Source organism: Mustela putorius, unplaced genomic scaffold, assembly GCF_011764305.1.
Source record: "Mustela putorius furo isolate JIRA1106 unplaced genomic scaffold, ASM1176430v1.1 tig00000765_pilon_pilon_pilon, whole genome shotgun sequence".
Classification (NCBI taxonomy): Eukaryota; Metazoa; Chordata; class Mammalia; order Carnivora; family Mustelidae; genus Mustela; species Mustela putorius.
In genome coordinates, this window is record NW_025421470.1 from 6,157,156 (window position 1) to 6,228,942 (window position 71,787).

Below are 71,787 nucleotides of genomic sequence, written 5' to 3' on the forward strand. Positions count from 1 at the left end.
TTCCTTCTGGGGCCAAGAGGGAGTGTGTGCTCCAGGTTCTCTCCTTGGCTTGTGATGGTTGTCTTTTCCCCATGACTCCACATCATCTGCCCGGTATGCATGTCTCTGTGTCCCCACTTCCCCTTTTAATAAAGATACCCATCCTTATAAACTTGGTTTAATTTGATCACCCCTGCAAAGACCCTGTGTCTGAATAAGGTCACATTTTGAGCTATTGGGGAGGGTTGTGGGACTCTGATATCGTTTTTAGAAGGAATGGGACACAAGCAGGGGCTTTGCATGTATTTGGGTGGTTTAGACAAGCTTCTTGTCCCCTTTCTAGTTACTATGAGAAGAACATGTCCTGTGTAGCTGCCGCCAGGTTAGTCCGGGTCCCAGGATGACAGGTACATGGAGCTGACCTGAACTTGGTTTTCAGCCCTGACCAGAGTTGTCGCAGTCAGCCTCAAGAACCATGAGCAAGACATAGATGTTTGCTATTCTAAAGCCACTAAGATTTGGGATTGTTTGTTATGCAGCATTAACCCAGTGATTGCTGATGGATGCAGGAGATCACAAACCTCAGATTTACAAAATACCTGCTCCTCTTGGTGGAATGACTCAGGGCTGTAACTTTGTTGTGCAAATTATGGACTCACCTGAGAGCGTTACCTAATCTCTTATTTGAGAAATGATGAAACTGGGTCAGAGAAGTTATATGACTGACCCAAAGTCACACAGCTCACTCTATCAGCCAGGATTCTGCCCTCTTATGAAACTCTTTGTTTGTGTAAGTACTGAAAAGGTTGAGGTGGGAATGGAATGAACTGGAAAACCAACTTTCAAATATTCTCCCTCTAACCTTTGGTTTCATTGCCCTTGACAGACCTGTAAAAGGGACATCAGTACACAGCAGAATGAACTTGAATGTCATCTTTTGTATCTTTTTCCTTGGAGCGTGAGCAGAGCAAAAAGTAGTTTGGCTCTGGGCCTCGTAGGATCATGGAAGGGTTAGTCACATGGAGAGGACAAGGGAAGGGGTGTGTCAGACACGAGCCAGGGGCATCTATAGAGAAATGCTAACATGGAGAGAGAAATTGAGGATGTGTGGGAAGGGCAGGGCATGCAGAGTCAGGGAAAGAAGCTTGGTTCTGCACCTGCGCAGTGTGGGAACCAGCTTCTGGTGGGAAGTCAGCCCCGAGTCTGCTGGTTCAACAGGGCTTCTGGAAGATCTCCAGCCAGTCTTCAAATTGCTATGAGAACAACTATTCTTTAAGAACCATGGCCCCATGGGACCAAAGCCACGGATTCTACACTAGCCTTCCCGATGCTGAGTTGGATGACAATCTGCACTGCAACTCACACAGCATGCACAGAATCAACAGCAATCCTTTGAACCAGCAAAACACAAATGAGATCAAAGCAGCACTGGAAACTCAGCATGGGGCTGAGAAGAGATGCTCAGGGCAAGAGGGCTCACCTCACTTGTGAGTTCAGCCAGCAACAGATGGAGGAGGGGTCTTACAGGTTTTAGAGAGGAGAGCATTTTGTGTAGCCCGCTTACCCATCTTGGGGTCATGTCTTTTCTGGGAAGTTTAAAATAGTCCAAAGATGCTCTCTATCTTAGGTTGCCACATAAAATAAAGGACACCCACATAAGCTGAATTTCAGATAAGCAGCAAATAATTATTAGTATAAGTATGTCCCAAATATTGCATGGGACATATTTATGTTAAAAAATTATTTGTTGGGGGTGCCTGGGTGGCTCAGTGGGTTAAGCCGCTGCCTTCGGCTCAGGTCATGATCTCAGGGTCCTGGGATCGAGTCCCGCATTGGGCTCTCTGCTCAGCGGGGAGCCTGCTTCCCTCTCTCTCTCTCTCTGCCTGCCTCTCTGTCTACTGTGATCTCTCTCTGTCAAATAAATAAATAAAATCTTTAAAAAAAATTATTTGTTGGGCACCTGGTGGCTCAGTCGGTTAAGTTGTCTGCCTTTGGCTCAGGTCAGGTCACGATCCCAGGGCACTGGGATTGAGCCCTGCTTCGGGCTTCCTGTTCAGTGGAGAGCCTGCTTCTCCCTCTCCCTCTGCTCCTCCTCTCCCCTGCTTGTACTCTCTCTCATTCACTCTCTTTTTCAAATAAATGAAAAAATAAAAAAAAATTATCAGTCATATTTTCCTGAAATTCAGACTTAGCTGTATATCCTGTATTTTTGTTTGTTGATTCTGACGACTCGGTATCCAGTGCATTCTTAAGACACTGGGGCTTTCAGTGGTGGCTTCCAAATCACCGAAGTGGGTCGGGAGACGCAGGTGGGCTCACCTGTCTGAGTGACGGCAAGTACACCGGCTCTGGCAGCTGTTGGACTTCCGAACTGTGTCAGCTTCCTCGGGCTGCATAACACAGTCTCGCAAGCTGGGTGGCTTAGAATGACAGAGTCTGTCTCAGTTCTGGGGCATAGAAGCCCGAAGCCAAGGTGTGGGCAAGGCTGTGGTCCCGCTGAAGATTCTGAGGAAGGCTGCATTCCAGGCCTTTCTCCCACTTTTGCTGGCCGCAGACATCCTGGGGCTCGTGGCAGGTGGAAATCACATTTTCACATGGATCCTCCCTCTCCTCACGCGGGGCTTCCCTCTCTGCGGGTCGGAGTCCAAATTTAGCCTTTTTATAAGGACACTGGCCATGTTGGATTATGGTCTCACCTCATGACCCCACCTTAAGTTGATTGCTTTTGGAAAGACCCTATTTCCAAATCCGGAAACATTCTGAGATATTCGGGTGTCTTAGTCCATGTGGGCTGCTTTCACAGAACACCCCGGTCCGGGTGGCTTATGAACACCAGAAAGTATTTCTCACAGCTCTGGAGGCTGGGAAGTCTGAGCTCAAGGTGTGGGAGGTGTGCTGACCGGTGAGAGCCTGTTTCTGGATTCAAAGATGGTGTCTTCACAGGGCAGAAGGGGCAAGCAGTTTTCTTGGGTATCTTCTAAGGACATTCATCCCTTCAGGAAGGCTCCTCCCTCATGACCTAATCACTTCCCAAAGACTCTGCCTCCTAGTACCATCACATGGGGTATTAGGGCTTCAGCATGTGAATTTGGGAGGGGGGCACACATATCCAGTCTATAGCATAGGTCTTAGGACTTCAACACGTCTTATTTGGGGGAACACACTTCAACCCATAACACAGTGCCAGGACCGTCCAGGGCCTTTCTGTTCTTAAATGTCATTGGATGGTTTGCATTCCATGGGCTGGAGAACCTTTCTGTACCTTGCTTGTGAATAATCATCCCTAGCAAACCCAGAGGTGTCAAGTGAGGGAGACACAGCTCATCTGAGGATAGGAGCCGAGAGGGCCACGGCTGTCCACGGAGGGGCAAGCGTGCGTCTGTTCCATACTCCCGCGGTTGTGGGCACACGCAGAAGCTTTCACACAGGATGGCAAACGTGCATGCTTACTTTTGCAAAGTAAACATTTCTGCAAATGCTTGCTTCATAGAAACAGCCCACACATTTTACACAGAATGTTACACAAGCTTTGGAAATCATGGGTGGAAATTGTTTGCAAACTCCTGGAGACTTATAACAAATGTTTGCCTCAGTCTTGAAGCCTAAAGCAAACAACCTTTCTATTTCAAAAACGCTGGCTAACGAGAAAGGCATTTTTAGCTGAAAGGGGCAGACGACAGGGTCATCGTTACAAAAGGGAGGTTGACCACAGCACGTTGGTAAGGCAAAGCGGAGTGTCAGCGGGGACTCTAATCACAGTGTTGTTTTTATCAGGAATAAGGGAGGTAGCAGGTCTTCAGAGAATATTTTGTAGAATGGACTTAATGATCATTCATGATCATTAACAGGCACAGACCTCTGATATCTGGATTGGCTGTGTTAAATCAAAGGCTGCTATGATAATAGTCAAAGGAAGCCCCGGCTAGGGGGAGGGACAACTTGTAGCAGATAAATATCTGGTTTCCATTAGCCCTTTTTCTTCTGCTTCCCTATGAGAAGAGGTGGGGTGCCAAGCCCATTTTGGCAGGTTGATAAATTGTGTGAATTTTCAAAGAGGTAAACAGACATAAAATGGTCTTTAAGAATACTTACAGGGTGCCTGGTTGGCTGAGTCAGCTGGGCGTCCGACTCTTGACTTCGGCTCAGGTCATGATCTCAGGGTCGTGAGATCAAGCCCCTCGTCAAGCTCTGTGCCCATTAGGGAGTCGGCTTGAGATTCTCTCTCTTCCTCTTCTTCTGCTCCCTCCTACCCCCGCTTGTACTCTCTCTCTGTCGAATAAATAAAAAATTAAATCTTTAAAAAAAAGTACTTACAAAAGGGGCTCTTAGGTGGTTCAGTCGATTAAGTGTCTGACTCTTGATCTCAGCTCAGGTCTTGATCTCATGGTTGTGAGTTCAAGCCCTGTGTTGGGCTCTGCACTGGGCACGAGAAAAGAAATCTTATGAAAATTATGGCTTTGAAGCTTGGGGGAACCCTGTAGATAAGTGCTGCCCAAGAGAAATAAAATGTGAAACCTCTTGTAACCTAAAATATTACAGTGGCATAACAAAGTTAATTTGAATAATATAGCTTACTTAACCCAGTATGTCCCAAATATTGTCATCTCACCCAACATTCAATATAAAAGTTATCGAGATTTTACATTCTTTATTTGCATATAAATCAAAACCCAGTGTATCTTTTATACTTATAGCACATTTCAGTTCTCAGGTCCCACAAACTACAATTTCAAGTGTTCAGAGGCATGGTAGCCAACATTGCCATACAGGACAGCTTAGCTTTATCTATTTTTATTTTTTAAAGGCTTTATATGTTTATTTGAGAGAGAGAGGATGAGCCCTTGGGAAGGGCAGAGAGAGAGAGAAAAAGAGAGAGAGAAGCAGACTTTCTACTGAACTGGAAGCCAGATGTGGGGCTGGACTTCAGGACCCGGGGATCATGACATGAACTGAAGGCAGACGCTTAACCAATTGAGCCACTCAGACGCCCCAGGGACAGCTCAGCTTCAAACCTTTGCTACTCCAAGTGTGGTCCTTCTGGACCAGTGGTGTCTGCCTCTGCTAGGGGTTGTTAAACATGCAGAGTTGCATTCCCCACTGGCCCGGACCCCCTAAATCAGCATCCGGATTTTAAGTGAATGACTCCCACACACGTTGGCACACTGGGGTTTGAGAAGCTCTGTTGTAGACTTCACCTCTTCAGACCTGTGGGGGCAGGATGCTTCTGCACAAAGAGACGTGAGGAGGTATCCCTTTCCCTGTAGCCTGATCTCAGATCAGTACCGGCTCTCTCATCCCCAGCTTCTCATTGCCCTGGGCTTGGGGACCCTGCTGCTCCAGCTCTGCCCTGCTCATAGAGTGCCCCTGCTCCAGGCTCTTTGGGAGGGGTGCCCTCAACGGCTGTCCTCATATCTGGTGCCTGATGATGAAAGCTGGCTTGCAAGCAGCAAAGGAGAAAAGAAATGTTCAATTCCCTCCTCTGAAAATTGGGGCTTCAGAAGACCCTGCTTTGCTTCCGGATGCTCAATAACTGGGAATGGAGGGCTGATCACTGTTAGTCCTGAGGCGGGAGGGACAGCGTGCCTTGGGGTGTCCAAAATCACACTTGTGTCTGAGGTCACAGAGCCTGCTCTTTTGTTGCATCTGTGTGAAGTCAAGGAGATGGGTGGGTCGTCTGAGCTTTTCTGCTACTTTCTGGTGAGTGATGCTCTTCCTTTCCTCCCCTGCAGTTTAGATTCCCATATACAGGATCCCCGTAAATTGCAACTCTGTCTTGTGAAATTTATTGGAAAGTCTGTCCAAGTGCTGTGACTTTGACTCATTCTCTTTCTGATCCTGGGGTAGATGTGGTCACATCACTCATGCCTGTGGTTGGGATACAACGCCTGGAGGGGAGGTGCCGTGGTCTCCTGCTTGGGGGGCTGAGTACGTAAATAGGAGGCTTCCTTTGATGTCAGAGTGGAGCACGCAGGCCTGCGTGTGTGTGGATGTTGGTTGTATCCCCATGCTTCTCTCTAATGGGAGCCAGCTGTGACTCCAGTGACAAGGGCAAGAGAATTTGGAGCCTACTTCCTTGGTGGCAAGTCTCGTTAGCTTCTTGGCCTCTCTATTTTCCCATTGATAAGATGCAATTTACAACCACAGAGGCTTGTAGAGATCGGGGTTTATAGAGATTGGGGCTTGTAGAAATCAGGGAAGACATCTGAACCCGGGAGGAAAGGAATGGAGTTCAGTTGCTGGGAACAACCCAGGTATGCAGATGGGATATGGAGATGTTGGGGTGGCGATCTCCAAGCGGGAAATACAAGAAGAGGGGTCAAATCATCTATAGAGGAGGGGTGCCTGGGGACTCAGTTGGTGAAGGGTCCAACAGGCTTGGTTTGGTTTTGATTTGGTTTCAGCTCAGGTATGATTTCAGGGTCCAGGGATCAAGCCCCACATAGGGCTCTGTGCTCAGTGGGGAGTCTGCTTGAGGATTCTCTCTCACTCTCCCTCTGCCCCTCCCCCCACTTGCACTGTCTCTTTCTCTAAAATGAATAAATACATCTTTTTTTAAAAGGCAAAATAAAATAGGACAAAACGACCAAGAAATCTAAGAGATTATGGAGAAAGATATTTAGTCCAATTGTCCCAGAGTATAAATGACTCCATGGGAGTGGAACAGGCCTGCTGGCAGCTGCATTAACCTTTTGAGATCTTCTAGAACTTTCTAGGCTGGTGAGTGATGTACACCTTGATCTAATCTCTATCAGCATTCCTTTTACATGTTTCTTTGAAAAGGTTCTTAAGAAGGCAGTGGCACAAAAACTCTGATGGGGAACCTGCTTGTATGAGACAGCACAGCCAGGCATGGCCCACCCACACTGCAAGCGCCAGAGGTCTTTCTATGCACAAAGGTGTAAGGGTTATGAGGAATCCACTGGATCAGATCTTTCACTAAAACAAAAAGGGTAAAATGTCCAAGTTAACTCTGGTACAGAAGTTTCTAGAACTTCCTAAAAATAATTATTTACTAATTATCTAATAATCATTATTTACTGGGCTCTGTTTTTTCGGAGACATCCAGGTAGTCAAACAGGTGAAATGATTGGATTCTTTTATTCCTTTGAGAACATGGAGTAGAATTCTGGATGCACGAATACATCCTCGATTCTGTGATATGGTGCCTCGTGTTAAATGCTGAGTGACACACTCATCATCTCCCACCAGACATAGACTTTTAGTGCTAAGATACACCATAGGGAATGCACTAGCCTTTCCTGAGCACCACACGTGGCTGAAGACTCCAGAGCATTACTTCAAATGGCTCAGAGTTCATCAACTCTTAAAAATTAAAGTAAATAGCTGCTTCCCCTCATTATCTAACTTATCCATGCCCATGGATTAGAGTCTGTGAAAATTAGAGTACAGAGTAAGAAATGAAGTTTACCATAGCAACCCTGCCAGCCAGCATAGCCACTGTGAATGTTTTGGTAGAGAACATATTGATTTGTATAACGTGGATCTTACTGTATTAATTTTTTTCTGCTTAATAAAGCATTTGTGTAATAAACATTTGTCCATGTCACTAAAAATTATTCACAAGCATGATTTAAAAACTTTTATTAGGGGGGGTCCCTGAGTGGCATAGTCAGTTAAAGCATCTGACTCTTGGTTTCAGCTCAGGTCATGATCTCAGGGTTGTGAGTTGGAGCCCAGCATCAAGGCCTGTGCTCAGCATGGAGTCTACTTGAGTTTTTCTCTCCTTCTCTATCTGCTCCTCCTGCTCATGCTTTCTCTGTACAGAGAAAATGAATAAATGGATCTTTAAAAAAAATAAAAACTCTTGTTATGGAAGTTCAAAAGCATATAGTAAGATAGCAGTTTATCATGAGCCTGAAGCACCAACAATTCCCTGGTCACTCTTGTATGTTCCAAAGCCTCTAACAAATCCAGTCCCCACCCCCTCCCCACCCAAATTATTTTGAAGCACTTTCCAGGAGTCATATAATTTTATATCTCTAAATATTCTAGTATATATCTGACAGATAAGGAAAAGTCAAAGAACTTAAGAACAAATAATTCTAAAAAAAAAAAACCACAATAAAATCTCATCTGTGAACACACTGGGTGTGGTGCATAAACAATGAATTTTAGAACCCCCAAAAGAAATAAAATAAAATAAAACAAAATGTAAAAAAAAACATTTCTTAGCACACACACACACACACAAATACTGAAAAGCTGTTTACATTTCCTCAACTGTCTTGTGAATTTTGTTTTGTTTTTGACAGTTTATTTAACCTGTACTCTAAACAAAGTCAGTTCATTGAGATTGGTCTGTGGGTCTCTCTCTTATTTTGTTGTAATTTATTTATTGAAGAAATCAACACATTTATCCTGTAATTTTCTAGAGTCTGATATTGCTGGTGGAATCCCCATGATTTTGTCTAGCATGTGTCTCTATCCCATCTTTTTCCTATCCATTAGTGGTTAGATAGAGAGGTTTGGTCAAATTCAAGTTGGTGTTTGGGAGTGTGAAGACTACTTCATAGGGGTTTTTGGTCCTACTGGGATGCACTTCATATGCATCCTTTACCTTTTCTTATGATTATTATTGCCTAGATCCATTAATTCACTAGGAGTTTCAAGATGGCATCATTAGATCACTTTTATCCTTTGTTTATTGATTAGAATTCTTTTTCTCATCAATTCTTTTGTTACTCTGCAGTTTGCATTGTAGGAGGCAATGCACAATAAATGCCAGATTCTTTTTCTTTGCCATTTTTCAAAGTGAAGTGAAGTGTTTAAATACCATCCTCCAATCATGACCAATGGGCTTTTTGATATTATTATGAACTTAGGAATTTAATCTAATGCTCAAATTATACCATTAAGATTTATTCCTGATTTCTTTTGACAGGTCCCTGGAAATTTTTGGTAGCTTCCTTATTTTCTGGATGATAAATTTTACATCTACCATGTCTGTTTCCTGCTCAGACCTGGGATCAGCCATTCAAATGAGCCCCAGGACTTTTTAAATGGGAAATGGTATTTAGAGACCACAACACAGTACTGTGGGTGCTCAGTGCTACTGGATTGATTATTATTTCTAGGCCTTTTCAGTGCACAGTACATAATTTCTTAAAGATAAAACACATTGTAAACTCATACTGATAGATGATTTTATGTCATATGGCTGGGCACAGCTTGGCTGGATGACTTTTCTGTTTCAGGAGGCAAGGACAGACGACCCTCAGTGGTATTCCACTGATGGGTGCATCAGTCTGGACGGCTCAAGAGGGCCTTATTCCCAAGTCTGGTGACATGAAGTGGATGCTGGAAGCATGGGCTCAGCTGGTGCTCTTGAGAAAAGCACCAGGCTGGCTGGACTGCCTGCACAGTAGCCCAGGGCTCCTGAGACAGCACGATCACAGAGACTTCTCAGGATCTGACCCCAGAAGTCCCAGGATATCACATTCACCACATTATGTGGGTCAGTCCTTTCTCTCATGTCAGCCCTGGTTTAAGAAGATGAAAGTTAGAGTACCCCTCTTCATAGAAGGAATCTCAAAGAATACAGGGCTATCTTTAATCTACCCTCAAAGGCTAATGTTTTTGTTCCAATAGCTACATTTTTACTCACACCTGTATATAATACCAGGGTCTCCTGTTCTGTTTTTGCCTCTGGACTTGGGACTCGAACAGTACAAGGCCATTAGGAAGCTGAGGTCCCTTCATGGACTGAGTTAAATGACCCTAGAGGGAGTGGCCTGCCAGACGGCACAGGTTACAATGGAAAGTTCATTATACTCAGCTGGTGGTGGCTCATCTGATCCAGTCTGGGCCCACTGCCTTCAGATGACCCAGCCCTGCCAGTGCAGACAGACTCTTGACAGCATGTTCATTGAGGGACAGAAATGTTGTCCAGCAGGTCAGATAGGATGCCTGGATTGGGGAAGTCTGAGCAGCCCCTGTTCTTGTCCAGTACCTCCCTCTCATGCCTGTGTTCTAGACTGAGGGTTGGGCAGTCTTCCCTTGGCTGCCAGTTGGGCACCTTAGACCCTGCTGCCTGAACCATGGGACAGTCCCCAAGCAGGTGAGAAGATGCATCTACTACTCAAGGACATCTCCTTCTGTTTCTGGCACTCTGCAAGCCAGTGACTTCCCCTACTTCCCATCAAGATACAGTTCAGGACAGGTGGTAGGCAGGGTTTCTAACGAGGGCCCAGTGACTATAAGCTTCCCAGTGTGGAAAACCAAACTGTTGGTGCAAAAATATCAAAGGTTCTTCAGCCTTCTTGGAGGAATACAGATTGAGGTGCATAACAGGTGACCATGCAGAGAGAATTTGAAGAAGCTATAGCTGAAGGGGTATCCCAGCAGCCCCCTGCTGCTCTCTGTCCTTCCTGCTAATTCCCATGGATGTCCCTTGGGAACTTCCTGGCCCTGACCTGTACCTCTGGGGGATAACCCTTGCAGACAGGATGGCAGGTTCTGGGCTTGGACCCCAGCAACCCCCTTTTGTGGTGGGCATGGGGGTTTCAGTCTGCTCTGTGCATGCTGACCAAGCAGAGGCTGGGGCCTCTGTGCAGGAAAGGTACCAGGCTCTGTAGATGTTCTTCATGGCTGTCATCAAGGTCTTTCAGCCAGTCTGCAAGTCTGAGAGTGTTTGGAGTGGGAGTCAGAATCCCCAGAAGAGGAGTCACTGCACGAACAAACTGGCTGGGTGTCCACACGTAATTCCAGCTGTTGGCCATCCTGCAGGTCATTTCTTCCCTGAGGAAATGGTCACCCAGTGACTTACCCCTGTAGTTCCCCCCTGGAGGGGCTGCAAACACCAGCCACACAAAGGGAAGGGGGGGCAGTTTCCAGGAAACTAAGGGGTGGGAACGGGGGATTATTTGTGTGTGTATGTGCAAAAGAGCCAGATAACTGCCTTACCTCTAGGTTGGATTGTGTTGGTTGGTTGAGATAGAGCGAATTTGGTTCTCCAAGTTTGGATATTTTCTATTATTGACGGAATACTACTTGGATGGATTGTAATCAAGGTTCTGTATTTGCATAGTGACATGTGCAGAGTGCCAGGATGCACTTAAGCTGCAGCCCTGCCTGGGACGAGGAGCTGGCCTCAGTAGCTCCTTTGTGCTTTCCAAACCTTACTTTCTCCATCTGTCAAATGGGGCAACAAGCCTTCCTACCTTGTAGCACTGTGGGGAGTAGACAAGAAGAGGGCATTGAGACATGTTTTTGAGTCCAAGAAACAGGAAGCTCAGTCCCTGTGCCAGATGCATGGGCTGAGGCTGGGGCTTTAACCTCCCAATGCCTTTTTGGGTGCTGAACGTGAGCCTTGCATGTGGTGTGTGCAGTAAGCCTTCGCCACATCACGTCTTCCTCACTCCCCAGATAGAACTGTTCCCCGCATAGCCACAGGTCGGAAATAGGGAAAGGGGAACCTGAACTAAACGCCATGCATTTGGTCTACCTCTTACCTGCACAAATGGTGTCTGGCTCAGACCATTTTGATTGAGGGGCTTGGTTTAAACAAACACTAGGCAGTTCAGCATCTTCTTTCCAAACTGAGGTGCCAGCTGCATTCAGACCTCACCTGGGTCTCACTGCTGCTCCAGCAAGGAGAACTTCTGATCCATAAATAAAGTGCCAGGGCCTCTTTTGCTTAAATTCCCTAGACAAAGCTCATGGGCACTGAATTCTCAGTGTCGCCAAGAGAGTTGATTTCCCAGTGTCCTCTTTGTTGGTCATCTGAGTCTCCTTCTGAACCCAGCAGCCGTCTATGTATTTTTCCACAAGCAAAAGTGGTCACATATAATTTATATAACTTTATCATGTATAATTTGCTAAAAATAACAGCAATTATCATACACAAATCTGGGGTATTTTTCTGAATTAGAGAAGCCCAGAAGATTTGGGGGGAGATGATTTAGTGTGGCAGGAGAGGGCATCCCGGCGTTTCTCTCTGGACAACTGTGTTTCACTTCTTTACGTGTGTCTGCATATTTGTGTGTGTGTGCTTGCATGTGTGAGATAATCCTGAGATCCGTGGACAGAAACTGTCTGAATTAGTCAGCAGAAGCTAACCTCTGTAACAAATAGCCTCAATGTTTTAGTGCTTAATACAATAGAATTTCTTCCTTACTCATATTAAGTCCAACTGGTGATAGAAATCTGGCAGGGAGGGAGTTTGCTCCACAGTATGGTTTAAGGAGCCAGGCTTTTTCTGTCTTCTGGCTGTACGCCTTTTTGAGGGCCATGCTATTCTTTCCATTCACCTAGGAGATGTGGAAAGAGAAGCACAGACATCTTATGGGCTGGAGCAGGAAGGGGCGGGTATTCCTTCTGTCCACATTCCATGGGCTCTCAGAAGAGTCACATGTCTACCCATGTGGACACAAGGCATTCTCTGATCCCCTGGCCAACCTGTAGACTGGAAGTTGAACCATCTCAGGAATGGGAAAATCATCTTTTTACTGAATCAGAGACTAGTAAATTAATATCTATCATATTTCTTTGAGATTTTGTTGCTTTTTGAAATTAATACTTTTTTAAAAAAATATTTTATTTGTTTATTTGACAGACAGAGATCACAAGTAGACAGAGAGGCAGGCAGAGAGAGAGAGAGAGAGAGAAGCAGGCTCCCCGCTGAGCAGAGAGCCCAATGCGGGACTCGATCCCAGGACCCTGAGATCACGACCCGAGCCGAAGGCAGCAGCCTAACCCACTGAGCCACCCAGGTGAGAGATTATTTAATTTAGAAAGAGAGAGAGAGAGAGAGCACAGCATTGGGGGGAGGAAGGGGGGGAGGGAGAGGGAGGGAGAATCTCAAGGACCCCCCGCTGAGCCTGAGCCTTATGTGGGGCTTGATTCTAGGGCCCCAAGATCATGACCTGAGCCAAAACCAAGAGTTGGGTGCTTAACCGACTGAGCCACCAGGCTCCCCTGAAATTAATATCTTGTTAATGAAGTTTCTTTCAGTGTTTGGTCAGGTTCCAGAGGGAAAATTTAAATTTTCTGTAGAAAGGTCTTAAGCATTGCTTTTAAAAACATGGTCAAGAACTGTGAAGGGTCTTGGGTTTTACTCTATTTGCAAGGTAACAAGTGAGACTGCCGGTTTCATGAAGGTGGCAGAAGACACGAGACGTCCGGGGCAGAAATGATAGTTATCTTGTTCACCTCTGTTGTCTCAGTGCCTAGAGCACACTGCATGGCACAGAGGAGGCACAAGTCATATTCATGAATAAATGAAGAAGGAAATATTCATTTATTATGAAACCATTCTTATTCTTAACAAATGCATATTCACTTATGTAAATGAATAATTCCATAACAAATGGATAAATAATTATTATGACCTACTCTCATTAAGCCCCTTCTCCCACTTTGTCTCTTGTCTCGGGGAAGGATACCTCTCAGTTGCCCACATGTGAAAACGAGGTCCTCTGCTTATGGTAATGGAAACCATCACATGTGTGAGAACACCTGCCACCCCAGAATGGTTCCTACATGCGCACTGTTGGCTCGATACTGCTGCTGCTGCCTTTGAGATGGAGGAGGGAGCCAAAGGATGTAGGCTGCCTCTAGAAGCTGGAGAAGGCAAGAGAACAGGTTGTTCCCTATAGTTTCCAGAAGGAACCAACCCTCGATTTGGGTGCTGACACCACGATTTGGGCCCAGTTTAGACTTTAGATTTCTGAACTTCAGAACTGTAAGATAATAATTTTTGTTGTTTTAAGCCACAACGTTTATGGTTATTTGTAACAGCAGCAGTAGGAAACTGACACACTTGGCAAGGAGAGAGGGGGCTCGCCAGGAGTGCACCCTTCCTGGTGGGACCTGGCCAAGGCTGGGGTAGACTGCACTCCTGAAGTCTTGTCTGTAGGGTGAGCACAGAGGGGCAAGTTGCCTTCCGTTTGTGGTCATGGCAAGCTAGGCTGGAAGGAGCCAGAAGGAGTGTGCTGGTGCCTTCTTCCATGTTACTGAGAGTCTTCAAGAGGTCCCCAAGAGTGTGGGGACAGATGGGAAAGGGGAGAGCCTAAAATTAGCACACAGGCGCACCGAGCTTGATAAAGCCAAACTCTGATTTTCCTACTTGGTGCTTTTGTTTTCTATTAGATGTCTTTCCCTGAAGCTTCACTGCATTCAGAAGAAGAAATGGCTTTTGGAATGATGTGCTTTGTCTCTCATTCCTCCTGACTGGTAATTCCAGTGATTTTGATCACCGAATCTCAATGCACAGGTCCCATTTTCTTCTCATAGCATGGCCTCGTGCGGCAGTTTTGTTCACCACACTTTGTATCCTGCATGTTTTTCCACCTGACTCTGAATACATATACAGTCCTGACAGCTGAAAGACCCAGTGTTTAGGTGCCTATGCATGTATACATTTGTGGAACACTCTGTACTCACACACCCAGCATTGCCGAACTTGGACGCATTTGCCCGGTGACTTTGGGGGTTATTCAGCAGTCATCTGCTGTAAAAGTGCTTGGAAATTATGAAATGTCTCAATATTGGGAATCAGCCAGAAAAACGCTGCTGCTTTTGAGCTGACAAATAGTCTGGACTTAGAGAGGTTTCCAAACACTTGCCTGCAGACCTTCTCCCCAGTGACTTCCCTGCTTGCTAGAGCTATTATTTGCAACTGTTTTTCCATCATGGATCAGTTGTGGTAATTACGTTTCATTAATTTGTTAAAGTTTTGTATTTGTTGTCATGTACAATCATAACAGCATAATAAAAGCCAATAATTTGTAGGTGATGGCAGATGGTGAGGATACAAACGGGTGCCAGAGAGAGAAATGAATTTATAGATCGTATCATAATATTTTTGTCTTCCTTACTTTTTCTCCTGCAAAGTCCTTTTTTTTTTTTGGTGTGTTTGTCTTGAGGACATGAGCCTCTGTCGTGCCAACTTTCCATGACAACTGTTGAAAACACACTGAGATGTTCTCTGAAAAGAGAGAGAGAGAGAGAGAGAGAAAAGAAACCCAATAATCCTAATCATAATCATAACAGTAATAATAATATTACTGGAAGCAAGGGTAGAGACCAGCCAAGGCAATGAGAAAGTTTCTGAATAGCAGAACAGCCATTTCTGCCATTGCGGTTCTGATCACGTTGGAAATCGTCATCATCTTGAACTCTTTGATGAGAAATCTCTCCAGGACCCTTGTAAAACCCTGGTATGAGAGTCTTGGAAAAGCAAGTGTAGGTTCTGGTTTCCTTTGGGGAGGGGGCAGGTGAACTTCTTTTCCTTTTCTTGAGCAGCATGTGGTTTTGCCAGGGGAAGCTTCAGAGGGGATGGCAGCAACATGATGAGTCACCACGTTGCTCTGTAAATAATCTGAAATCCTGGGACAGTTCTCCTGGATTGGCTGGAAAATGGGGGCCATGCACTCCCCAGGAAAGTGGATGTTGGAGACAAGTGAGAGCTCTACCATAGTCCACAAATATTTCATGCCAGTTGCCAAAAGGGCAAACCAATAAGGACATTGAGTATCTCTTAATGGAAATATTGACCAGTTTCAAAGCCTGTGGGGTGGTTGCCCTCTCCAAGACCCGCCTGCCACGAATGTGGCTCTGTCCCACAGCTAGGGCTTCAGAAAACTGGCAACCGCGTCAGTGTGACACCCAAATGACACTTTGCCCTGGGGCTCTTGTTCTCACTTGAGATTACTAAGTTTATTTATGACTCTAGGAAGCAGAGCACGGTCCAGTGGGGGAAATGCCATCTGAATGACTTTTTCCTTAGATCCTGTCTCCTGTCACTGGATTTGTGGCCAACCTCTTGAAGCCTCTGCAAAGCCTCTACAAAGACACAGTCAATTTCAGGGCCAGGGGTTCCCACTGCACAGACCTGGGTGTCTGAAGATGGGAAGGGAAGAAGGAATTTGTCCCTTTTTGATCTCTTCCTGGAGGAGCGCATACATGAAGACCTGTTTGCAGAGCTTCAGCTTCACAGAATAGTCACATGTTCCATTTTATGCATCAGATTTCTGGGAATCTCAAAATCCTTGAAAGAGACCCTCCAATTCTGTGGAGTCTTTCCCCTGGAATTTTATTGAGGGCAACAAGTCAGTAAGACTGAACTAACACTGAAGTTATATTTGCATAGACTTTAGGAAACTTTGGGATTGGCCCCCAATCTGACACTCCACCTCTAGGGTCTTCTCCTCAAAGTATTTCCCCTTCTTGGGTAGCCTCCTCTTGAAAAAGGTCAGAGTTGGGGAGGTCTTCCCTGGCAGTCTTTGAAACCCTACAACTGTTGTTGACCCCCTACATTCAAGGGGTTCTGGGGCTGAAGAGCATGTCTTCATGAGGTGGGGAGGGCAGGAGGACAAGTGCCTTCTTGCTGATGAGTTTATAGCTGCATTTAGTACACTTTTCCTATAAGGGTCAAATAGTAGGTATTTTGAAGTTTGCTGGTCATCTGGATAATTACCCAACTCCACCATTATAGCATGAGAGCCGTTATGGACAATGCTTACATAAGTGGGCACAGCTGTGTTCCAATAAAACTTTATTTGCATAGACAGGTGGTCAGCCAGATTTGCCCAGTTGGCCGCAATTTGCCCATTTCCTGCCTCAAAAAAACCCTGAAAGACAGGGCACGAATCCATTTCTCAATATCTCAGCTTATTGACTGTAAAAGCATCATTACATCATACTTGGAGATGAACGGAACAGAGAGGGGAACGCAGAAAGTGCCGGTAAGCTACAGAGGAGGGGCTGCCGTAGGCGAAAAGACCTGGAGGAAGGAGAAGGTGTTGGAGCATCTCAGGTGTAGTGGTGCTTAAGTCGGATTTTGAGGAGATAGTAGGAGCTTCAGGACGTCAAGCCAGAAGGGGATTCGGGGAAAACAGTGACTCGGCCGAGCTGGAATGTGTGGGTCCCTCATGCGCTCTGGCGTGTCACCACCTAAATCAAGGGGGCTGACATCGGTAGTAGAAAAGGCTGCAAAGGGAGGCTAGGACCAAGCCATGAAGGGTCTCCTGCCTCATGCAAGGGAACTGGGGTGCTGCTGAGCACTGAGGAGGTTTAAGCAGGCAGCAGACATAATCAGAACCCAGAGGATGGTGAGAAGGGGCATCGCAGTCCGTGGGATCCCCGGTTGCATGGGGATGCTGAGGCTTGGCCTTGGCTTGTGGACCCTTGGATGATATCTGAACCCTCTCTAGGTTTGGTCCTGGATTTACGATTCCTGAGGGCCCCCAAGTGCAGCTGCTTGTGTCTGTGTGACCTTGGATCACCTAGCAGATGCCTTACGCTCTGTTTGTATGTGTGTGTGTCTCACGGATTATTCACCTGGAAGGTAGAAGTGCCAGTGATCCTACCCAAAGACAGAAAAGCCTTTTACGGTTCAGTGATCATTTTTATGTGTCAGCCTAGTCTGGCTCTAGTACACAGTTATTTAATTAAACACTAATCTGGGTGTGGCTGTGTGTTTTGGAGATGTGCTGTTGATTGAATGGCTGACTTTCAGTAAAGGAGATTATCCTCCGTAATCTGCCTGGGTCTCTCCAATCAGTTACAAGGCCATAATCCCATCGGAGGCTTTCTCAAGTAAGAAGATTATTTCACCTGTGGACTGAAGTTCCAGCTCTGCCCGAGTTGCCAGCCTGCTCTACAGACTTCAGAGCTGTCCAGCCAGAACCCACAATGACACATGCCAATTCCTGGACTTCCACCAATCTCTCCGCACATACATGTAGGCACACACTCTCTCTCTCTCTCTCTGCTGGTCTTGTTTTCTGCCAGGGCCCCTCATGGATGCATTTGGGGAGGACAAAATGGAGGTCTCACTGTGATGACACATTTTATTAATCAAGTGAGTTGAATGGTACGTTTTCCATCGTGAAGGTAGAAAAAAAATAATCTGTCTTGAGTGGAGAGGATGGATACATTTTCAGTTCTTCTGTCTTCCTCCTAGGGGTAATCAAGAGACAACAATCTTTCTGTTAGCTCAGACCCCTTGGGAGTATGTTGACAGCTCCCCTCCTACCTCCCCATCCCCCCAGTTTGTCTAGACAGGCTGTGGAGGAGATGTTCAGTCATGACTCCCAGATATGATTCAAGACACCTGAAGGCATTGTAGGTGCTTGCCTAATTACAGCTCTGCAGGTGAGATGACTCCGGTCATGCATACCCCAGCAGGGCTTTGTGGGAAAATCCACAGTGCATTCAGGTATTATTCACCCTTGCTAATGAACAAGTCATCTGTGTAGATGGCAGAACCAGCCTGGGGAAGTGACTTCAGGGGCTCAGAAGAAAGTTATGAGCCATGTTGAGTCCGACCCTTTAAGTAGGTTAGCAGGTTGGCTTCCAGGCTAAGTGCCAGGCAGGGGGAGGGCACAGACCCTGAGGGAGGGTCTTCTTTCAGACAGCTGCTGTGCTGAGCAGCCTCTGTACTCCTTGTAGAAACAGTCCAACCAGCGTCCCTCAGTGCTCACAGGCAGGGCTCTCATGTGGTTTGGCCAATGGCCTGCAAACCAGAAGGGATTTCTGGGAACCAGGGTGGCAGCTGGCTGGGGGAATGACTAACTGTGGGAACCAGAGAGTCCAAAGGGCACCACAGACACAGCTCATGAGGGACCTTCTGCTGCCCGCCATCTTGGAAAGTATGCATGCTAAAATGGAGAAAACATCAGAGATGTGGGGTTGGGGCTTGCTTCGGGGAAGGAGCAACATTCGTGGGTTTCAGTGGCTGTTTCCGGATTTGCAGTTCCAAATCTGAAGCAGGAGGGGAGGACAGATCCCATCATTGAACCCTGGCCAAGAAGCTGGACCCAGTGAGGGCCACGCCAACCTTGGGAAGTCGGGACGGGCTACCAGAACTGGGCTCGGTGGTTTCACCTCTGCAGCCCCTGACTCCTGCTTCAGCTCAAGGGTTGAAGGAAGATGTGAATTCATGCTGGGAGCAAAGACGGGGACAGGCACCTTCCTAGGAGCCATCAGCCGTAAACCACCAAGGATGAAAGGAACACCTGGTCCAGGTTGTTAAACTTCTGACTGGGGTTCCTTTTTGGGGTGATGAAAACTTTCTAAAATGGACTGTAGTGCCGGTCACACAACTCCTTGAAGATAGTAAAAGCCATTGAATTATACACATGAAATGAGTGAATTCTGTGGCACATCAAGCATATCTCAATAAAGCTGTTAAAAACTACAGAATGCCAAGTTAAATTTGAATTTCAGATAAAGGCTCTCTCTTCTTTTTTTTTTTTTTTTAAAGGATAAGTGTGTCTGTTGCAAGAGTTGGGACATACTCAAAAAATCAGTCATTGTTTATCTGAAATTCAGATATAACGGGGAGCCCTGTTCCCCATAGCTGAATTCATTAATTTGTGGGAGAATTACTTTCAAATCCCTGAAGCTGGTGTCTGCTGGTCCCACTTGGCTACCTGACTCAGACACTGGTCAGCCCGAGGTCCCTGATCCCTTGGAGCAGAAAGATGGCTTCTGTTTTCTGGGTGTCCCACCTCTGGAGTTTTTGCCAAACAATCTGTCGTCTGCCCTGCCAGCCAGGGGGGATTTTCATGGAAGCTCTCAGGGCTGCTGATACAAGTGAGCAGGACACACTGTGTGGCAAACAACCTGATTCCTGTCCACGTACCATCCTGTGGTACAAGCTCTTCTTTCCTGCGAACTTGTTTGAACTCAGGGCAGGCCCCCTGGGCTCTCTTGTTCCTTTTGCACCATCAGAGGTTGTCTGGGCACCTACCTCCTCTCAGAGTCTCAGCTCAGCCATGACATGTCCAGTCTATGTGCTCAAACCTCCTACTTTGGTCAGAGTCCCCGGCCTTGGGAAGGGTGGGCTGGAGAAAAGTGCTGCTTCTGTCTTGACTCCACATCTTCTTCTAACCCCTCCACCACTATGGCTCCGATCTCTCCAAGGGGGCCAGGGCCAGGGCAGGGGAAGCAATAAGGGACAGGACACACTTACTTCTCTCATGCCAATATGGAGTTGGCTTTAGAGGGTGTTTACACAGACCCTTTCTCATGTTCTGCACACGCTCATGAAAATTGTTGGATTCTACTTCATAATATAGCAGTCTGCTTTATTCTTAAATGTGTGTATCAGTCACATCAATCGAACACTTGACCTTTTGGTCCCCTCCTCCACAGCTATACTCCTGCCCTCAGATCTTCAAGAGAAATCTCTCCTCCAGCCTTGGGCACAAGGGCACAGCCCTTGTCATCACACTCCAGCATGGGGGGTGAATTGCTCGGTAAGCGGAGCCCTGGGATCCGGCTTGGGACACACATCTCTCGAGGGTCGTCCTTGTGTCCTGGTGAAACAGGCTGTCATGTTTGGGGGTCATCTGACTTGGTGTCCAGGAAGCTCTAGGTCATTCTCTCTACTTGGGATGTAGGCAGGTCCCCCAAATGATGTCTGACAAAAAAGACAAGTGATGGCTTTTCTGGGACATTCAGGTGGTGGGTTGATACTGTGTTACCTGCACTTGCTTAGAAAGGGGACTGAGATCCTTCCCCAGCTGCCAGGGCCCCATGCCATTTGCCAGACAATTGTTCTGGAAATTTTCCTGGAAGAGTCAGCTGCTCAGCTGAATGCAGAGGGCTGGCAAAAGGGCAGGAAGTCAACATTGCCATTCCCGAGACCCGAGGGCGACACGTCCAGGAATCAGGAACATCTGAGAAGTGCACATGAATATGAGGCGGGTCTCTGGGGCCGGGGCCAGGGGGAAGGCGCTGAGGAGTGGCAGGGATGTGGATGGGTTCTTGTCCACTTCTGTCCACGGCAGCATCATCCACGTCCACTTCTGTCCACGGCAGCATCATCCACAGTCTTCACGAGGTGGAAGCAAGCCAAGCGTCCATCAGTGGGTGAAGGGATGAGTAAAATGTGGTCAGTTCTCGCCATGGACTATTATTCAGGGCTCAAAAGGGAGAACATTCTGACACCTGCTCCTTTAGGGATGAACCTCGAGGATATTGTGCTCAGTGAAATTAGCTGGTCACAACAACGCAGATTCGGTATTATTCCACTTAGGCGACGTCCCCAGGGGAGTCAAGTTCCTAACGATAAAGGGCAGAACGGTGGCCGCCAGGGGCTGCGGAGGGGAAGATGGGGAGTTAGAGTCCCAGGGGACAGGGTTTGCATTTGGGAGGAGGAAAACATTTCTGGACACCGATGGTGGTGGTGTTCGCACAGCAGGGTGGATGTGCTTAATGAAGGCCGTGGAGCTGTCCACGTAAAAATGGTTAATATGATAAATTTTGTGTTAGGAATATTGTGCCACAATTTTAAAAAAGGTAAAAACCAGAAAGCCAGTGTGAGGGGCAAAGTCCCCCACGGCCACTGGGAGGGACTTGAGATCACTGTTCCAGAGTGCTGGGCACCTGGACTCGGGCTTCTCAGCCTCAGTTCACGGCTCCCCGCACTGGGCGCGGGAACAAGAGCAAATTCCTCTGTCGCAAGGTCAAGACGCTTCCTCTCCAGTGGAAGGCTGCGCTCACGAGTGAATTCTCTCCCAGCCGCAGACACCTGCTCCGGGGGGAGCCAGGCGCCGATGCTGACGCAAGCCGGTTCACGCACTGCCTCCTCTTCCAAGTCGTGCACCAGTCCTGAGTCAGCCACAGCCACCAGTCCATGACTTCAGCCACGGCTCTGAGGTCATGCAGCCAGAGCGGGCTGGAGACAGAAACCGGACCCTCATCCCTCTCTCCTAAGGCCCAAGGTCTTAACTGGTCTTTTTCGTTACCACTTGTTTTTCAAAACCCAGCTCAGAGTCCCCTTTCCCTGACAGCGTCTTGCCCTTGCTGAATCGTGAGTTTTTTCCTTCTGCATATGTCTTCACGGCCCCTTGGGCTCCTGGAGGACCAAGTCTGCTGTAGCTGGTGTTCTTGTTTGTGCACCGGCCTCCCCTGCTCAACCAAGCGGCCCTCCAAGGCAGCCATCCTTGTGTGCATCTGCATCTGGAGCAGAGGTGAGTACCTGACCTTCCTCCTGGCTCATCTGCACCCTCCAAGGCCACCAGGGCGTCCTCCCTGAGAGTCCGTGGCGCCATCAACATGAAAACACAACGTTGTATACATTTCAAAATCCCTCCTGCAGCGAGGACCCGCTCTGCGTGGGATGCTTTGTGAAAAACAATGACTTCTGTTTCTGCCAGGGGATCAACATATTAAAGGGAGATCATGTCTTTCACAGCTGGGAATAAGTCTTATTTTTCTCTGGCTTCTGCCTTTCATTGATTTGTGGCTCAATATTCTTTGGGGGTATGTCTTATTTCTATGGCATTCTGAGCGAGGAACAGATTTATTGGGTGGGTTAGATGAGCCCGTGTTGACGACTGCACCAAGGAGACACGCTTCTGCGCCCAACAAAGCAAAATTCCAAGCTGTCTTTCTTCTTTCCAGATGTGCTTGTGCTGATGCGGTTCTACTGATCACATTCAAATGAAGACTTTTTGCTCAGTGAAAGAGACCTCAGGTAAAGCGGACCTGTAGGGGTCACACCGCAGAAGATATTTGTCATATCTCAGATTGACAGAGGATTAAAACTGTGGCCTGATGACACAGACAAAATGTTTGGAGATCATCAGGAAAAAGATGAGCTGTCTTGCCAATTGGCTTTCTTGTTTCTTGCTGTTTTTTTAAATATACGTCCTTTATAAATAAGGAAGAACAAATTTTAATGGTGGAAAATATTTAGATCAGGGAAGACATAAGGCTCTGTTTCTGATGTCGTGACTTAAATGTCACATCTTACTGTTATTTTCACTAGTAGATACACTGATGCGGAAAGGCAACACAGTGAGGTAGAGAGACCATGTTACGTACTGAATGTTTGTGTCCCCCAAATGTACTTGTTGAAGCCCTGAGCTCCATGTAGCTGCATCAAGATGGGCCTCGAAGGAAGTGACTGAGGCTCAACAAGGTCATAAGGGTGGGGTCCTGCTCTGACAGAGTCAGAGTCCTTACAAGGAGAGCCACAAGGAGCCCGGTGCCTGCCAGCTTGTCTGAGAGCTCTCATCAGCAAGAGGCCATACTGGGACGTTGACCAAGGATGTCTCCCCAGCCCCCCAAACTGTGAGAAAATAAGCTTCTGCGGTTTATGTCACTCAGCCTGTGGTAGTTCGTAAGCAACCTGAGCAGACTGGACCAGACAAATAGTGTTGGGTCAAAGTTCGGTTGAATTCTGGGTCTTCCACTTGTTGATTGAATAACTCAGATGAGTTGTTCAATTGTTCTGAGCTTGATAAGTATGAAGGATTAATATACGCCTTGCTGGTAGTTTTGTCCTTAGGGTGAAGGACAACGTTAGGCACTGAGTGGCTGCTCAGAGGGTCTCACTTAGGTGTGGAGGATGCTCTGTGGTGGGTTTCTTTCCTAAAAGCCAGCCTTGTCCAGACCTTGAAATTTTGTGAAACAATGAATCCTTGCTCCCTTAGAGGAACTATGTCATTGGAATTGGCTGGGCAAAGGGGACCCTTTTCCAAATTAAATATGTATTTCTATATCAGTTCCTTTCATTGTAAGGTATTGGCACAGAATCTTCTTGGGAGGAAACTAGTTCGCACCACTTTAAGGGGGTGTGCAGGTGGTCATGACTTGGTCTAGACTCCCTAGCGAGGCTTTGAGGAACTGGAAGCCTGCAGATGGAATCCAACGGCTTCGCTTTGACTCAGTCAAGAGAAATGCATCTTTGCTCCAAGGAAAAATGCTTATAAAAGAGCCTAAGTGTTTACTTAAATGTGCTGAGAACCTTCATTCCAGCCACGCACAACCAGTATGTAACTAGACACCAGCTACTAGTTCTAAGGTGAATCTTTATGGAGGCATCAGGAACATTGAGGATTAGATACTCACGCTGTACCAGTGTCGAGTTGCTGCACTTTTTGTGTGGGTTGGGAGAAGGGGTGTGTGGAGACATCTTTGCCAAAGTTGAACAAGTCTCAAAGCTGCTTCTACAAATGTCTGAACTACTGTTACTCAACATCCCCCAAACCCTTGGATTTGGAACTTCTGTTGAGCCTGAATTTTTTTTAAAGATTTTATTTACTTATTTGACACAGAGAGATCACAAGTAGGCAGAGAGGCAGACAGAGAGAAAGAGAGAGAGAGAGAGAGAGAGAGGGAAGCAGACTCCCTGCTGAGCAGAGACACCAATGCGGGACTCAATACCAGGACCCTGAGACCATGACCTGAGCCAAAGGCAGAGACTTAACTCACTGAGCCACCCAGGCACCCCGAGCCTGAATTTTTGATGTGTGGTAGAGTCAACGTTTTCTAGGATTCCATGAATGGTACCATATTTGATGTCCTACTCATCAACTTAACAGAGGATGAACAGGTGGAAAGAATCCAGAATTTCCTTTGTAAATTGATAGTTTGGATTCCCAAGGGGACAAAATGTAAGATGGGAAAATTTATGTTACCCTTTTAAACCGTTATTTCAGAATAAATAATACTGACATTTGATCCATCAAAAAGTTTGAACATCCCATGATGAATCCACTTTAACATTAAAGATAAGCTTTATTCCTTTTCTTCCTGAAGAAGGTGACTCTATGTCTTGATTTGGCCCCTCCTCATCTGTCATGGAGTCTTCTGTCCAGTGCTTACCTCCTCCATTTTCTGAAAGGCCACATCAGTTGTAGTTGTCTTCAACCATTTTCGAGGGTTCCAAATTTACTATGTTGTCTCTACAGGCTTTTTGATCCCCTGTTCCAAGCTGATGAACTTCATGAGCACTGGAACTGGGTGTGGAGAAAGTGGTCAGTAGGAAATGTCCCAAGGGATTAAAAATGTATCAGCAACCAGTGTGAATTGTTTGCCTGTTCATCGAGAATGCCTCAGTGCGTTGTTCTGGAATTCTGACATTGTTTCTTCTCTCTCTCTCTTTTTTCAGTAGGCTCCTCACAGAATGGAGCCCAATGTAGAGCTTGAACTCATGACTCATGAGATCAAGACCTGGGCTAAAATCAAGAGTCAGATGCTTAACAGCCTGAACTACCAAGGTGCCCCTGTGGCATTGGTTCTGATCCAGGGAGACATCTCAGCACCCTCCAGCCTCCCCACCCTTCCGTGGCAGGTGACAGAGAGCCTCTGTCAGGAGAGGAATTTCTTGGAATTATACATTTCTTCTAATAATACAGAGATTTAAAAAATTAATTATGTAAACAACTGGCAGCAGAATTCTCAAGGAGGAAATCATCACGATGCTTGGAAAACACCTTGAAGGTTTGGGGTAGGAAAAAGACCTTCAAGAAGCAGGGCATCATGGGGCTCATGAAACCGAACATGTGAACTGCTCTCTCAGAGACAAGAAGAGGCAGCAGTGGGAAGAGGGAGGAGAGGGGAGATGTCAGGGGATGTTAGTGATGGTGGTGTTTGGGTTGGGGTGGGCCAGACAGGAACTTAGAGGACTGTTCATCAAAGAGCCTCATCTGTAGCTGGAGATTGTTTTCAAGCCTTCAGTGTGAACCCTCCTCCACATTTCTCTGACTCTGATCTTCAGTCAAGCCAGTTACCCTAACAGACGTTCCGCGTGAGTTAGTTTTGTGAGAATGTGTGCATGCCTGTTCACGTGTACATATGTCTTCACATGTGTATGCCCACTCACATGTGTGCCTGCATGCACACATGGTCACACGTGTGCAAATATTCATGGGGGCTTGTGTTCGTGTGTGCAGTATTCACTGTGCTGAGCTCTTCGGGTGTGGGTTTGTGTCCACACGCATGTCCACACGACATGTCCAGGCGGGCACGTGTATTCATGCACACTCACATGTTTCCCTGTGACACAGGAAGTGAGCTGCGTTTCCATCTGGTCAGCGCTATGCAAGACAGAGACAGCCCAAGTGGACCACCAAGTGCTTATGGAGACCACAGCTTCAGGAAGCCTTAGAATTAATGGGAAGGGCATCACACCCTGCAGCCCACAGGGGAGTTGGGAGTTCAAGCTCCCTTCAGCTAGGTCCGGGGGGTGGGGAGAACCTTGCTAAACACCTGGGTTACAGATTTGTTTTTTTCCATTTTATAGAGGTAGAGTTGATAAATAAAATTGTAGTATGTTTAACAGGTACAGAGTGATGATCTGATAGATGTTCGCCTTGTGAAAGATTTCCACCACCGAGTTAATCACCGCTCCTCGCCTCACCTATCTACCTCTCTGTGCCTGTGTGAGAAATCTCAAGTTCTGCTCTCTCAGCAAATCTCAATTGCACCATACGATGTTATCGACTATAGTCACCAAGTTATACATGAGATCCTCAGACCTTATTTATCTTGTAACTAAAGAATGTACCCTCTTCCAACCCCCCTTTCTTCCCCCAACCCCAGTGCCTGGCAACAATATTCTACTTCCGGTTTCTATGAGTTTGACTGTTATTATTATTATTATTTTTTAAGATCCCACATTGGATTACATCTTTAATAGGGAGAATTTCTCACCATGGCTGGGTGTTTGCCCTGCTTCTAAAGAAGTCCCTCTGTCACCATCACGCTCCAGCAGGGGGCTGGGCTCAAAAGACACGTAAGCTGTTAGTGGTTTCCTGAAGCAGGTGCTGGGAGGTCGGCTAAGACCATCGGTCTGTCCGGGTGTAATGTGTCACTCCAGGCCCCGCGGCGGAAGCCGGGATGATGATTTTTCACCGGCAGTGTCTCAACACTTCCTGGAGTGTCTCCATGGAGGCTTTGGGGAGCACTTACACAACAGAGAGGATCCTGGGATAAAGTGTGCGAAGTGCTTGTGATAGCTTCTGGCAGACAGTAGACACCGGTTAGTAGAACTTGAACGAACTTCAGGCGTTCCTCTCATAATCCTTGCTCCTACCACATTAGAACCACAAGTCGGTTTCTCTTGGAAACTGTGCACCAAGATGGTCCAACATGCTGGAGCTTAGTGGTGTTTGTCACGGTGACTGGGGAGAAAGCATTCTTCCCAGGGGCTCTGAATGGAGCAGCTCCTTGGGAAGTATCCTCTCTGATGCCTTCAGCCTCTAGAACGTGGACGTACCTACAGAGCAGTCCCCAGAGAGGCAGGCTCCAGACAGCAGCCTCTTGTCATTGCAAGGCAGCTCTGGCTTTATTTAGTGGCTATTCTGCTCTCTGTTTTGCAGCATAAAAATACTTCGTTATCTCTCCTGACTCTAACTGGACCAAAGCCCTAGATAGAAGTAAAAGGTAAAACTATAAATTCAATAGAAGAAAATGTAGGGGGATACTTTTGGCCCTAGAGATGGGACAGGATTCTTGAGCAAACTTTTAAAATCTCATATCATAAGGAAAAATAATGGATAAAATGTTGTTGCCCATGAGGACCCCATAAACAAAGTTAGAGTCTGACAGATTTAGATAATGCTGTGGAAAGACACGTTCATAACTGAAACCAATGGAAAATATGCCAGAAATACTGGCAAACCTATAAGAGAAAGAAGGAATTCTTGGGGCGGGGTGCGAAGGGTGAAGGATATAAGCCGGTGATTTTCAGGAGTGATGACCCCGTACTCAAGCATATGAGGCGACCCCTATTAACAACAGGAGAAATACAAAGCAAAAGAATAAGATATCACTTGGAGTCTATTAGGAAAATTAGGAAGCCTTTTAATGCTAAATGTGGGTGGGTAAGTGGATAGAGGAACCCTCCGCTTCGCTAGCAGGTGTAGACAGGTACAGCATTCTGGAGAGCAAAATGGTACACTTAATCTGTGTTGGCCCAGGAACACTCAGTGATGAACACTGGGAACAGGATCACCCAGCAATAGTGCTTCTGGGCAAAGATCTCAAACGCACTTGCATCAGAACCCGAGGGGATGTGGTGAAGCTACCCTGTTGCGGGTGGTCCCAGGGAGCTGGACACACCTGGCTGCCCGCCGCTGGGGCCAGCGGGTGGGTGACGTGGAGGGAGCGCTCAGGGAGCACCAGCAGAGGGGATGAGCTGGCTGTGCGGGACAGCCCTCACAGGGCCATTAATGTTCTACTGATGTTTTTCCCTCCTTCTCTTTCTCTCTCTTTTTTTTTTTTTTTTTTAAAGATTTATTTATTTATTTGACAGAGATTACAAGTAGGCAGAGAGGCAGGCAGAGAGAGAGAGAGGAGGAAGCAGGCTCCCTGCTGAGCAGAGAGCCCGATGCGGGACTCGATCCCAGGACCCTGAGATCATGACCTGAGCCGAAGGCAGCGGCTTAACCCACTGAGCCACCCAGGCGCCCCCCTCCTTCTCTTTCAACACAGATCTCCCATCTTTTACCATTTGCTCATTTTCTTCACTAGTAAGCAATTCTCCCCAAACAACTTGCCATTTACCTTTGGAGAGCTTTCCTATGCTTGACTTCGTTGTGTTACTTACTGACATTGGGTGGGAAGACCTCCCGTCTTCCTCGCTCCCTCCCTCCCTTCTTCATTCACCCCTGTGACGCCCACCACACGTGGGTGCTGTGCTCTGTGCCAAGAAGGCAAGAGGGAAGCAAGTCCACAGGCTGGCTGACCTTCTGGAACTTCGTGTACATGAGGTGAATTATTGAAGACCTCAGAGAGCTTTTGTTCTTGTGGATTATGCTAAGCAGAGCATTTTTAGTATATTAGAAAGTAAAACCAAGAAACTTCAAATTTATTCATTGATATGAAAGTAAGAAACCCTTTACATGTTGGCACAAATATGATCCTTTTATTAAAAAAACTGTATTTTCTCTAATAAATTGTCTAATTGGAAGAGCAGCACTGTTCTGCATTTTTTTCAAGTCCCTTTAGGGGCTGGTGTAATGGAGGAACCTAGATTCTCATATCTGCCTCTGCATTCCACCCATTGTAACGTCATAGGTTATGGAGCGTCTAGAAAACCCCACTCTACAGAGGAACAAGAGTGATAACGACAAATAACTTCTTAGTGTTATTACAAAAATGGCTTTGGGGCGCCTGCGTGGCTCAGTGGGTTAAAGCCTCTGCCTTCGTCTCAGGTCATGATCTCAGGGTCCTGGGATCGAACCCCACATCGGGCTCTCTGCTCAGGAGGGAGTCTGCTTCCCCCTCTCTTTGCCTGTCTCTCTGCCTACTTGTGATCTCTCTCTCTCTGTGTCAAATAAATAAATAAATAAATAAATAAATAAATCTTAAAAAAAAAAAATGGCTTTGACTGTATGGAGTCCCTGAAGTGTCTGGGACCCTAGGAGTCTCTGGCTTTGGCACACTTTGAGAACCTAAACCCTCAAAGCCCCACATCTAAGTGCTGCACAGAGATCCAGGGTTGAAGTCTGGCTGCGATCATCACAAATTAACCCAGAAATAGGAGTTGGGAGGAAACAGAGTTGTTGCAGGTAGTAAACTTTCTTTTGTTTATTTATATCTTTGGAGTGTTTCATTAGGGCTCATTTACTTATTTATTTGCTTTGACTCTAGGAAGTAGGATATGGGCCACTCACTGATTTTTTTCCCCACTATTATTGGCACTTCCTAAGGGTTAGGGGGTTGTCCTTTTGCGGAGCTCCTTCTCTTGCTAAAATCTGTCTATCCTTTGTGTAGTTGTAGTATAACAAAGGGCTTGTCAAATGAATCAAACGTTAATGGAAGCTGATAGGTGCTCCTGGGCCCTTCAGTTGTCTGATAGCTTTGAGCTGTTTGCGTCTGTGGTACCCCAAGACTCTTCTATATATTGGGAACAAGGGGGTCCCAAATCCTTAGACTGAAGGCAAATTTGGGAAGAACTTGACGGAGAGGGGAACATCTTCAGCTCCTAATTTCTGATGGGTGAAAATGAGGGCTACCTGTTGGAAAACCACTTTCCAGGACAGGGACACTGTGCCATGAGTGCCCCGTAGGACATCGGGCAAGGGACTTGGACCTTGTGCTCAGCGCCAGGAAATAGGTCACGTTTGAAGAAGAGTTGTGAGTAATTTTATAATCGCATAAAGTTGGCAACAACGTAAATGTCCCGTAAGGGAAGACTGGTTGTACATCAGGGGACTTCCTTACAGTGGGGTGAAACAAGGGGTCCCGAAGGGGACAGTTCCGAGTGTTCACTGAGAAAGGAAAGTGCAGAATACAGCAGGCTACCCTTTATGCCAAGGGGAATAAGTATTTGCTCGTATGTGTGTAATAGCTCTTGAAGACTATATAAAACCTGTCACCGGGAGTGGGGACCTCTGGGCAAGGGGTGGCTGAGCTGGGGAACGTCTCATGCGCATGCCTTCTTCCACCTTCTGATGCCCTGCATGGGTGTTACCTCGTCCAACATTAAGGAAGCCTAAAAATAATTAAATAAATAAAATAAAACCCAGGTCAAAAGCAACTCAAATCTTTTTCACTGAAGCCCTTTGGTTTTCTAGACAAGGGCTGGACCGCTGTCAACTGAGGCAGTCCTGGGCTGAGGTCAATGACCTTTTAGTTTTAGCAGAAGGCAGACTTACTGATGGGTCACTGGGATGCGAGGCCCAAGGCTCGCCCAAGCCACTGTCTGGCTCTGCTCAGTCACCCTGTTCCACCCGCTTCTCACTGGCTTGATTTTAAGGAAGGGAACGTAGAGAAATGCTGGATTGAGGGTGGGGTACAGCACTGTTCTTGGGGAGGGGCCGGGAGCAGCCAAGCATTCTTTGAGAGGGCCCTGGACTGTGCACATGGCCAGCTTGGACCCCAGGACGCCCCTCCCTGAATCCGTCGTCGGTCTGCAGGGGGGCTGGGGTGGAAGGGAAGCTTTCAGTTCGCAAAAGCTAGAGAAGATGGTGGCGGCATTTTCAATGCGGGTGTGAGGTCTGGAGACGCCTCGCATGAAGCAGGAAAGAAAAGGGCTGAGTCCTGACAAAACTGTTATTTTCAAAATGTTTTAAAAAGCACATGACTTCTCATACTCTTGCATAGGGAAGGTAAGACCAAGTTTTTGTTTAATGAATGAGGAGACAAAGGATGAAAACATTGCCTCGGGCACTTCCCTTTGCTCAAATATGCCACTGGGCATGTGTGGTTGTCCTGTGCCTGCAAAAGGCAAACCAAGACATTAGGGTAAGTCCCAGGCTTCTGTGTCCCCCTGGTGTCCCACCGGCTCAGTCCTCCTGCTATCACGAATTTCTTAATGTTTGAGCCAGGGGACCCATATTTTCATGTCGCAGTGGGGGCCGACGTCACGTGCCCGTCCTGCACTTAGTTCATGGCCCCTGGAGCCAGAATTCCATCACAACGTCTTTATTTATTTTTAAAACTAAATTTAACAGGCTGAACTTTAAAACGGAAGTCTGTTATTCTTGAATTTTATTTCATTTTAAAAGCGCTCTACAGATTGGTTTTCTACAAAGGTAATCTGTCTACTTAGGAGCTGTTCTTTCAAATAACACCTGATAATCGGCTCATAATCTTTCCTGGAATTAGATGTTTGTTAGCAGGGGAGGGGCTGAGAAGCCAGAGAAACAGAGCCCCCACCTAAGGTAAATGAAACTTGGTACCAGCGAATTATTTTATTATATACTTTGAATGTTTAAATAGCTTTCGTCACTGTGGGTGGATGTGTGTCTTGGTTTGTACTGAAGTAGAACCTTTAGTGTGATTTCTAGAGCTACCGGGGAAAATACCTTTTTATTTTTCTTGGAAGGTGTGAAGAGTGTTAATTTCAAACACATATTGGGCAAACATGGACTCTTTTGTAGAACGTTGTATGTAGTTCTGAGATGGGAGGCTGTGTTCTGCTGAAGGGTTATTTCTCAGTTTCCCTGAGATTGTATTAAAAAAAAAAAAAAAAGCTCTTGTGTGTAGGCAGGAATAGACCAAAGGAACATAGAACTTGGCCTAGGGGCGCACCCCTGTGTTTTAGACTTTGTGCTTCCGCAGGACGTGTGGGGAACAATGGGGCAGAGGGTTTGGTTTTCACTCAGTCGTTTAAGAAAGGTTGAAACATCCAACTGAATTTTTTCTTTTAAAATGTGTCTTTTAAAAACGCTCTATTATTCTCCCTTGACCTATGTGTGCGTGTTTGGAGAGGAATAACCTTTCATCTGTGCCGGAAATCACAGCTGGGCCACGTCTGTCCAAAGTTTCAAAGCGTTCATTCTCAGTGGACAGTCCTGCCTACTGAGGGATCCAAACCCAGGAGTGGGTCCTGATGTCGTCAGCCTACTCACTCTAACATGTACAACAGTATCGCATGAAGCCTGTATAACTGAGAGTCGATTTTATGCATATTACACCATTTTTCCCCCCAAGGAGTTTTAGTTTTACGTAAAAATGAAGTGGAAGGTACAGAGAGTCCCCTGGACCCTCTCGCTCCCTGCCCTCGCTCGCCGCAGCGTCCAGATCAGGATGTTGTGTGAGCACCGCAAGTTGGCTGCGGTGAATGGGCTGGTACTGACTCTTATCACTCACTGAAGTCCCTTGATGGCTGTAGGGTTCACTCCTCGCGTTGTGTGTTCTGTGGTTGGACACACGTGTGATGATGCGTACTGTCACGACAGGCTCCTAGGGAGTCGGTTCACTGCCTACAAGTCCCCCGTGCTCTCCCACTGCGGGCCCATCCCCCAACAAGCCTCGGCAAACCACTCGTCACCCATCTTTTTATTGTCTCTATAGTTCCAATGTCCTGGAGGTGGAATCTCAGAGCGTGCAACCTTCCTAGATTCTCTTCTTCAACTCAGCGGCGCGCTTGAAGTTTCCTGTCTTTTTTTTTTTTTTTTTAATGATTTTTATTTATTTGACAGACAGAGATCACAAGTAGGCAGAGAGAGAGAGAGAGAGAGAGAGAGAGAGAGGAGGAAGCAGGCTCCCTGCTGAGCAGAGAGCCGGATGTGAGGCTCCATCCCAGGACCCTGGGATCATGACCTGAGCAGAAGGCAGAGGCTTAACCCACTGAGCCACCCAGGCACCCCTCCTCTGTGTCTTGTGGCTTGATAGTTCCTTGTTTTAAATTGCTGAGAAACATGCCACTGTACGCAGATGCTGGAGTTAATGTATCCGTTCAGATTTGAAGGACTCCTTGGTTGCTTCCAAGTGTTGGTGATGATGAAGAAAGCAGCTATAGACATCCGTACTCGGGTTTGTGTGTGGACCTAGGTTTTCAGCTCATTTGGGTATATTATTTATTTATCAATTACAGCTCTACAAAATGAAACAGATTGTTTTAAAACGTGGTTCCCGGATTGCATGTGAACTGTGCTGTATGTTAGGAATCCAAGTTAAAAGTGAATTTAGTGCCTGTGGATTATACTGGTCTAAGCGGTGGGGAGAGGCAGAGGTGATCACACAGACCCCAAGTAGACAATCTGCTCCCCCAGCCCTATCCCTGTGGGTCACGAGAGGTCATGGCCAGGGTCACACACTAGGTTGCTCTATTAACTCGAATCTGTTTGAAGGCAGTCCGTGTGACCGGCTGTTAGGGCCGCCTTGTGACTGGGGCCGGGTGACGGGTTGTAAGAGATGAAATTTCCAAGGGGGTCTGCTGGGGACTGATCAGATGCTGTACCTGAATAGTGTGGGGCCTCCTGTCAGTGTCTGGTTGATCAGCAGCCGTCACCACCACGGGACCTGCCTTCCAGCTCCGTTTTGGATCTATATTCTACACGGCCCTTCTCCCTGCTTGAGGTATATTCTGAAAACAAGCTCATGCCCCGGTCACCCTCCATGTCGTCCTTGGCTATAAATACTCTTAGACTTTGTACATCTCTGTCTATGCTCGGGGACGTGTCTTCTCCTCCCATTAGTTTCTTTAAACACAGAACACTCTTTTATGGCTACGCCGGTCATCGTGGTTTCCATCCGATTTCGGGTCTGTGTGATATTTAGTTATTTCTGTTAAAACTCTTAGCATGACGTTGCTTACGAATTTATCTTCTCTAGGTTGGAATATAGCCAATGCGGAATAATATTTTTAAAGGATGGCCTGGTACAAGTTTCATTCCCAGTAATTATCGTGGACGCCAAAGTGTCTATTTCTTCCATCAGGGTGTGGGTGGAATCGCGAACAGAGGTGCGACCGCTCAGCTTTCACAGTGAATATTGAACCGTTCCTAGGTGCACGGTGGAAACCGTAATCCCGAGAGCTAGGCTTTCCCTCTACTGACCATAAACTGACAAAGCAGTGAGGGAAAGGGAGACTCTGTCTCACAGGAGGCGCTGACTGATGAATGTAGGGCCCTGTTGCGGCTGCAAAAATCCACATACTGCAATCACCGCGGTCAATATTGCTTTATGCCAGAATATCGGTGTGCGTGTGTGAGCGCAAGTGTGTGTGTGTGTGTGTGTATGAGAAAGAGACAGAGACAGAATTTACCGAGAAGCAAGATATTTACATATTTGCATATTTGCGTAAAGCCTCTCCCTGCCTGTTGCATAGATTACTCATCATTTGCGAGGGAGGAAATAGAGACAGTGCTGGTAGACACCAGATCCCTCTTTTCCTAAAGACTAGAATCAGCATCACAGTGGAGGAGCAGCTGACACCGGGGGCTCCAGATGGGACACCTCACGAAGGACGAAGCATTCCGTATGACGTATCTAGCCGGGGTGCAGAGCCCGACACTAGCAAAGAGGAAACGTGGAAGAAACCCAAGCAGAGGGACGTGCTGTACGATGACTTGGACCACGTCCTACAAACGTCGTGAAAGACAAATTCTGAGAGCAATGAAGGGAAATTAAAGGAGTTTAAAGAGACGTGATTGCCAAGCGCCGTCCGCGATGCTGGACCAGACAAAGGGGGAAATGCCACAAGAAGCAGAGTTGGAGTGATGGACGGAAGTGGCACACGGACTACAGTTTAGAAAAAAGTATCAAAGCTAAGTTTTCGGAGGTTGATAGCTTTCCTGCAGCTCTGTAAGGGAGCATCCAGGGGGCTGGGAAATTACTACTACTGTGTGGAGGTGTAAATGACCATAATGTCTGTAAGCCACTCTCCAGGGTTTGGGTCTGTGTTCACAGATGTACGTGTGTAGTAGAACAAAGAAAAGGCAGAGAGGGTGGGAGGGGCGGGGCCATGAGGACAGGAAGGGAAGGGGCAGGTGGTGATAGTCAACAAGGGAGTGCGTGTGTTTCCTAGGGCGGTTGTAACAAAGGACCACTAATTGGGTGGCTTGTACCCAAGTGAGTCTCTCACAACTCTGGAGGGCGCAAGTCCAAAATCAAGGTGTTGGCAAGCCCATGCTCCCTCTGAAGGCTCCAGGGGAGGATCTTTCCAGGCTCTTCCAGCTTCTGGTGCCTCCGTGGCTTGTGGTTGCTTCACTCCAGTTCTGCCTTTATCTGTTTATTTTATTTATTTACTTGAGAGAGAGACAGAGAGAGAGAGAACACAAGGAGAGGGAGAAGCAGGCTCCCCGCTGAGCAGGTGCCCAATGTGGGGCTCGATCCCAGGACCCTGAGATCATGACCTGAGCGAAGGCAGACACTTCACTGAGCCACCCAGGTGTCCCTGCCTTTGTCTGTAGTGGCTTTCTTTCACTCTGTGTTTCTGCGTGCTTCAGATTTCTCTTTCCTCTTCCTATAGGGACACCAGTCATTGTACTCGGGGGCCCACCCTAAGTCCAGGATGATGTCATCTCAAGATTCTTAACTAATCACTTTCGCAAAGACCCTATTTCCAAATAGGGACATTTATTTGCATGTACAATTTGCATAGGAGCATGAATTTTGGGGCGTGCTCTTAGAGACCCGGTACAGGGTAGGTCAGTGTAGACCTCAATGAGAAAGTAAGATGGAAAAAAAGCTTAAAGAGGTGAGGGAGTGAGCCAGAAGCATTCAGGGTTAAGTGCGTTGCAGGAAGGGGGGGCAGCTGGGACAAGGTCCCTGAGATAGGGCTGGCCTGGTGTCACTGAAGAGCAAAGTGGCTAGTCAATTCCTCTCTGCATCTGCCTACTTTCTGGGTTTTTTTTTTCTTTCCCTTCTGTTGAGTGAGGATTGACTGCCTGTAAGTGGCGTCTGGAGAGGCTGGGGTCCGACCCCAACACCCACCGAGATGGGTATTAATAGCAGTTTTCCTCTGTGGGGTGGAGAACCAGCAGATCAGGACAAGGGGCCCCAGCTGAGAATGGCTTTGAAAGTGGCCCCACGCTGCTGCAGAATAAAGCCACAGGCCCAGCTTGCCCTCCTCTGCCGGCTGCTCTTTTTCTCCTGCTGGGAAAGTATGTGCATAGCTCAGTTGTGAAATTAAGTGCCATCCACTGAGTTATTTTAAAGCAGCAAAGGAGAAAAGCCTCCAGATCCTAGACACGGATTCCATTCCATGCTTCTGGGACTCAGAAAGTCCTTCAGGCCAGTGCCCCTCAGCCCCACCCCCGCCACACGTTTCCATGTTTTATTACACAGATGAACACAAATTTATTAAATTAGTGAAACAGAAAACGCAGTGTGTTTTGCAGGCAACACGGGGGTGAAGTCTGTGGTCCGGGATAACAGTTAGGCAACAACCGCCCTCAACATCCCTTTCTTTTAGTTTTACCTTTCATTTCCTTTTTTTTTTTTTTTCTTTTTTGACATTTTGAAATATATATATTTTTCTTATTTGGAAAGAAAAATAAACTTACCTAAAATTCAAAAATTACAAACTCAATCAGGAAAAAAATAAGGGTTAAAGTTGGTCAGACCAAGCCGAGGGGGCTGGCCACCCCCCCCCCCCCGCCTCATGCACGAGCTTCTCTCGGCTCATCTGGAACCCGAGAGCGGGGGAGTCCAGGTGGCGCCCCTCTGATTTTCCGTGCTGGGCTTACTGTCCCGGGTCCTAGCTGCTTGGAAGGAGAGCAGAAAAGGGCTGAGACAGTAGGGACAGAGGAACGCGCTGGCCGGTCTGAACCATTCATACGGACCTCTCTGATGGCCTCAAGTCCAGAGCAGGTGGAAGCAAAGGAACAACATGGGGAGGCTCCTAGCTGGGTCCCGGAGTGTGGGTCTCTGTCTTCCTCGTGTGATTCCTACGTGGTGACGCCGTCCACACCCTGGGCACGGTGTCATCCCCAGCCTTGTCCTGATGCTAATTAGTTCACTGATTAGGTGACCCAGACTACGCTGGTCACCACGGGTTTGGCTAGCCTTGCTGAAGAGGTGGCCAGTGCTGGTTCGGACCCCAGGCTCTCCACCCCTATGACCAAAGCTCTGTAGGACCTGCCGGGGCGTTCTTGGAAAACGCCTGCATTCACAAGAAAAGGCGTGGGTCAAGTTGCGAACAGCAGGGACAGCGTAGAGGCGGTCTCTAGGGAGGAGGTGACCGCTCCTGTCATCCTCCTCCATGGTCCCCAGAGGAAGCCTCTGCCAGAGTTTTCTTCTGCTTCCTGGAAGCAGAAGGCTGCTTGGCTCCTGGGAGGCAGAGGCCGAATTTCTCAGAGCAAACCCCCAGCTCCGTCACAGTCGCAGAAGCAGGGATGACATGCAGTTCATGGGCTCCAGCTGCACTGCACGTATCTCTTGGTCTGGAATTTGAAGACATACACGCTTGCAAGCAGGCGAGGAAGGAGGGTGGGCACGGGTGCTGCCTGTGCTGGCTTCGGGGGCACCTGCCTCTTCCCGATGGGGTGGCCTCAGGCAAGCTGCTTGGCTCTCCCCAGCCCCTGTCTTCTTGTTTGCAGAGAGGGGGTGACCGTGACGACTTGGGTAACTTCGGTAGTATAAAACCCGGCTCCTGGGAAGTGCTCCGTGACCCCTGATATTGACACATTTACAGTTCCCGACATGGGCACTAACCTCGCCTCTGCCACATCTCCCAACCATTCAGGTCACCCACTTATCTGCTCCGTGAACCTACCCTTGGTCCCCCCAAACCACAGTGATGTCTACCTCTTCCCTTGTCAGTTCTGCTCATCTCACTGCCTCCCGATGAGCTCCTGATTGGACCTGTTGCCTGGCCTCTGCGGGTGTCCTGTGCCTGGATTCTGCCCCCTCAAGAGCGGGAGGGGGTGGAGGTAGTGTTCAGTGCGGGTTTCAGAGGATGGGCAAGAGCACAGGCTGCAATCACACCCCCTGGGTTCCAGTCGCGGCCACTTATTATCACTGTGACTTTATTTCCTTGTCCGTAAAATGGGTCCAGCAACAGCTCCCTGTATGGTTGTTGAAAAGGATCGCATGAGATCATACGCACGGACCTCTCAGGACTGTGCTTGACTTGTAAGCACTGGGCAAGGGTGCGTTACTGTTATCATTCCCACCTACAAAATTTTTGGTAAATTGTTATTCTCGACTCTGTTTCCCATCTGCAATGCAGTGGTCATGAAACCTGTCCTCCTCAGCTGCGGGGGTTACGTGTATTTGCTGGACTTGGTCCCGTAAGACTCAGTCATGGTAGCAGGTGCTGCTGTCCTCCTGGGGGCCAGAGCCCTGCCCTGCACTCCTTCCTTGGAAAATGCTGGTGGAAGCTGGCCAAAGACTCAGCAAAAGAAAGAAGAAGACTACTAACTAAATCTGAATTTCAGATCAATAGCAAATAGTTTCTTAGGATAAGCATGTCTCGAATATTGCATGAAATGTGCTTTTGCTAAAATATGGTCCAGTGTTACCTGTACCCCTGGGGGCAAATAATACATTATATGTTAATAAAAATAATTTTAAAAATCTATTGGATTTGAAAAAAAAGTAAGATCCAGGGTAGATCTGTAATTCAGATTTGATGGGGCGTTCTGCTTTTTATACCACAACCTCACAAACTGGTGTGAGACTCAGAAGGTAACTGTGGTCCCAGGCAGTGGGGGACAGAGCAGAGGTGCCCAGGGAATCCCAGCTTGCTCTCTCTTCTGCTTTCTACCCCTGTGGCCGCTGGCCCTGCCGACAGCTTCCCGCCCCTCGTACCCTGAGCTCCCCTGGGCCATCCCGCCTTGGCTGCTGGGTGTGGTTGGCCTGGCCTCGCCCACGTTTCAGGTGTGCGGCTGACCTTGGCTCCCCTAGCCCCTCCCACAGCAGGTAAGGACCAGTCCTCACTATAATCCCACATTCCCATCACATCGCTACCGGTTCCGAGCCCTGCTGGGGCACCCACACACCCAGGGCCCTGATTGCGGCAGGTCTGGTTATTAAACCACGGACCCCCTTCTCCCCCGCATCAGCATCCCTTTCCTGAGTGAAAAACAAAATCCGTCCCAGGTTCAGTTTGGAGCAGCACCGAGAACAGCCTTCCCTCTTCTCAGCACAAAAAGCAGCCCCATTGGAGGTCATTCCCTCGGGATCTTCCCTTCTTAGAACAGCTTTTTCGTGTATTTGCACAAAATCCCTGCAGAAGAGCATCTCCAGTTACAGTTCTGGTGGACATGGTGCTGGCCGGGAGCACCTCTGGAAGCAGGCGGGCTTCAGTCTGCTCACCTGCTCAGTGTCGGTGCAGGTCACTCCGTAGGACCTCGTGCACTGCAGTCTTAACCAAAGGTGACCTCTCCATCCCCTTGCTTTTCCCAATCTGCTCCTCTTGGGGTCTTCTAATCTCAGAACCTGGAAAATCCATGATTCCAGGTCCTTAGATCCAAACTCTTGAGTTCCAGACTCTCCCCTTTCTCTCCCCTTGGACCCGTCTGTCCAGAGTCTGGCCACGTCTCATCCCTTCTGTCCTCGCAGGCAGCACTGTCTCTCCCTCCCTGATCCCAGCTTGCACCTTGATGTCCCCCATCTGTCCCCTACACAGTGGGCAGAGTGAACTTTTTAAAGATGTCACCCCTTTGCTCAAAACCCTATAGCATCTTCCTTTTCATGCAGCATAAAATCTGTAAGTCTGGATCTTGGTTTTCAAGGATGTAGGTGGCCCAGCCCCGATGTGTCCCCGACCTCTTTCCTGGCTCTCCTGCCCACTCTGTTTCAGACACACTGGTCTCCTTGCTGTGCCTGTCCTATACCTGGGCTGCCCCCATATCTGGCTTCATACTTGCTGGTCCTCCTGGATGAGATGTGCTTTCTCCCTGGCACAGGGATAACTGCTCACTCCCTTTCTTCACGATGTCTTTGCTCAAACAAGCCCTCACCCAACAGGGCTCTTCTTTGTCTCATTTTTCCCTCTTGGCATGCGTGGTCTCTTGACCTGCCATGTGCATTTGTCCATTGATCGTCTCCCTTGGGGACTCTGTGCTGCCCACTGCCCCATCCCAATCATGCAGGAAGGCTTACTCGACATCGTGAGCACTGAGCAGGTGGAGGGTGCGGAATGAATGAGGCATGTGCCAGTGGAGAGGGTGGGGGGCTGGCTGGCCCGTGTGCTCCAGGAATGAGTACATTCTCAGGGCAGCTCAGGCTGTGGCAGGGAAGTCACGTGATAGTGAACCAAACTTCTGGAAGTTTCTGCCCATGTCCCCCTTTGTGTGCTTGTTGAGCTCATTTTAATTCTGCGTGTTTTATTTATTTGTTTTTGTTTTTTTAAGGATTTTATTTATTTATTGGAGAGTGAGAGAGGGTGAGAGTGAGAGAGAGAGAGAGCAGGAGCAGGAGGAGGAGCAGAGGGGCAGGGAGAAGCAGACTCCCCACTGAGCAGGGAGCCTGATGTCGGACTTGATCCCAGCACCCTGGGATCCTGATCTGAGCCAAGGCAGACGCTTAACCGACTGAGCCACCCTGGCACCCCAATGCTGTGCTTCTTAGATCTGATAATTCCTCCTTTTCCTTTTTTTATTTTTATTTTTATTTTTTTTACTGCCCTGAATATCTGTAAGTCACAGGGCACTCTCAGGTGTTTGAAAAGACAGTGACAGAAACACGGCCTTGCCCTCCAACAACGCACACAATGAAAGGCTTGGCTAGATGGCCCGGGCCATCGGGAGGTTCCTCTAGTCAGTCTGGCCTTTGCAAGCCCTCCAGCTACTCTCAGAGGTTGAAGGGACTCATGTTCTGTCCCCTTAGCAGTTAGAAAACTGAGGTTTGCAGAGCTAAATGCCGACCCTGATCTCAGAGCCCTTGAGTGTTAGAGATCACACATACCAATCGTTTCTTCCTTGTTTTTTTCCCCTCCAAGATTGTATTTATTTATTTATTTATTGGCCAGAGAGAGAGAGAGCGCGCGCGAGCGAGCACCAGCATGGGTGTGCACACACCGGTGGGGGAGGGGCAGAGGGAGAGCAGGAAGCAGGCTCCCCGCTGAGCAGGGACTCGGGGCTCCATCCCAAGACCCCGGGATCATGACCCGAGCCAGAGTCAGACGCTTAATGGATGGAGCCACCCAGGAGCCCCTCTTCCTTTTTTTTTTTTTTTTTTAAATTTAAAGAACAAATCAAATAAAGAGAAGTTTAAGATAAAAACGAGGAGAGAAAAGCTGCCCGGGATCCCTCACCTCTGATGGGTCCATCCACCCACCAGGCCGCATCACGTGCCATCGTGTCACAGGTGTGACTCCTCACTGCCGGAAGGGTTTCATCGTATCGCCACTTGGTCTCTCAATAATCATTTTTTTAAAAAGGTTTTATGTATTTATTTGAGAAAGGGAGTGAGAGCCCGCACAAGCAGAGGAAGGGGCAGAGGGAGAAACTGGCTCCCCGTTAAGCAGAGACCCCAAAGCGGGACCTGATCCCGGAACCCTAGAACCATGACCCGAGCTGAAGGCAGATGCTTCCCCGTCTGAGCCACCAGGCGCCCTCTCAATAATCATTTTTAATGGCTGTGCAGTAGCCCCCCAAATACGAATTCCTGATAACATGCCTTCAGGTCATTTCCATTCATTTTTAAGCTAAAACGTTGCAGTGAAAAATGTTGAGTTCTCTTGTTTCCTTTTCTTCTGAAGCCAGGTGTTAGAGCTCAGTGAGGGGTCGATGTGTCGTCCCACGTGGAAGTTGGAGTCCTAACCCTCAGTCTCTCCGGATGGGACCTTATCTGGAAATAGGGTCTTTGCAGGTGTCATCCGGCTGAGACAAGGTCACGACGGCGGGTGCTGATCTGACGGGACTGGTGTTCGGGAGAGCAAGAGAGCGCAGCGCGGGGACAGAGACCCACGAGAGGAAGCCATGTGGGGACAGGCGTAGAGCTGGGCGGTGCTTCTGCCGGCCGGGACCGCCAGGGGATGCCAGCCATCTTGGGGAACTGGGATAGGCACGAAATGGTCATTCCCTGCAGGCTTGGGACACCTCGATTCCTGACTTCTGGCCTCCAGGCTGGGAGACTATCCATTCCCGCTGTCTTACCCCTTTAGCAACTGCAGGGAATGGAGACATACCCCAGTTCTGGAATTCTGTCCAGTAGCCCACATACGCCCAGATCTGGCTCACAGGTCGTGCTGAGCTTGGGTGACCGCCTGAGCTGGTACAGGTCCGGCCATCTTGGCGGTGGAGCCTCTGACGGGCTGCCCTGCCATTCCTCCAGCAACATCCCGTGGGAGGATGGAATCTGAAGACTTTGTCCCTCAAGGTCAGCCGTGCAGCGGGCCAGGGGACCGCGGGGGCCAGCTTCCCAGTCCTGGTCCGCGTTTGGCTCCCTGTCCTCAGCCTGCTCTGCCCACGCGTGGAGACACAGGTGCGGGCTCCGGGCCGGCTCGCTTCTGCCCCCCTCACCCCGGAACTGGCCGGCCCCCGTTGCCACTGGGTGTCACTGTCCCTGACATCACAGCCCCAGCAGCCCCGCACGTGTGCCGTTGAGGGCTTAGTCGGGAGCGGGGGGTCTGCCTCTCGGCTGGACCTGCCTCTGCCCGGGCAGTACCGACATCATCATCTCAGTGTCCACTGGTAATGTGGGGCCTGAACGGATGTCAGTGGTAACAAATCATCTTCTCCCACTGGCTTGCGGTTTGCTGTGCTTGCAAATGTTCTCGGTGGCATGAAGAGGTGACCCTTCCCCCATTTGGTCAGTTCTTCTCCCTGCACTGAATTTTGAGCTGAGCTGAAGGTACCAGCTAGGCTTAGGCAGAGATGAACTCCGCTCTCAGCGCAGGTTACCAGAGAGGCAGGAATAAGGCGGCTGTGGTCAGGGATCTCACAGGAACCACGTCTGTGCCTCTTTCCAGAAAAGACATGGCCATGCCCTTGGTCCGGGATCACCGTCTCCTTTCAACCACCTGGAAAATGGCGTTTAGGAGCTTATGTCTCACTTGCATGATGTCGGACAGGAATGTAGGACAGGCATCCTGGGTATGCGTGGGGGGGGGTGTCTCGGCTCTGGGGTGGGGGCGGGGAGAGGCTGATGATGGCGGGAGAGCGTGGGTGCTGGCGAGCAGTTCCCGAGAGCCCGCAGGCACCCTGTTGTCAACGCCAATTTCACAGCAGGAGGGAATGTCCCAGGAGTCTGTCCACAGCTTTGTAAATGAAGAAACCGAGGCAGAGTCATATTATGCAAGGGTGAGAGCCAGAAGGGGCTGGGGACCCGAGTTTCCCAAAATCTGCACTTGGGGCTCTGTCCCTGCCCCATATGTGAACCAAAAAACCCCCAAAAAACAAAAAACAAAAAAAACCAAACCGCACCTGTCTATGGGAATGGTGACAGTAGATGTTACTACCGACACTGTCCCCAGTCACTGAGTGTGCGAGTCCAGCGGCCCACAGTGGCCCAATGGTGGGGTGGCCCTACGGTGGTTTCCCTGGAGTCCAATCATGTGGACGGTGACTGTCCTGGGGGCCGCCCAGTGTGGCTTCTTGAGGCCACGGTGGGAGCTTTCCCAGAGGCTCGGCCGCCACAGGCCTGTTGCCTGCAGGGTGGGAGGCAGGTTTGGGTAGAACCTGGGAAAAGGCCTTTGTGTTCAGGTGCTCCAGCTGGGAGAGAGGCGGCTAGCAGGGTGGAAGGAACAGAAGCTGAGCTATGGGCCAGAGTGGACTCAGAGGAAGGGAGGGGCTCGAGGGGTCCCCCACACTGGGCCGCCAGTCGGGGGAATGGAGGGCTGAGCGCCATCATCCCACCGCATCCTCACGGTGGACAGGTTCCAACCCCCCGGGCTCTGCCCCTCTTGGTGCCAAGATTGTGTTTGCTCCTGTCTGCAGCTTCGCACAAAGGACGGTAAGAGCTGAGCCATGGGTTGGCAGGTACAAGAGAGTCCCGAGCCCCCACGGAGCCTCCCCCTGCCTGCTCAGCCTCTGCGGGGAGGCCCAGCTGCTGTCTCCTTCCTCAGGCTCGGTGCTGCCTCACGGAACGCCCGCCGCAAACCTCCCTTTGGCACCCAGGCCTGTCTAGTGGGATGAAACGGCCGTGTCTGCCCCCCCAGATGGGTGGGGGGAGCTGTGCCCCTCCCAGCGTCCCTTCCGCCGGCCCCTCTCTGCCCAGCCAGCCTTCGCTCAGGCCCACGCTTCCCGGCAGGTGCTGGGAGAGCTGTCTTCCCGACAGGGCTTCAGGAAGATAAGACTCCTGTGCACATTTCTTGCAGAAGCAGCCCAGCCCTGCAGAAAGGGTGGGCGGCACAGAGCCTGGGATTCGTGGACTCACAAGCCAGAGACACATTGAGGCTGTGGCTTCACCCACTGCACCCTGTGTCCCCGCTCTCCACGCGCAGCCAGAATCCTGATGGTGGGAAGAGGGCCAGCTTGTGCTTGGGGGTTCCCAGCAATGTCAGGATCCCCCAGCACGCCCTATCCAGAAACCTCTAGCAGCAGCCAGGTGGCCTGAGGGGCAGATCTGAAGGAGATTAAGGGCTGGTGGCTCTTTCCTTTTGGGGTGTGACAGGTGGATTTTTTTGGTGGACGTGAGCCCTTGCATATGGCCCCTCCTGGAGGGGTGTCAGATTTAGCCCATGATATTTGGGTACTGTTGTGTTTAGGGCAGGGCTGTTAGAGGGTCAGGGTGGTGTTTACAGGGGAGTGTGAACCTTTTACCCCTTCGCTGAAGGGCAAGAAGAGAGAGCAGGTGCGCCGCGGCAGGAAGCGACACCTCCGGGCTGGCCGGGGAGGGCTTTGCCAGGCCGTCGCTATGCCTTTGATGTCGGCTGCCTCCTCCTCTCTCCTGACCACCGGACAGCCGGCCGGCTTAGAGGGAGGTGCAGGCACGCATCCGGTTCCAGGAAAGCAGCGGCTGGCCAAAGTCACCCCGTGGAATCTGAGCAGGGACCTGGGGGGGCTCCCGAGACCCTTCCGAGGGACACTTGCTCTGAGACCTGGGATTCAGTCTGAGGTTTTGTCTCCAGACTTCAGTGGACCTTTCCAGGCTCCCTCGGCGAATTCCAGCCAAGGGGCAACTTAAGCGAGGGTCCCATGTGGGGACAGGTTTATTCATTCACCACAAGCCAGAGTGACGACAACTGAGGACTGCATTTCTGTGGGAAGTGGAAATGTCAGATGCATTTGAAGAGTTAAGGAACCGGACTGAAAACGGGAAATAGAAAAGTCTTTAGAAATGTCTTAACTTTTTAAAAATTTAAAAGCATCTTTAAAATAGCATTCAGCTTTTTTTTCCCTATAAATGTTTATTGCAGAAAATCTAGAAGTGGCAGGAAAGTTTAAAGGTAGAGCTAAGAATCATCTTGAATCCCGCCAGGAACTGACAACCAAACCTTGCTAACTTTGGGACGTAGTCTTGACAAACAGACGCTCAGACACCGAGACAGACACTTATACCTTCACACACGACTCAGACCACCCTACAAACACAACATACATCCTTTGTTTCCACTTAAAATGCCATCATCAGCATTCTTCCCAGTGTCTTCAAAAACAGGAAAATTTTAACAGCTATCTACCATTCTTTGGAAAAGCTAAGCCATTTACCTAACTCCTTATCGATAATGTCTAAATTTCATTTTAATTCATTAAATTGTGCAAGTTTGCCTTTTGGAAATAGAGTAAGGAATGTGTGGGACCGCACCTCTGTTTTCTCCTCTCTAAAGTGGGCTAACGCTGGTCTTAGTTCAGGTGACTGGTGTGGCCTTTAATTAGTATTTAGGAAAGGTCCTGCAAATCACACATGAAGGATTGCTACTTAAGTCAAAGGTTTTGTGCAATTGTCCGTAATTATTATAATTTGCTCATTATGGGCAATTAGCACGTTGTAGGACAACAGAGAGGGATTTATTTGGAAGGCGATGTGCAGCTGTGTCTTGCGTGAGCTGATGATGGAGGTTCAGAGGCCCGTGATTTTCTTCCTGACTGGAGAGACAGGATCAGGCAGAAGACGTCTGTACTGAGGGCCTGCCGTGGCTGCTGATGCGTGAGGTGTCCCGAGGGTGGGGTGCCACGCAGGCGGGAGGGTGCCATGGGCCTTTTACCCATGCAGAGTGCCAGCTTTTCATTTCTGTTCACTTTCCTGATTTTAATCTCCTACAATACATAGATAATTCACAAGTCTTTTCATCTCAAGTCTTGTAGAGGGCACAGGATGGCTCCTGTAGAATTTCCACAGATCTCCAAATGGCCCAGAAACCACGTCACCTGTCTTTGGACTCTTCAGAAGTTCTCAGATATCTTTATCCCCACAAAGTGGGAGGGAGAGGTAGCGTAAAGCATTTAGTGACCAATGAATCGAGCGTACATTTGCCACAATTTGTAAAAATGTTTAAAATTCATCTTCAGAGGGATTATGACCATATGTTCTGACCCTCAAATCAGGATGTGTGGTCTGACCGAGGTCTGCTTTCCCGATCTGTGAGGACAGTCAAAAGACAAGGAGACGGAATGTTTGCAATGGGCTGTGACCTGGAAAGTCCAGGCTGTCTGGTCACCTTGCATAAGGGGGCAGTATCTGCAGTCTCTGGTGGGAATTCTCAGTGACTTAGCCTGCTTTCCAGAATGGTTAGTCTCTTGCACATTACCCAATGGCAGTTTCAGAACTAAGACCCTTAAGGGCAGGAATGATGATTTGACATGCTTCATTCCTAACGCCATTTCCCCTTTTCCCCTATGAGTCTGGCTTCAATGGCTTGACCTTAGGGTGTGTGTGTGTGTGTGTGTGTGTGAGAAAGAGAGAGAGAGAGGGAGGAAGGGAGAGGGAGTGATAGAGACAGAGACAGAGAGATGGAGAAAGACGGAGAGAGAGGCATGGGGTGGTGCATAAGGGCTGTTTAGACTAGTCTGAGTCAGTCTCTAGTTCTGAATTATCTGGGGAACAGATTTAAACCCGAGGTAACTGGGGGAGATCAGACCATTGACTGATCCAGATTTAGGCGGGGACACATGGCTGCAGAAGATAACCAAGGATACACCCCACATAGACTATTTCTATGGGCATTCAGTCGTGGCCCCTTCCAAGGGCTAGGGTGACACCTTAGCTTCATTGTCAAAGTTTGAAAGGAAACTGGGATGGTTTCATGCCCTTCAGAAAACAAAGAAGAAAGTGGATGGAGGGCACAGCACATCGTTTTCCAATGGAGATAAAACAGTAGACCTATTGTCCCCACAGCACAAATTTGACTGGTTCTGACAAACCCAAGTGCTTCTATAAATTTTGAGCTGAATGATTTTAGTGTGGCCCTACTCAGGTCATGAAATAATGATTTTTTTTTTTTTTTGGTTCCTCATGTTTAAGCTTTGTGAATATAAGCCAGCATGTCTTCATTTCATAAAATAACTCAGATTGAGATGTTGAGTGTTCCATAGTTCCTTTATCTCTTGAAACAGTGGGTTAATAGAAAATGTAAATCTCGGGGTGCCTGGGTGGCTCAGTGGGTTAAGCCTCTGCCTTTAGCTCTGGTCATGATCTCAGGGTCCTGTGATCAAGCCCCACATCAGGCTCTCTGCTCAGCAGGGAGCCTGCTTCCCCCTCACTTTCTGCCTGCCTCTCTGCCTACTTGTGATCTCTCTGTCAAATAAACAAATAAAATAAAATAAAATAAAATAAAATAAAATAAATTTCCTCTTAAAAAAAAAAAGAAAATGTAAATCTCACAGGAAATTTCTCTTCTCATTTGCTAGGTCAGGTGTCTCCAAAGTGGGTGCACCCAGGACATTGTAAGATAACCCACTGGAGGAGTTCAGGAAGAAAATTTTAGAATGCCAATCACCTTATAGATTTTTTTTGACCATGTTTTGTCACATACACAATACAATGTGCATGAACATCATTAAAGGTAAGCACAATGATTCTGTTACTGATAAAATGTTAGACCAGGGGTCTGCAAACTTGAACCCACAGATCAAAACCAGCCTATAGGGGTGTTTGGATGACCCATAGCTAACAATCCTTTTTATATTTTTAACTGATTGGGGAAAAAACAAAAAACCACTATTTTTGTGACTCATGAAAATTATATGAAATTTAAATGTTAGCATCCATAAACAGTTTTATTGGAACATATTTATGCCTATTCACTTACATATTATCTCTGGCTGCTTTTGCACACCCCTGTGGCAGAGCTGAGTAGCTGCAAAATGGCCCATAAGACCAAAAATATTTACTGTCTGGTCCTTGCAGAAAGAAGTTGACTAACCCCCGCCCTCAGAACATTGACTTCAGTTCCTGGGACAGTATTTTTTGGTATCAACTCACCTTTGTGGAAAGAGAGTATTTTTAAGCTGAACAAACATAACTTCCCTAAATAACTTTCAACATTTGTCTTGGATGATCTCTGCAGGGAATGTTGCCCGAGTCAGGTGGGAAGTGGTAAGAAAGGACTGGGAAAAGCTGAGAAAGCTTTTCAAGAAAGTCTTGAACTCAGATTTTTGAGCGGTCCAAGAGCTACACAAAGAGTTGACTTGATGGGATAGGAACACGTTCAAGGGCAAGCCATCCTTGTCCCCTTCAACTTGTCATTATCTTTGTTTGGATGTTGGTGCTGGAGTCACCCAGTAGTTAGGAAGTCATCACCATCATTATATTAGTAATCATGCTGCCGGTACTATACTTACCAAGCAAGCTCCCTTCCCTTTGGAGCCCACAGCCCTTCATGTGTGTTTATTTCTCCCCATAACTTTCCTGTGGGTGTTTCTATTGGATAAGATTTCTTATGATCATTTCACTTCCCTTTGGGCACATGAAAGAAAAACAGACAAATCCTCATCAATGTGGAAGAATCTTTCAGCAAAGCCCAGGTTGTTCACAGGTCTTTTTCAAATGATTGGGTCTAGTTGTTACACCTCAGCCTATCCCAAAGTTGAACTTTGCTTGTCTGACACTTGTTTGATCAACCACTCTGCTATTTTTTGTTGGACAGGTTCCAGGAGCCACGGTTATTTCAAAGGTTTGCTGAGTATGACTGGCTTCTACCATGGGGTAAAAAGCTCATCTTAACAGGATTTTTTTTTTTTTTTGTGGATGCCCAAAAGGGACCCAGGACAGAGAGTGCATATGGGTTTAGAAAACTGGTAAGTCTACAAAAATGGGATCCAGGAATCTTGAGAGAGACCAGAGGTCCTGGGGAAGGAAGCAGCCACTGGGGAAGAAAATTTTTTCTATAGCATCTAAGATTCTTCTGGCTGATCTAAGAATTAATTTAACATGAGACAGATCGACAAGAGAAGATCAAATTTAGTTACATATGTATGGGGAATCCACACATACCTGAGAGACGACAAAGACAGTAAGGCAAAATGAGTTATGTCTCATTTTGGACTAAGATATTTCATTTTGGACTAAGGGGAAGGGGGCAGGAGCCTGGAGCTTCAGAGGGAAGGAAGGTAATTCACAGGAAGAATGGAAAAAGTAAATGTTTGGTAAACAAATATTTGCTGGACCACCCAGGAACAATGGGAACTAGACAGGACTTTGATCAACCGGGACTTGCTCGGTTTCTGTCTGTCTACCACACCTAGTTCATGTTATACAAAAGTTATCTATTGTGATAGGTCCCTTCCTGGAGCAAGTCCTCTATCTAAATTCTTTTAGGTGGTTTGGGAGGAGACAAAAAAAAAAACCCCAAACAAACAAAAAACCCCTCCAAAACCAACCTTGTGAATCTTCTCTTTCTTAAAAATAATCAACCTAAAATAATCCACATGCCAAAGAGACACATTTTGGGGTGGCAACTTTTCTTCTGATACCCAGCTTACTCCAAATGCTGGAAGGAAACACAAGCCACAGCTGGATTCTGAGTCCATGTCATTTACCGACAGATGCTCCCAGCAGATAGTTGAAAGCCTCCAACTGCTGAGTGAGAAAGGAAATGGCTTTGATTGGGCAACCCTAACCTACAGAGGGTGGAAAACTTTATTCCAGGAGAAAGAATGTCCTCAGTGACATTCGCTAAATTCCAGCAGCTCAGAAGCCCTCCGTAGCTCTGAGTGAATTGTGCTTACTAATATTACAGAGAGACGTAAACACAAGGATGTACAAAGTAAACTTTCCAGAAAAGCAAAAACCACAACAGTGGGCAGGGGGCTCACTTCTCCTTTGTTTGCGTCTTGGTAACTGCTCATGAGATTTCTGTGGACACCGGTGTGGCCTTGTCCCGGTATCCAAGAAACACATATGTTAGTAATGAAGTTGGAAGTTTCAGTTTTCTTAGAAAACATTTGTGGTGACCCAGTGGGGTGATGGGAGGGCTAGACCCCTCTGTCCCTCCGTGCTGGCTCTCTCAGGATGACAAATGAGGGAGTAGCAGATGCACCAAATGGAGCGCCCTGGCTCCCAGCTGGGGAGACAGGACAGGGCACTGCGACCACTTCACAAGGCCAAAGAAAATGGGCTAATATTTCTCCTTTCAATAAGTATTTTAAAGGGTTAATTGATAATATTAGAGGAATAAAATTGAAAACTCCAAATCCAGCACTCTAATACGACTATCTCAATTTTTTTTTTAAATTTCTTTTCAGTGTAACAGTATTCATTGTTTTTGCACCACACCCAGTGCTCCATGCAATCCGTGCCCTCTATAATACCCACCACCTGGTTCCCCCAACCTCCCACCGCCCCCGCCCCTTCAAACCCCTCAGATTGTTTTTCAGAGTCCATAGTGTCTCATGGTTCACCTCCCCTTCCAATTTCCCTCAACTCCCTCCTCCTCTCCATCTCCCCTTGTCCTCCATGTTATGACTATCTCAATTTTTTGAACATTGACTTACACATATTCTAAAACACTCTCAGTAACGATGCACACACACTTCTTTAGGTCAACCTCAAATTAAGCGGGACACATGCCCCTTTCTGTAACTAGTGGCACAAAAGCCATGCTCTTTCCTATCCCCAGAATTTTCCTGCTGTGTATTTCTAGGGACAGGTTTGGGACAGAAGATGGTGTGGACTCCCCTGTCTATAGACAGTACCAGTGCAGATGACAAAGGAGCCACGGCCACAGCCCCCAAACAGCAGCAGCTTCTTTCATCCAACGTGTTAACCCGAGGCACGAAGCTGCCCACCCGCTTCCTTGCTCTTTATCTTGCTTTTTCTTACGCCTGCCGGTGATCTTCTGAGGGATCATCTAAATTGTCTCCTCATGGCTTTGCCCTCTGAGCCGCCTTCCATTCCCCTGTCTTCATCTCTGCCAGACACACTCTTAGGCTGAACAGAATGAGCTAGAAACAGAAGGTGCCTCTAGGAAGGATGGTGATGGATGTGTGAGTGTGGGATGCGTGTGCACAAGCATGTCAGTGTGTTTATGAGCATGAGTGTATGTGTGTGAGTGCATGTATGACCCTGTGCACATATGAGTGTTCACGTGTGTGAGTGTGAGCCTGTGTGTCTGAGTCCGTGTATGAGTGTGTATGTGTGTGCAAGTGGGAGCTGCACGTGTGTATGAGCCAGTGTACATAGCGTGTGTGTGAGTGTGAGCAGGAGCCTGGGTTATATGAAGTGTGTGTGTGTGTGCAAGTGAGTGTGTATGTGCTGTGGTTGCGGCAGGCGTGTCCCGTGAACCCTGGTCCATGAAGCATCACCGTGACCCACTTGGGGCTTCTCTGGTTAACAGCCCTGTGGTGGATGCCCATTCTCGTGGGTGAACAACTTTGCTGGCGGATTTGTTTTTCACTGTGTGTCATGTTGCCTCGCGAGACACACCTTATAAAGGGAATGGGTTTGCTTCGCCTGAAGCTGAATGGGGAAACGGGAGGTTTCAGGACCTGGACAGAGGGTTTCCAGGTGGGCCACACTGGGCTCTTGCATCCCTCCACCCAGCGGCCGAGGGAGTCTGTCTGTCCCCAGGAAAAGCCCACTGAACTGTTGAGAGAAAATCTTATGGGGGACACTTGCCTGAGTGGCTCAGTTGGTTGGGCGTCCGACTCTTGGTTTTGGATGAGGTCATGACCTCAGGGTCGTGGGATGGAGCCCCATGTTGAGCTTCATGGTCAGCGGGGAGTCTGCTTCTTGGTCTCCTTCTGACCTTCCCCCAACACGCAGACTCTCCCTAAAATACATAAATAGAATCTTTATTAAAAAAAAGGGAAGATCTGTCATTCTCGTGGGGAGAGAATCCCCCACGTGCAGGCCGCCGGGCCACGCACACCATCTTGCCCTCCGCTCCATCACGCCCTGTGGTGGCTAATCTAATGGGTCACTTGGCCGGTCCACGGGGTGCTTGAACATTGCTAACACGCTGTCTGCGTGTGTCTGTGAGAGTGTTTCTGGGTGAGGTGAACATTTGAACTGGTAGATTTGCCGCGTAGGAGGGCCATGGCCAATCAGTTGAGGGCCGGAATGGAGCGAAACATGGAGGTGGGGGACTTGCTCTCTCCCACTGCCCTGGGACATGGAGCTTCTCCTGCCTTCAGACTCAGGCTCATTCTGGAACTCCTGTTTGCCAGCTCCCTGCATGGAGACTTCTCAGCTCCCCAACGGTGAGAGGCAATTCCTGATAACAAGTTTATGTGCATCTCCTCTCGGTTGGGTTTCTCTGGAGAGCTCTACCATGCACTCTCTCTTCCTCTCCCACACCTTGAGTCTTTTTGCTCATTTGGCTCTGCCTCCACTGTGTCCCCTACGACCAGGCACTATGTCTCTCCCTGATGGCTGCAGAGGAGTCCCAGGTGACCAGCCCATGACCGTTCTCAGCTCTTTCCAGCCCATCCTCCAAGGGCTACCAGAGTGAAATGGAAATGCATCCGGCATTCTGATCAGAACATCTCTTCTCATTCCACAGCGTGCCCCCCGACTTTCCCAGTGTCCTAGCCCACTGCTCTCCTGTTTGTAGGATGGCTTTCTTTTCCTTGGTGGTGCTTATATCAGTGGTGGTTACATAGCCATGCCTGTGAGTGTTTAGTTTCTCTCGAAGTCCAGACTGTAAGCTCCATGAGATCGTAGTGTCTTGTCTTGTTGACCACCATGGCCCCCGGACCCCTCCAGCCTGCCCCAGGGAGAGCACCCTGAGAGGTACAGAGAGACTGATGAAATCTCCTGCATGCGAGTGGTAAGGGGGTTCCTGGACCGGGCAGGACCCCACACGAAGTGGCCTTGGGAAACCGTGAGAGCTGGGGTTTGGGGGGACTGGGGAGGAAGGTGCTGGTGGCAGTGTAGAGGGGGCCAAAGCCTGGAGGGCCTTGTGCAGCATTCTCCGGAGGCTGGCTCCATCCTGGAAGGGAGGGGACAAGGGTTCAGACCAGGGGTGGGCTCTGGCTGAGGGCTGCCGAGCAGGAAGCCACGCGGTGATGTGGGTACTAACACAATGTGGGCCATGCCCTTAGCAGGAGGCCCTGGCTTCAAGGCCATGGAGCAGGACCAAGGTCAGCACCCGAGACAGGGTCAGGCTTTGTCAACTGCTGTCCAGGAAGAGGATGTGCGTCAGGAGTCGGGAATCGGAGCCAGCCCATGGCGGCGTCCTGTCCCAGCACGGGCCTCGGGACCCCTGATGGGGAGCTGCTGGGTCTGGATACTCAGGAGGAGTATTTTTATTTTGGGGGTGTGGGGGTTAACCCCTCGGTGCCCTTCTCTCTTCTTGGCTTCCAGCTCTGTCTGTGGCGCTGGGTGAGGTTCCTGGCTCCAGGCGCTGCCTTTTCAATAGATTCATCTTGGCCGGCCAAGATGACCGAGCAAGGCCTGGAGGTGCTGGAGAATGGGGGACGGCTGTCACCTGTGTACCAAGAGGTCAAATTTGCCCAAGCAAGTTGCTCCCCATTTTCTGATCTCTAGATGCCAACAAGTGAATGTATAGGAGGTGGGGGCAGGGGAGGGACTGGGGGCCAAGGCCAAGGTCAGATCTACTTCTTCCTCTGCATCTTTCCTCAGGCTCCTCCCCTGCCAGGATCACTGTCTTTTTTTTTTTTTTTTTAATTTAGCTAATATATAATACATGATTAGTTTTCGATGTAGTGTTCTGTGATTCATTGGTTGCGTGTAATACCCAGGGCACGTCACAGCATGCGCCCTCCTTAATGCCCATCGCCCAGTTACCTACCTGCCTTTCTGTAACCCTCAGTTGGCTTCCCCAGAGTCCAGAGTCTCTCATGGTTTGTCTTATATCCGCCCCCTTTCATTTTCCCTTCCTTCTCCTAATGTCCTCCATGTTATTCCTTATGTTCTACAAATAAGTGAAACCATATGATAATTGACGCTCTCTGCTTGACTTATTTTGCTCAGCATCATCTCCTCTGGTTCCATTCATGTTTTTTCAAACTTTGGGTGTTCATCCTTTCTGATGGCTGAGTAATATTCCATCGTGTATATGAACCACATCTTCTTTATCCATTCGTCTATTGAAGGACATTTCAGCTCCTTCCACAGTTTGGCTATTGTGGACATTGTTGCTGTGAACACTGGGGAGTAGGTGCCCCTTCTTTCCACTACATCTGTATCTCTGGGGTAAATAAACAGTCGTGCGATTGCTGGGTCGGGCCCCGAGTCCTCCACATTTTGTTCCTAGCCTGATCCTGCCCACTCCTACCATGCCTTAGCCTCCAGGACATCTACTGCCCTGACCAGGGGCTCCCAGAGTCTTGGAAAGTAGGGCTCCCTGGTGATGTTAACACATCTTACAGATCCATAGGACTTTGGCATTTGTTGATTGGAAAAGGTTTGTCAAAAATATGTTGTTAGAGATTCCTAACTCTTCTAAGGAATTGGGGTTTTGCTATCTTAATGGTACCTGCACTGTAGTGAAGAATAAATAGTAAATCACACTTCCTCAACCTGGAGACAGTACTAGATTGATGCCTGGGTCCCTAGCTCCTTGTTCTAATTCTGTGGCTCACCCAGGACAGGGATTCTGTAAACTGCCCAGTGAGTACACTGCATTCCTAGTCTGGCGTTGGGGTAATGTATCTTCCCAGGGGGTTTGTAAATTCCCCTGGGGCGCAGGTGTGCTTCCCGGTGGCAGGTGCCGTGTAGGGAGCTTGTGAAATGCGGACACGTGATTAAGATGACTCGGTAGCAGGACCAGAAGGGGCAGGTCCTAGAGGCCTAGTGTTTTTAGTCCTGGAACACAGGGATAGGGATGAGAACCAATGGCGATAGAACATTCCAGAATGAGAAAAATGGAGATTTACCTTTGTAAGCAGATGTGCAGAGACGGAGAGGGTTGGGGGCAGATGGCACCTGAAAGCAGAAGTCACAGTGACGGGGGAAGGAAAAAGAAGAGGAAAGAAGGAGAGGAGGCTTTTACTGGAACAGCCCAACATCCCGGCTTGAGAGAAACCAGAAACAGGTTAAAATGACTTAAGTAAAAATTCTCTTTGATGTGATGTGTCGGGAAGAGTAATGACTTCCTTAGAAAAGGCTGAATTATTACAATCAGAGTTATTCTGCTTAAAATAGCCTTCTCCGAAGAAGAGAATTATTTGGTTCATTATTAATTGAAATATTCTTTTGTTCACATTAAGTCGGGTCTTGAGTTCTTGTATTTTGGGAATTGTGGAAGCTTTGGAAATTCAGCGGCATGCTCGGGGACCCCTGGCCCCAGAGCTGCTCCCTCCTCCTCCACTGCCCTCCCGGCCTCTTGCTTTGCAAAGTGCAAAGTACAGGATTGTGCAGGGGAGAGACCTGCCAGGAAGTCTCTGACCTTGGGTTTGCCGTGGCTCTATATGGGGACCCTGCATGGCGTCCCCACCCCCAGCCTTTGGGATGGGTCTTGATTACCTCTGAAGTCCTTTGCCGTTTTGGCTTCTATTCTGTCCTAGAATGTATTTCTGAATGATTCTTTCCGGTGTGGAGATCAGGCAATGTGGGCTCCAACCCTGCCACTGTCCCAATCAGCTTTGTGACCTTGGGCAAATTACATAACCTCTCTGGTCTTCATTTTTATCATCTGAAGAATGAAATTCATAATTTTTTTTTAGCTCCAAAGATTTTGGGGGGGTTAAGTGCTCAGCGAATTAGGCTGGCTTGTGAAGAGTTAGGCCAGCAGGTAGCTGCACCAGGGGCTGTGTGGAAGCTTCTCTGGAGGCATTATATGATGGCTCACAAGGGACCTGGTCCAAAGCTGAAATAGGTAGCAGTGAGAATCTGTGCTGAAATGTTCCGGGTTCAATGACTTACAGACAGAAGTCCAGGTTCCTGTGTAAGAATTTGAATATTTATGAGATCACGTTGTTAGCCAGAGTCAGAATCCCCTGGAGGGATTGCTGCAACACTGGTTGGGGTTTCTGATTTCAGGTCTGGGGTGAAGCCCGACAGTTCACATTTTTAGCAATTCCCAGGTGACCCTGCTGCTGCTGCTGATCAGAGAAGCACCCCGGGGACCCCTGGGTTATAGACTCTTAACACTCGCTTTCCCTCCAAATATGCATGACGCCTAGACCCCAAGTAGAGGGAGACAAATCCTGGGTTCTCCTCCATTTGTGAGATGCTGCGTTAGTCTTATTCTGTTTAACTACCTTTCAATGTTGCATTTGTAAAAGTGGGAATAATTTTGTACATTTATGGGATCACTGAAGTGAAAATACAAAATGGAAACATTTTCATGGCGAGATGCAGCTCATGGAATCTAATCTAAGAAACATTATCCTAACACGGATTCTCGCCATACTCTTAAGGGTAATGAGGGAGTAAGAGTGGGAAAGGTTGGGAGGGTCTGGGTTTGAGTCTTGAGTCCTGCCTTGCTGAGTGGCCGTGGGCTGTACATGCCCCCCAACCCCACACCCTCCATCCTCAGGTGTGATCACCGAGCAGGGTGTGCAACCCCTGTTGGCAGCACAGAACCGTCCATGGGCCAGGCGGGCAGGGTTCTCGGCTGAGGAAGCCAGACTAGGAGGCTTGGGAGGACAGTGCTCTGGGCTGAGGTCTAGGCTGTTGACTAGCTCTCAGATTTAGTTTAGGTCATGATTGCTTTCTTTTTTTTTTCTTTTAAAGTAGGCTCCAAGTCTAGCGTGGGGCTCAAATCATGACCCCTGAGATTAAGAGTTGTAGGCTCTACTGACTGAGCCAATCAGGGGCCCTTAGTTCAGCTGAAAAAAAAAAAAGTTTAGGGGGCCTCTGGCTCGCTCAGCCTGTCGAGAGTCCAGCTCTTGGTTTCAGCTCAGGTCATGATTTTGGGGTCTTGGGATCGAGCCCCACATTGGGCTCCATGCTCAGCTGGGAGTTTACTTGGGATTCTCTCTCTCTTTCTCCCTCTGCTCCTTCTAACTCTCTCTCTTGCCAAAATAAAGAAATAAGTCTCCAAAGAAAAAAGAAAAAGAAATATTTCAAACACCAAATAAATTGTCAGTCTCCACGTTGTTTGGGCTCTCAGTATTCTTTGTTTTCATCAGTTGTCATCCACCTGAAGGGTGTTGGTTCCTTGAAAACTGGGGGGTGGCTGGAGAGAGGAAACAGAGCCTGGGACCCATGATATCACTCCATGGAACAGGGGCTGCGGGGGAGGATTCAGCCTTCTGGACTAAACCAAATGAGGAACCCAGAGCAGCCTGCATACTTCAAACAGCCCTTCAGATCTACATCTGGCTCCTCCCTTCTGGGGGACTTCCCTTGGTGAAGAGCCGAGCAGCAGAGGGCTGATGTTATCCACTGCAAGCACTTTCCTTTCTGACCCCAGGTGCACATCTCAAGCATCCCAACTGTCATGTGATACACTCTTTTTTTTTTTTTTTCCCCCCATGCCTAGAGTAGAGCCCAACATGGTCCTTGGACTGATGACCCTGTGGGTACAGGGCACTGACAAGCTGGTGTGGGTTGCATAGTGTTTCCTCTCCAACTCATTTCCACCCACTGCCTCAATATTGCAACCTTATTTTGGGTCACCTTCAATAGGGTCTTTGCAGATATAATTAGCGAAGTCAGGATGAGGTCATGCTGATTAGGGTGGGCCTTAAATTGGATGAGAGTGAGAATGGTCACAGAGACCCACAAGGAAGAAGGAGTGTGAGGATGGAGGCAGAAACTGGAGTAATGCAGCCACAGCCAAGGAAGGCCAAGGATGGCTGGCCACCACCAGAAGCTGTCAGCTCTGGGAGAGGCAAGAAGGGTCCTCTGCTGGAGCCTTGGGAGGAAGCAGGGGTCATGCCACCATGATTCTAGACTCCTGGCCTCCCAGCTAGTGGTGCCTTGTTACAGCAGCCCTAGAACGAAATACAGTGGGGAAGGCTTTTTCCCAGGGACATATGTCTGAAAGCATAGGAGAAACTACATTCCATGGGAGAAGATCTTTGCAAATGTTTTAGCAGATAAAAGGCTGGTATCCAAAATCTATAAATAACTTATAAAAATCAACACCCAGACCCCAAATAATCCAATCAAGAAATGGGCAGAAGACATGAACAGACATTTCTCCAAAGAAGACATCCAAATGGACAACAGACACATGAAAAAGTGCTCCACATCACTCAGCATCAGGGAAATACAAATCAGAACCACGATGAGATACCACCTCACAGCAGTCAGAATGGCTAAAATTAAAAGTCGGGAAACAACAGAGGTTGGCGAGGATGCGGAGAAAGGGGAACCTCCTACACTGCTGGTGGGAATGCAAGCTGGTGCAGCCACTCTGGAAAACAGCATGGAGGGGCCTCAAAATGTTGAAAATAGAATTACCCTATAAACCAGCAAGTGCACTACTGGGTATTTACCCCAAAGATACAAATGGAGTGGTCTGAAGGGGCAGGTGCACCCGAATGTTTATAGCAGCAATGTCCACAATAGCCCAACTATGGAAAGAACCTAGATGTCCATCAACAGATGAACGGATCAAGAAGATGTGGTGTATAAACACAATGGGATATTACGCAGCCATCAAAAGAATGAAATGTTGCCATGTGCAATGACGTGGATGGAACGAGAGGGCATTATGTGAGCGAGCGAAATAAGTCAGTCAGAGAAAGACAATTCCCGTATGATCTCGCTCATGTGGAATTTAAGAAACAAAACAGAAGAATGAATGGGAAGGAGGGAAAAATAAAATAAGACGAGATCAGAGAGGGAGACAAACCATAAGAGACTCTTAACTCTAGGAAACAAACCGAGGTGGCTGGCGGGGGATGGACATCGCGGAGGGCATGTGACCGAGTGAGCACTGGGTGTTGTAAGCTACTGATGAGTCACTGAGTTCTACCTCTGAAACTGATAATACAGAATATGTTAATTAACACTGCATCCTAATACAGTTCAGAATCAGCAGAGCCCCTGCCCTCCCCTTATCTCCCTCGTGGCGGGTTTCCGCCTGGTGAGGCCCCTGTGCCGGAGGAGGGGCCTCCCGAGGAGGCTCTGAGCTGGGCATAGATCTTGTGTTGTGGTGTTTCTTTTCCTTTGTGTGCTCCGGAGATCAGGGAGAGGGAGGAAGTGGGAGCCTGGCTTCCGTGCAAAGTGACAGACTCACGCATAGAGGCATGGGGCCCGGCAGTGCTGGGGGGGGGGTGGGGCAGTGCCTTCCCAGACCTCTGCGGAGACCTGCGTGGTCACAGCTCTGTCTCTCGTGTGACCTCGAGCACAGGTGCTCTGCGCCACTGTCTGCTCGGCTGAGAAATGGGCCCATGACACACAACCACGTGTCCTGAGCAGATCTGCTGGGGACGTGAGAGTCAGTGCCCATGAGGACACTGTCGTGTCTGCCAAGCGCCGTCACACGGTGGCTATCAGTGTCTTGTAGTGACGTGTTGGTTTCCTTGGTAACGGATGTTGGTGTTTGGCAAATTCCCAGGGCCCTGTGCCCAGCTGTGGCACTTTGCCCGGGGGACCCTGGCTGGGTTCTCCTCTCTCCAGGGGGTAGTTCTCAGGCTGGGCAAATTTGCGCCCCAGGCAGGAGGGGCTCACGCACGCACCCCTGCATCACGCCGTCACACCCCGCGCTGCGGTGGTGAGAACAGGGAGACGAGGGCCTGGGACGGCTGCCAACTGCGTGAATCAGGCCGACCTTTCGCCCCTACTTCTAAGAAGGCTTCAAGTGTTCCTGCAGCTTTTAGACATTGACTCTGTGCTCAATTAGAGATTATCTCCTGACAAGAAGCTTCTGAGTGACGCAGCAGAGTGAGAGGACATTTTCACAGAACATTCGAGAAACCAAAGGCCAACGTCCAGCCAGAAATTCGGATTCCAGGCACGAGACACGGCGGCGTGCAGAAGTGGTATCTTCCTTTGGGGAATCCCTTTCTTGGGTGCGGGACACTCAGAATCGACTCCTGAAGGAAGGGAACTTTGATGTTGGATTGCAAAGACAGTAAGTCCCTCAAGGTCACAGAGAAGAGCTACCATGCACTGAGTGCACGGTGCGAGCTGTTACCGTGTGCACCGATCCCAGGACTCCTCACTACGGCCTGCAATGGAGGCACTACCCCCATTTTACAGATGAGGAAGGTGAGGCAGGGAAAGGAAGCATCAGGAGGAGCCAGGCAGTGTGGCAGCCCCAGCTCTGACACAGCACTCTTTTGCCCCCGAACACGGACTCAGGGTCTGGCAGGGGGACAGGGAAGAAAAGCTGCACGTGTTGCTGTTACACAGTCTGGCAACTCACCCGCTAAAGGACCCAGGCTAAAATATGTGCCCCACCGGGGTCGGTCGGGGTCGGTTGCTCACGTCGGAGACTCAGTGTTTCTTTGGTGAAATGGGCATCTGCCGATCCCTCCGACGCCTCATCTGCTGCTGTGAGGATTAATTGGGGGCTGTAAAGTGCCCGTTAGGTTTTATTCCCAAGAACCTGTTTTCCTCCCCGCAGCCTGGAAATGTCCCCTCTGCGTCCTGGCTTCCTGGTGCGGTGTCTGCTCAGATGGAGGTGGTCTTTGGCAACACTTCGTGTCTGTAAGGAAACTCCCCCACCTCCTACCTCCTTGCCTTCATCGGCAGAAGAGCTTTTCTCTGCACTTGCTGATGTGGCGTTTCTCTGATTTCCGTCCGCTGTGGGGATGGGGAGAGCCGCTCTGTCCTCGTGCTCCTGTCCTGGCCCGTTTGGGCTGGGACACCAGGTGCTGAGACTGCGACCGGGTGTGAATCTCAGCAGAAAATCCTGGTGTCCTGGCCACTGGGTCAGGGCCAGGGGTTCCCCAGAGGAGTCTCCATCGTGGGGACACCCTCCTGCCCTTCCCCGGCCATGCCCACGCCCCCGTCTCCAGCAGCCAGGCAGCCGGCACCTACCCTGGCCTTTCCAGTCGCTCTGACCAGACTCAGCCTTCGGATGTGCTGCAGCTGCTCAGCCCCCACGTCCCCGCGAGCACCCGGGGGCAGGGTCAGTAGGAGGTGAAGGCCCTTGAACAGGACTCATCAGCTCTAGGCTCCCCCCGCGGCAAGCGACTTGGGTTTCAGGTCGTTATCAAATGGAGTAATTACAGGCCAGAGAGGCAATCCCTCGTGGTCTGACTTGGGCCATGTCTCCTCTCAAAAAGCCTCTTCCACCCGCTCACCCCAGTCCGCAAAGGCCCTTTACCGTGTGTGGCAGCACATCTCCGGTTCCCGGGGCACGGCACGTGGGCATCATTTGGGGGCCATTATTCTGTCTACCACACATAGATGCTCAAGTAAATAATAATTACAATATGATATAAATTTGCTTTTGTATCTGTATAAGCAGCCACTGGAATATACTATGGGTTAGTGGTTCTGAGTTGCTCCCCACGCTCTCCTGGGGGAGGGGGATGCTCTGCATCTGGGTGAAGAGGTAGGGGCGGGGCGGGGCACGGGAATGGGAAATGGGGAGAGATTAGTTTGGAAAAGCACACATGCAGTAACAACGAAGGATGACGTCTATCTCCATACTATCCTCTCTCTTTCTCTCTCACTGCCCGCCTAGCATCTAGCAGCTGGAATCAGGCGGGCTGACGGGTGGGGGCAGGGCAGACTGACCCTACAGCGGGCATCACAATGGGGGTGGGTGGCACAGAGCTGCTCCTTAGGCAGTGGAGCGGTGAGTTTGCTGGGAGTAGCTAGCTAGTTCCCCTCTGGAAACGCCCTGGGTCCCTGAGGACCAGCTTTGAGTAGATGACTTCTTGGATCAGCACTCCTGATTTCCTCCAAGAAGTATCGGGTTCTTGGAGTTCACTGGATGAACCTGATGAAATAATTTTTAGGGTTCCCTGTTCCCATGCTATAGCCGAATGGGAAATGTGCGCTATCACCACGAGGGGCCGAGGCCACATCCCAGAGAGTGCAGCAGCCCCCTGTCACGTGGGCTGGGGGCATGGGGTCCGCTGCTGGGAGAGAAGCCTGTGATACTGGGATTGGTTTGGGTTTGCTAAGGGTCTGTTTCCCAGCTCGGCGACCCCAGATTAGTATAAGAAACTGGATTGCCGAGGTCGGGTTCCATGACGCCTTGGGGTGCTCGTTCCCTGGAAAACCATGCCTGGCACCCTGTGCATTGGAGCAGTCAGGGAGGCTGTGTCCCCCTCTTCCTGGCTGTTGGCATGTCTCCTAAGAGGAACGTCCCTGCCCCATCTCAAAGGTCAGCAGCGCCTCAGAGGCCCTGGATATGCAGATTCTCTGGCCCCACCCAGAGAAATGCTGAAGTGGAGCCCACATGTCTGGGCTCTCCAAGCCCTCCCAGGGAGCTTGATGCCACTCCATTTGGAGAACCACTGTCCGGTCGTGTTCTTTCCCCATTCATCTTTTGCAGATTCAGGAGCTGTTTGGAAATGATCATTTCCTCTTTTTTTTTTTTGCCATTTCCTCCCTTTGTTCAGAAAGCTCCGTGTTTTCCTCGTCGACTTCCCCAGTTCTGCTCTTTCTGGTTTGCATAGCTCCCCATGACAGGGCCCTTCGGTGCAGTCAAGGACATGCTGGCAGTGCCGTATTTTTTCTCCTCTCTGAAAAGCCGTCTCGATTTCTCATCTCCAGCGGACCAGATTGTGCTATTTACTCAGCTTCTCATCGTCTGCCCAGACTGCAGACTGGCGTCTTCCCAGAGCAGGGGCCAGACTGACTCTGGCCCTGCCCTGCAGCCATCCTGAACTTCTTCCTGCTGCTGGAACTGCCTTTGCTTACCTCTGGGCTGTTGCATGTTCTGTTCCTTCTGACAAAACACTCTTCCCTGCCGTGCCTGTCCATATCCTATTTTTCCAGCAGGTTCCAGCTTCCGTGGAATACCCCTGAGTGTCGTCATTCTTGACCATCACAAATGCATTAGGCACCCGACCCCATGCTCCCACATGCCTCAAAATTTTCTAGGAAGGCACAGGCAGGACCACAGGGGTCAGCCTCTGGGCTCAGCCACCTCATTTCCTGCCACGTCAGCTCTGCAAGGACTGGGCTTATGCATCACTGCTCTCTCCCCCACGGCCTGCTCATTGTAGTCAGTTGGTAACTATGGGATAAAAGAACCCCATGCACCCAGTACCAGGCACGGAGCTGGGCACAAGGACACAGGGCATAACAAAAGACACAGGATTAGGGTCTTCTGGGGCTGGCTGAGGGAACCAGGGAATTACCATACAGTGTCCAAAGTGGTGTATACATGGGACTCCAGGGTTCTTTGAAAGGCTGGAGGAGGAGAACAGGACACCCATCTCAGAGGAGGGGGCAGCAATCAGGAAATACTGCCTGGTGGAGGTGACATCTCTGGTGAGCATTCTCCTTACTGCCCAGCACTGCCTACTCGGCTCTTGGAATCATGGAGTTGTAGCCCTGAGCTGGTGTTGGAGAACTAGGGGGTAGGGCAAGTGGGGGTGTGGTGCCCAGGGTGTTTGAGCTGATGGGAACCCTGTGGCCTCTGGGCCTCTGAACGTCGCTGTACTAGTCTTCTAGGGCTGCCATGCCAAAACGCTACAAAGAAGGCGGCTTGAAGAACAGTTATTTTCTCATAGTCCTGGAGATTCAAGATCAATGTACTGACAGGTTTCTTCCTCCTGAGGCCTCTCTCCATGGCCGGCAGATGGCCGCCTTCTCCCAGTGTCCTTCCTCGGCCGCCCCCCGCACGCAAGCACTCCTGGCGTCTGTCTCTGCGTCCCAATTTCCTCTTATAAGGACACGGCCAGGTTGGATTAGGGTCACCCTCATGGCCTCATTTAAAGACACTGTCTCTGCACACAGTCACACTCTGAGGTGCTGGGGGACCTCGCCGCACGGACCTGGGGGAGACAGTTCAGCTCGCAGCAGTAGCTAAGGGGCGGTTAGCTGCAGCCCCCGTGTGACGTTTACACACTTCCGCAGAGCGCGCGAACTGCCCCGGAAACCCTCCAAGAGCAGGTGTGATGGTCATTACCCTACCGTTCACCTGTTCTCAGTTTTTCTCCTGGTTTCCCATCAGGGTTTTCCGAGCCGCCCCCCCACCCCCACCCCCGGCCACAGCCCAGCCGGAGGCCAGCGGCCAGGAGTGAGGCGGTCCCATGAAGTCAGTCACTTCTAGCTCGCAGGGACCCTCGGGCCACAGTCAGGCCGGGCTCTTTACTAGTTGCCCAAACTGGGCCTTTGTGTGAAATCCTGTTAGTTTTTAGGTCCCTGAGAGGATTTCAAGGCCTGCTGGACCCCTTTCACTATCAACGGGTGCAAGGTGTGTTCCCACAAGAAGCGCCCGGACTTTGTGGGAAGCTCTGGGGTCCTCAGTTAGGGTTCCTCGAAAGCCTGTGGTTACTGGGCCACCTTGGGACACGTTCTCTCTCAAGCAGACTGGGAGAGAGCCATCAAGCTGCACTTGATGGTGGAGGAAAGTGTTTGTCACCTGGGTCTGCTCAAGGGACTCTGAGTTCCCTGGGGAAGGGAGTCACTGCATATCCCCACTTTCAGGGACTGCCGTTAGCTCCTCCCCTTGGCATCTCCGCTTCCCACGCAACAATGATTTCTGTAGAACCCATCAACCCACAGTCTCCCTTTTTGGCCTAAAAGAAGAGCACTGGGCTAGCTAGCTCCTCTCGGCCCCAGCAATGGAGTCACTTGAATGCCATCAGGAGGCCTGTCGTGAAAGCCGAGGGCCCTCGAGCTGCATTTTGTATGCAGGTCTTCTGTGCTCTGTGTAATGTCCTCAGAGAAATCTCATAGCAAGTCCACATTTCTATGCCCCATTAACCTTCAGGGCAGTTGCCTGACTTTGGTCAGTTCCAGCGATGCTGTTGTTCAGGTAAGAAGAAGCCTTTTTGGTCTCTTAGCCTTTTGGCTTCTACATCCGTGTTTTTGTAGATGGAAGGGGAAACAAGCAGAGGACATGCTGTGTATGCCCCTGCCTTGAGCTGGTTTGGGTTTGGGCGGATGGCATTCCACACTTCTGCTTCCGCGTTCTGAGCCGTCAATGCCTCCCCTTGAAGGGTGCTCGTTCTGCAGTGGAGATCTTTGGAGCCGCGCTTAATTCTCAAAGCTTTTAACAGAGTCCGAGCAGGTTGCTTTTCCTTAAACATGCACACATGTGCCCACACACGTGTGGGCACACACGCACACCCAGACTCTTACGTGGGCGTGCACCCTCTAACTGGCAGAGGAGTTTCTGTGTGGGTTGTCGCGGACGGGGCGAATTCTCTGAAAGCATCCCGGTGATGGGGTACTTTCTGGCCACTGGGTTAACGGGCTATGTGCCCCCAAATGAACATGAGCGAAGGAAGTGGTGGGGTAGCCCTGCTCCCCAGAAAGCCCGACTATACACAGAGCCAGTCTGGGGTGAACCAGCCCTGTGCCACCGATTTCCAGAGCGCCGTTCCCACCGGCATTTCTGGGAGTTCACTGCCTCTCCTTGCCGGGGCCCTGGGAGGTACGTGGGCGCATTCCTCCTCCGCGGGAGTGTGGGCAGCAGCTCTGCACGGAGCCGCTGTCCAGCCCCTGATCGCGACTCGTCACTCACAGGGCTCCTGCCACGGGGATGTCTCTCAGATGGATGGCGTCGGTCAAAGGGTCAACCGACTCAGTTGTCCATGGGCCTGGCCTGCCCAGGCTATGGGACAGAAGCTGATACAGATTTCCCAGCTGAGGAAGAGCCTTTCACTCGTTCTTATCATTTTATTCACTTTTTCTTTTTTTTTAACAGGGGGACCATTTATCCCAAGAGGGGAATCTAGGCTAGAGCAGGTGTCAAGGGCCATAGCAAGGGGCTCAGATAAGGTCCCCCATTCTGCTGGGGGTGGAGACCCCGATGCTGCTTCCAGCTTAGCATAGCTCAGGTGACCAACCAGAAGGACACTGTTTTCCCGTCCTCAAGGATGGGACCTGTGACCAGGGCAGGTAAGGCAGAGGCATCAGATCCCGAATTGTTAGTGATGATCGGGTGCACAAGGCAGCCGCTGCCGGTCCGGTGGGGAGTGGGGTGGCACCTTCACAGGGTGGACGCTGGAGCAGCGCATGGGCATGGCCTGCAGAATGGACAGGAAGGTCAGGAGTAGATGCAAAACTATCCTGGAATTTAGCCCTGAGATTTTAGGTCTGCAGTTCTAGAAAATTACATGCTTTGTCGTTGTTGAAAGAGCCTTGTTTTAAGGGGCCACTTCTATTCTGATTTTTAGGATGGAGCAAGATTTCCATTTCAAGGGAGGCGGAGCTGTGCGTGCGGAGGAGTAGAGCTCTCCGAAGCCTGGCATGGTCCCAGCTGGATCTCAGGGCCTCCGGACCGCTGCTCAGGTCGGTTGATGTCGGCTCACCAGTGTGTCCTCGGGGGTGGAGAGGGCAGGGAGCAGGGGCCGAGGAGGAGAGCTGGGTCTCTGTGGGCCAAGGGGAAAGGAAGGTGGGGCCGGCTACTGGTGGGGGCGGTCACGGCCCACCACGAAGCCATTCCCAGCTGCATTCACTGGACAGGGCAGACTCAGAGGGAAGACCGCAGACGGAGGACATCGTTTCCATCAGGTCTGGATGAGAAGGAGGGTTCCCTTGGCGAGTCTGTGGAGAGAGTTATCAGAGCCATGTGGAATGGAAGATGGGGTTGGGGATGACCCCACAGGCCTTGAGATCAGTGGTTTTCCCACCGCATGGGGTAGGGTTGCCGCAGGGTACCCGATATTCAGACTTATATTGAGAAATTGTTCATTGTTTGTCTGAAATTGAAATTGAAATGTAGCAACACTTCCGGGGGAAGACTCTTTCACACAGACGCCACCTGGACGTCATTCTCTTCCCGCCAAAGCCCTGCTGTCTCTCTGTGGGTGCATCTAAAACACAGGTGCAGTCTGTTGTCACAGGTGCGTCGTGTGAGGAGGCAACGTCCAGTGACAAACAGCCTTGGCAGAGAGGCGGTCTCCTTGATTCTCAGCCTCGGACTGAGCAGCGCATCCGTGAGAAACCACAGAAGGTAGGTGTGTCTATGCGGCCGGTGAGGACCGTCTGCTCTGGGTCATGTTATGTCGCCCAACGTGACACATTGATATGCCTAAAGTCCTAACCCTTGGTAGCCAGCATGCGTCCTTATTTGGAAATGGGGTCTTTGCAGGTGTAATTAGTTAAGATGATGTCATGCTGTGTCTGAGGGTCAATCCAATCCAGAATGCTAGGTGCCCTTCTGAGAAGAGAAGAGACGCAGACACAGGGAGATGGCCACGTGTTGGCAGAGACAGAGACGGGAGTGAAGTGTCTACAAGCCAAGGAGCACCAGGGACTGTTGGTGACAACAGAGGCTCACAGAGAGGCAGGGAACAGACTCCCCCTTCATAGCCCTTCAAAGGAACCAACTTTGCCCACACCTTGATTTTGGACTTCTGGTCTCCAGAACTGTGAGACTGTAAATTTCTGGTGGTTAAGCCATGGCATCCATGGTGTTTGGTCACAGAACCTTGGGAAACTATAGTGCGACCTTCACTTGACTGCAGACAAGAAGCGTCCTTCCAGTTTAACCTAAATCCTGAATTCAAGGAAGAGACTAGTCCAACGCAGTGGGGAGTGGAGTAGCAGGGTGCATAGAGCAGGTCTACCAGGATTAGGGAATCCGGACACAAAAATAAGGCGGGGCTGGCCAGATCTAGGGCGGACTGTTTCTTATGCGCCCACAGGCTTGGCAACACCAGAAGTACATCGTCAGATTGTCCTAACTTAGGTGTGTGTGTTTGTGTGTGGACGAACCAACGTTACATTATCTATTCACTGCGCTCTGTAGGATGCCTTCCCCGCTGGCATCAGACTCAAGTCATCTTTGATTGTCATTGTAAGGTCTCAAATTAAAATAATTGCTTGAGATATTGTCAGGAAGGTGACTAGATTAGGGGGCTCATGATGGTAATGTTGTCTCCTATCTAGGTATGAGGACTCCTCCCCGTCTTAGGAAATGTGGCCTTCATGGACGCACCTCCTGCTCCAAGGAGCAGGGGAGGGGTGATATGTGTTGCATTTCACGCTCCAACGACACCAGTTGGATATGTTCTGAAAACACAAAGGAATCTGAATGTGATTTCATATGCAGACAAATTAAAAACTCCAGTTTTGGGGGCGCCTGGATGGCTCAGTTGGCTAAGCAACTGCCTTCGGCTCAGGTCATGATCCTGGGGTCCTGGGATCGAGCCCCGTGTTGGGATCCTTGCTTGGTGGGAAGCCTGCTTCTCCTCTGCCTGGTGCTCCACCAGCTTGCGCGCGCTCTCTCTCTCTTTTTCTCTGTTAAATAAATAAATAAAAAAAAAAAATAAAAAAACCTAACTTAAAAAAAAAAAAAGAAAATGCGTTAACTTAAAAAACAAAAACAAAAACAAAACCCCTCCAGTATCATGACCTTCTGCTTAGGACAGTGCACCGGCCCTGCCACAGATACTACGTGGGCTGTTTTGCTCACCGCACCCACAAGCAGTAGAGGTGGTGCGCAGGGGTCGGCGTTGCTAGCTTAGACCACACCTGTCTCACCCCTGCCTCCTCCGTGCAGTCGCAGGTGTTATGAGGCTCGCGTGTTCCCGGCGTGCCAACATCTGTCCCTTCCGTGTCTCAGGGACTCTGGGTGACAGGAATGGAATGCTCGGCTGCTCTGACCCGGGTTGCACAAGCGTTGGGTGTCTGTTGTGAGCCTGGGGTCGGACATCCTCTACCCTCTCGACCCCTGCCCTCAGGTGGGCCCTCTGCAGGAGACCCTTCCCTCGAGTCGGCTTCCTCGTCTTGAAGTTCCAACCATGTCGTCTGGGTTCTTCTTGCCCCTTTGATTTTGCTCCTACTTTTTCCTTGGCTTTCATGCCTTTTCTTTTTTTGATATCTAAATGTCAAAATATACCAAAATATGCACGTCATCTCTTTTAAGAGCTCACCTCTTCCAGGAAGCCTTCCTGGAATCATTCCTCTGCCTTCCCCCTCACCGTTTCCATCATCCCTCTGAGGACACGCTCATTGGGTGCTTGCCGGTCCACTGCTCTCCATCGTGTGTCTGATTGTGTGTGTTTCCCGAATCCTCAGTCTCACGGCACACGCGAGGCCTGCTCCTCCGTCCTCCCTCCCGCACACACACACAGGCACGCAGCACGTTTTTGTCGGGTTGCAGATGACACGAGCCTGCCCATGCTCTTTAAATAACCTGTTTGACTTTCACGTGATCTATGGAGCAAATTAACGGAGGAAACACGACAGAGCAGCCTGGGGCAGAGGCCCTGCTTATCACACGGGGCTCTACCCCATTTCCCCTGTAATTAGATTACTTGTGATGCTGGCCAGTAATAGCCCGCCCCGCCCCCCAGGGAACCCCAGCACCCTCTGTGAACACACACACCTCCCACCGCAGGACAGATGTCGGGTGTGGCTGGCTTCCCACACAAACATCTGCTCTGCTGTTCCCAGCCAGTCACGAGAGCCAGTTGGCTCAGACTAGTAGGGGACAGATTCCTGGGTGAGGCGCTGGGTGACGCCAACTTTCTGAGGCCCCGGCCAGAGCCTTTCCGTTGGATTGCACGGTCTTCCGTGATGGGCAGTGTCCGCTGAGACATTTGCAGACAAACACACAGAGCTGTGTTCACTTGTCTTGGTGGCCTTGGGCGAAGCCGAATGTCTCTTGAGGCGGGTGTGAACATGATGTATAATTTTTATTTGGGGCACAACCACGGCTTTGTTTCTTCTTTCCTCAATCAGATGAACCAATGGTGGTGAGAACTGGGACCTGTGAACCACAAGCCTTTAAGAGTTTACTAGGAAGCCTTGGGTCCTGACCCCTCTGCCTCCAGGTCCCACAACTTGCTCTGTTGAGGGCCACGCCCAGCCAGGCACGGCGGGGGCTGCTTGTGATGGTGGTTGCGTTTTTAATTTTTTTTAAGTGCATAATAATTTGCAGATGTTGGCAGTAGCCAGCAAAGCCAGAGCAAAGATCCAAATGCCAAACCACAAAAATATATCATTTTTATCGCCTGATTCCTGGAAGTAAGACAGCGTCATAGTAAAGCAATTTACAGAGACGAATATGCCTGTTCCCTTTAGGCAGTGGACCAGGGCCAATTTGGTGGAGATTATTGGCTATTTATCAATTGCTTTGTTCTACAAAGATGGAGACAGATCTGTTTGCTTCTGGGTAATGCCTAAGGATGGTCACCTGTCTTCTTAATGTGACAGTGCATCTTTAAAACAATTGGAGCTGCACAACGCTTGTCTTGAAAGCGACACAACAATACTTGTGTAGGTTTCTAATGTCAAAATCAGGAGTTCTTAAGCTGCATTGTGTCTGAGATCCCTTTGACAGCCTTGTAAAGCCTACAGATCCCTCCTTTGAATATGGACTTAAAATGCAAGAAACGAATTACACAGGAGAGCAAAGAAAGCCATTATACTGAAACACAGGTAACAAAACATTATAAAAAATCAGAATTGTGACATGGTTCCCCATGTGCTTCTGTCCTAACGCATTAAAAATAAGATTGAGGGACGCCTGGGTGGCTCAGTTGGTTGAGTGTGTGACTCTTCATTTCGTTTTGGGTCGTGATCTCAGGGTTGCGAGATTGAGTCCCGTGTTGGGCTCCATGCTCAGCACGGAGTCTGCTTGAGAGTCTCTCTCTCCCTCTGCCCCCACCCCAACTCACACATGCCCTCTCTTTCTCAAATAAATAAATCTTTAAAAAAAACAAAAACTCGTGGTCTGTTTAGTAACTCCATAATTTCAAAATTGAGATGAGCATGGATAGCGTTCTAGATGTTTGCAGGAACTGAGAAGCGATATGCGACCCTGTGACTTGGACAATCACAGGCATGGCCGGCACTCTGTGCATTGTTGCCAGTGCTCCTCATGAAAAGAAAGTGTTCTCTTAGAGGCCAGTGACAATGAAAATAGAATTCTCTCCCATCCAAGTTCACAGGCTGCCAAACTTCTAACTCAGGGGTACTTCCATGTTCTGTGCTCTGGCGGTGGCAGCTCTGGGCACATGTTGATGCTGCCTTGCCCCAGCCATCCTGTGGACACATCTGTGCTTGCCCTGGGGGCTCCATGACCCTTGGCCACCTGCTATTTCTGAGCCCTGTCTTGTCTTTCCTAAGCCATCCTTGCTAAACAGGATCCTCATCATGAGGCTGGAGATTGAACCCCTTTCAAGGCGTCAAGCCAGTCTGTGTCAGTTCCTTTCATAGAGGCCTGAACCCATCTGATGGGTCCACACCATCCTATGGAGTTTTGCCAGAGAAGCAAGACAGGATGAATAATGACACCTGAAAGAGTGTCTCAGGGTGGCCATAAGAAAGCACCACAGGGATGCCTGTGGGTGGCCCAGTCAGTTAAGCATCTGACTCTTGGTTTTGGCACAGGTTCTGATCTCAGAATCATAAGTTCGAGCCCCAAGTTGCGGGGGGGGGGGTGTCAGTGCTCAGTGGGGAGTCAGAGATTCTCTCTCCCTGTGCTTCTCCCACTTGTTCTCTCTCTCTCTCTCTAAAATAAATAAATAAATCTTGATTTCTTTTTTTAAAGATTTTATTTATTTATTTGACACAGAAAGAGGGAGACAGTGAGTGCAAGTGATAGAAGGGGTGGGGAGGAAAGATAATCTCGAACAGATTCCCTACTGAGTGTGCAGCCTGAATCAGGGCTCGATCTCACAACCTTGAGATCATGATCTG